Source organism: Spermophilus citellus (assembly GCF_964194105.1).
Source record: "Spermophilus citellus genome assembly, chromosome: 8".
Classification (NCBI taxonomy): Eukaryota; Metazoa; Chordata; class Mammalia; order Rodentia; family Sciuridae; genus Spermophilus; species Spermophilus citellus.
In genome coordinates this window covers 6,026,539-6,084,286 of record NC_138189.1, presented here as the reverse complement: position 1 = coordinate 6,084,286, position 57,748 = coordinate 6,026,539, and the positions used below count along the sequence as shown (strand labels likewise).

General features: G+C 46.1%; 2 protein-coding genes and 1 pseudogene across 14 annotated transcripts; 2 read left to right on the top strand and 1 right to left on the bottom strand.

Moving 5' to 3' along the window:
• Positions 1-9,350: 9,350 nt before the first annotated feature.
• On the bottom strand, positions 9,351-33,730 carry LYAR (Ly1 antibody reactive). 10 transcript variants are annotated; one of them, XR_014023314.1, is made up of 11 exons: positions 33,580-33,730; positions 27,560-27,733; positions 26,829-26,943; positions 20,275-20,382; positions 20,086-20,169; positions 15,781-16,231; positions 15,338-15,517; positions 14,025-14,200; positions 11,909-11,998; positions 11,480-11,565; positions 10,975-11,023 (listed from the first exon to the last, which is right to left on the bottom strand). XR_014023314.1 is itself a non-coding variant. In XM_081304441.1 (9 exons), exons 2-9 carry the CDS (start codon positions 27,679-27,681, stop codon positions 10,889-10,891), a joined length of 1,281 nt encoding a protein of 426 aa, XP_081160567.1. In that variant the 5' UTR covers positions 27,682-27,733; positions 33,580-33,730; the 3' UTR covers positions 9,351-10,888. The 10 variants fall into 10 exon arrangements, 6 of the variants coding, with proteins under 6 accessions (XP_081160567.1, XP_081160568.1, XP_081160569.1 ...); XR_014023315.1 differs by lacking the exon at positions 10,975-11,023 and having other exon boundaries at positions 11,431-11,565; XR_014023316.1 differs by lacking the exon at positions 10,975-11,023 and having other exon boundaries at positions 11,431-11,565; positions 14,025-14,150.
• On the top strand, positions 21,711-22,779 carry LOC308654249 (holocytochrome c-type synthase-like; annotated as a pseudogene). Its single transcript has 2 exons — positions 21,711-21,820; positions 21,914-22,779. The product of its transcript is annotated as a holocytochrome c-type synthase-like (transcript).
• Positions 33,731-33,749: 19 nt separating the features above from the next.
• On the top strand, positions 33,750-57,159 carry ZBTB49 (zinc finger and BTB domain containing 49). 3 transcript variants are annotated; one of them, XM_081304438.1, is made up of 8 exons: positions 33,750-33,882; positions 38,488-38,654; positions 40,759-41,849; positions 44,243-44,289; positions 50,953-51,026; positions 52,962-53,044; positions 53,131-53,292; positions 56,074-57,159. In XM_081304438.1, the coding sequence occupies exons 2-8, from the start codon at positions 38,503-38,505 to the stop codon at positions 56,748-56,750; spliced, it is 2,286 nt and encodes a 761-aa protein (XP_081160564.1). In that variant the 5' UTR covers positions 33,750-33,882; positions 38,488-38,502; the 3' UTR covers positions 56,751-57,159. The 3 variants fall into 3 exon arrangements, with proteins under 3 accessions (XP_081160564.1, XP_081160566.1, XP_081160565.1); XM_081304439.1 differs by having other exon boundaries at positions 33,854-34,595; XM_081304440.1 differs by lacking the exon at positions 38,488-38,654 and having other exon boundaries at positions 33,774-33,882.
• Positions 57,160-57,748: the final 589 nt, after the last annotated feature.

The window sequence follows — 57,748 nt, the reverse complement described above, 5'->3', positions numbered from 1 at the left end:
TCCCTCCTCTCTCCCCCCCTCCCTCCCCCTCCCTCTCTCCCCCTCCCCCCTCCCTCTCTCCCCCTCCCCCCTCCCTCTCCCTCCCTCCCCCCCTCCCTCTCTCTCCCTCCCCCTCCTCTCTCTCCCTCCCCCCTCCTCTCTCCCCCTCCCCCCTCCCCTTTCCTCTCCTCTCCAGGAATCTCCCTGCTGGACCTGAGAGGGTTGAGGGCAGCCCCAGGAGAAGGAAAGGACCCTGGACTGCACGCTGAGAAGTCAGAAAGCGGCTGTCCCCCAGCCAGGGGCCTGCGAAAGCAGGGTGCAGACTGAACCGTTCAGCCCCAGGACAAAGTTGTTCTTCTAACGAAGAACAACTCCTCAAAGTTGTTTTTCAGAAGTCATGTTCCTCAAGCTACCCTAAGGAGCATGGGTCAGTGACCAAGAGGCTAGCTTTACTTCGTTTCAATATTAGAATCTCCACCTGGAAGAACTAAAGCCTCATTTGCATAACATGGAAAGTGCTGCTAGACGCCTGCCCAGGATCTTCCTGCAGGTGCAGGCCAGGGTGCCTCTGCCCCTCCTGCGCTCGCATTCCCTGCCCAAACAAACTGCACCCTGCTGGCCTGGCCTCTGGGCGATTCCCCAGGGTCTCCTTATTTGCTGCAAATAAGTTTTCCTCTGTGTGACAGCCATGTTTGGTGTTCTGTTCCAATTTGATTCCCACTAAGAGGTGGACCCATTGAATCTGGTGACATTCTGACCAGTTCAATGACCTTGGGCAAGCAGTGAGCATCTGGGCCTGTTTCCTCTTCTGCTCCATGGGGATTACACCTGCCTGTGGAATCATTGTGGGGTTTGGAGCACCAGTCTTTGGTGCCTCTTAGCTCTCTTCTATCTGCTTGGGAAAAAATTTTCCATCCTTACTGTGGAATTAAATAATTTTTCCCAGAAAACTGCCCTTTCCCACCACTCAACACCCATAAACCATGTTGCTAGTTCACAACTTTTTCTTAACCAATAATCCTGTTCATTATTCTCCCACCCTTTTCCTCTGAGTTGTATGCTGAGAATTTTTATGCTTAACCATTGAAACTTTTACTGAGCACCTGCCTGCAAAGTAAAATTTGAATTAGTGGGCATTCTTTATCTGTATGTTGTATTTCTAAAAAGAAAAGGAGTTTCTATCAATTTTTTTGTTATTTCTTCAGTCTTACTCTTTGGAGCAAGGATTTAATAGCTCGGAAGATCATACAGCTTTTCTAAACAATACCTTTTTTTTTTTCCTGTCTTTAAATTCCAAACTCCTAAAGAACTAGATTCATCTCTTCTTTGCCTTTCCTTCTTTCTTTCTCTTGTTCAAGGTTAGAAGTCTTGTTAACAGGAAATAAATTCTTTCCATCAAATACAGCCTTCTGTTGATTGTCTCCTCAAAAAAAAAAAAAAAAAAAAAAAAAAAAAGGTCAGTGCTGGGTCTCTCTTGTAACCAAGTAGTCCCAGGAGTATCTCAGCAATTCCAGGGTTTCCATACATAATATGCTCAGGTCAGATTAGGTTTCCTGTTTGGTGGTTCAGGGCCTTTCTATTTGGATCTGAATTCCTTCCTGTGTTTCCCCACCTGATATTTTAAATGGCATTATTTGCACACCATATTCATGGTACTTAAAAGCAGATTGGAAAAAATCCAATTGTTAATGCCCACATCTTCTTTGTTGGGGTCCATTAAGTCAGTTCTTCAGTGTATGTATTGTGGCACCTTAATTATAGCCATGTGATAACAGATTGCTACCAATGAAGAAATTTTCATTTTTTTAATGTGGATTATTTGTGGGGAGAAATGAATTTGACTATGAACTTTGCTGACCTTGCCTTAGCAACATGGGTAAATCCAAGGTGTTTATAGACCATTGAATCCTCTCTTTATCCCCATGAGTTCTTGGGCAGCTTATTTCATTGTTCTAAGCATTCGTTTCCTCATCTATGAAGTGGCAGGTACCAGCATGAGGACAGACGTGTACAGATTGCTCTGTGCCTGGTGTGGAGTGTGCCTCCATTCACAGCTCTTTCACTTGCTTTCCAGGCCTCCAAGATCTGGAACCCACTTGTTTCCTAATAGGTATTCCCTTGTCCCTGGACTCAGTCTGCTCTGTTTATGCACTCATCTGGAAATTATCAAGCCGTATTGTCATTTTCCTTTGGTAGGAAAATATCCTACTGTCCTATCGTCCTCTCCCAGTTGACTGTGTTAGGATGCCCCCAGTGCCTTGCAAACACTGGCACATCAGAGGAATTGCGCTCCCTGCTTCCCCCTTGGCCCTCCATGAAGGCTATTATGGATATGCATGTGTCTACCCAATGTTCCTTCCCTCGAGAAGCCACTTTTCCTCCTCTATGCTCAGTTCTCTGTCTTACAGGAGGGCACATAACCCAAACCTGAACTCTCATTCCCTGAGACTTTGGCTGGTTACCAGTACAACCTTCTCTGCTGCTTTGGTCTGGTGGACCATGAGGGCCACTCTGGACACAGGTGGGGAACCCACCTATGCAGGGAGCTCTGAGAAGCCAGTGACAGGGTCTTGGTGACACTGTTCCCACTCCTGCATCACACTCAGCCCTACTCAGCCAGGTAAGAGCATGAGCTCTGCGTCCCTTGCTGGGCTGCACGTTCCTGGTCTTGTTATTGTCTGTTCCAAACCTATGCTCTCTTTGGCCTTAGCTTCCTCACCAGCAGCATGGGGCTTGGAACATACCTTCCTCAAAGGATTGGGTAAAGGTTAAAAGCAGTACATACAAAGTGCTTAGGCCAATGTCAGCCCTGGAAAGCTCTCAGGAAATATCTGCTGAAAGTTCACAGATTTTTATAACATCCCTCCTCCTCCCAAACAAATGTTAAGTGATTTTCTGTTACTTGCCACCCTGAGACCAAATTAATACAGCCCTGTTCTTTCGTGGTGCTGCGTAGCTGCCACAGTGATCCCCAGCTGGATTGCAAGCAACCCTAGGAATGAGTTCAGACATGAAAAGCTCAGAAAAATGTGGCATGAAAAGTGCTCAGTAAATGCTCATGTATATCACTTGGTATACTGTCCTTCATGCCAGAGATAAACAGTTTCAAAAAACTCAATTGCATAAAAATGAAATGAAACAGGTGACTCTCTTTATGTATAGCTTAAATTATTTATCGCATAAAAAGCTATAGATTTGGAATTACAAGTTCAAAGATGTGAACTTTATAAAGGTTTTTGATTAGTATTTTCAGACAAGCTCCAGAAATGGTATACTTCATATTCCTACCAGCAGGGGGCAGAAGAAGCCATCTTTGGCATTCGTACCAAAAATAGACTGTTAGGCAGAAATCTGATTTTAATCTGTTTTGTTGTTACTGTTAACAGAATTTTCACATATTGGCTACATATATTTTTCCTTTTGGGATTTTTCATCTTTGCTTATTTTTATAGATCAAGGATATTTTTGAATATCAGAAAAATGCAACTATATATTTTTCCAGCTTGTTGTTTTAATCTGATCATCTTCTTATCTAAGATTTGTTTTGCTCTTCACTTCTGAAGAGGGTTTGAGTGGCTTACTGATTCAGTAGGAGTGAGGTGGGAAAGCGTGGTGTCCTAAGACTACTTAGAAAGCATTAGTAGACAGCAGTTCACCTTAATCTCTGGCTTTACTTTTGGGGATTTTACTTACCTATGGTCAATCATAATCCAGAAATATTAATGGAAAATTATAAAAATAAAAAATTCAGAAATTGTACATTGTAGCATCATCTAGAATCACCTTCCTCTTTCCCAGAATATGAATCATCCCTTTGCCCAGCATATCCACACTGTATGCACTACCCACCCTGTGGCTGGAGAAAGAGCAGCCACAGCCACATAACTTTGATTATAATATATTGTTATAATTGTTCCATTGTTAGCTATTGATAATCCCTTACTGTGCATAATTTACAAACTAAATTATCATAGGTATGTATGCACAGTAAAAACTTGGTATATATAGGTTGCAGTTCCTGAAGGTCTTGGAGCATATCCTTGGCAGATAAGGGGAGACTGCCATAGGTCACTTAGGGCATGTACTGCATAGCAGGTATCACTTGAACCCTCTTCAAGTGAACCTAGTTATTCCCAGCACATTTATTATCAGTTAGCTGTACTGGGAGAGGTTATTTGTACCACAACTGAAACCAACTTTGACCAGTATAAGCAAAATAATAACAATAATAGTGACAACCATATTATCATGCTATGATAATTATGTTATAATAATGATAATTATCATTATAATTATAAAATACATGTACAATTTGTTTCAAAAGGAAAATTTGTTAGGGTCCCTCTGAAGTATTCATAAGATGGAAAGAAAGATAGGATTTCAGTCAGGCCTGAGCAAGAGCAACAGTCGGGCCTGCGCAGGAACAGACTAGATCACCTTGAGAGCATTGAGTGTCTGTCACAGATGGTGGCCCCGTTCTCCCTTGGCCTGCTCATCTCGGGACCTGCCAGTCCTACTTCTGGCCTGGGGTCTTTCTGGGAGCACCCTATCTAAGCTGTCAGGTGCAGAGAGTTCTCACAGAAGGGAAGACAGCGTGACCCTGACAGTGATCTAGAGCAGCTTGAGTTGCTGGTATAAAACGGCATAGTATTTGCATACACATCCTCCCCTCCCATGTGCTGAGGTCATCTTTCGATTACTTCTAACACCTAACACAATGTCAGTGCTGTGTGCCCCACTTACAGGTTGTGTAGGGCACCATGACAAGAGAAGTGTGTACATATCTGAACATTGTGCATTTTTTTGGAATAGTCTTGATCCCTACACGGCCTGGTCTCCTGGCAAGGAAGCTGCAGTAGGCAGAGGGCTGTTTGTAACGACCTGTGGCCCTTCTCACTAGACCCACGGCAGAGGCTGCACATCACTCCCAGCGTTTCTTTCCTATGAGCCAGGTTAGGGCTTCAAAATCCTGAAGAGCACTAGAAAATCAGTACCAACTGACCCACATTGACAGGTTCTTGCTGGCAGTGGGCTTGGGATGGCAGAGAGCAGAACGGAAGTGCAGTGTTGAGTCTCAGCAGGTTCGCTCTCGTGCTGTTGAGAGTCTGTGCGCCTTCCCTTAGGAGACTCAGCACCTTGCCATTGAGGCGTATTGGGAATTGCGAGAGTGAGCGCGCGCGCGCGCGCACACACACACACACGTTGAAGATTCCTAAGGAATCCATGTCAACCTTAGAAAAATCCAAGTGGTACAGGTTGGCACTGAGGGCGAGTTCCCCCGCCACACATGGGTCAATTGGACTGTGTACCCCACTTTGGGCATCACCCCAATTTTACTGTCCTAGCCCAAGGATACTGCTGGCCTTCAAATTAAAGGAAAACAAAACAAGGGGGAGAAAACACCAGTCTGTCAACATGGGTAGTAGTGAGCAGAGTGACTGTGAGGCAAAGGATGACAGTCCCCTGAACCCCAGCACCAGCACCACGGTGCGAATGGACGGAGGCGGAGGCCCTGGACAGAGGCCGAGCGAGGCTTGGGGACCAACATGGTGCCCAGCACACAGAACTCTCAGGGTACAGTGACTGCTATCACTGCCTTTTTTTAAAATCTTTCTTTTTAGACCACTGCCCCACGATTATCTAACTCAAACAGCAGCATGCCAAGTGCTTTTGTGAAATATGAATACATCCAGCAGAAACACCAGCAAGTGCTCTGCAAGCCTGCTCCGCCTCTCCTAGCATCTTGAACAGATGAGGAGAGGAGCAGCACATACTGAGAGGCTTAGAAATTTTATGCAGGTACACCTTAAGATTGAGAAATTTTTCTGAGCTTATCTTCTGAAACCTGCAAGAGAAACTGACGATTCACACTGAGCTGTATAAAACTTCCCTTTCTGTGCAGTACCAGCCGGAGTGGTGCTATCCTGTGACACTGTTGTTAGTCTCCCGATTCAAACTTAATGCCAAAACTGCTCAAAACTGCCTGGCAGGGCTGGATCTCTACCTCCCTTTGATCTGCAATGAAGAAATCTAATATATGGCCTACTGTAGGCTTCCAGAAGTCGGACGGAGGTCACCAGGAAGCGGGAAGGGAGCGTTTCAATAGCTCACAATCGCTGCTCTGTGCCCCAACAAAGGCCTGACCTCCTGAGCCATGCCTGACCTTTAAACTCCCACAAACATGTATTTACTCAGCAATTACAATCTACACTACCAAAAGGCAGTTTAATCACTCCTATTAAAGGGAAGAAATTAAAGCTTGCCAGGATCCCATAACAAAAAAGCCAAAGTAGCATTTACACTCAGAAGAACACAGAGAAGCCTCTTTTCACCAGTGTATACACTTTTTTCTCAGAGACCCTCCTTGTTCTGTAAAGTGAGGGATAGGTCTAAGCCAGGCCTAGCCCTAAATTACAGAAGCTGAAAAGTCCAATGATCAAGTCTTGAACTTCTCTCGTGTGAACAGCATGGTGGCGGCCTGGCTAAGTGTGTTCTATGTGATCGGGCCTGCAGTGGTCTTGTTTTTAGCATCACTCAAGACTGAACTCTGCTGGGAGAACTTGAAAATACCACTTACATCCATTTTGTAATCTAATGGTCATCCTGAGCAATGGCACTTGACTACTTTGAATAACACAGCTATTTTGAGAAGGTGGATACAGAGATGGATAAGAAACATTTAGATTTGGGGGTAAAGTCCCTGCCTTATCTGGGAGTGACATTGCAAACTGGTAGAAAACACCAAATTTGATAAAGCTGAAATGTACCCTGCGACTCTGGGGTGCCCCTCCTGGGCATGCACAGTAGCAATGGAAAGTACGTGCTCCAGGTGTACCAAGACGTGGATTCCATCAGAAATGCAGCCACCTTGTCAAAAGCTGAGCATTTCTTCAGTGGAATGGATCACTACCACACAGCAATGCAGCAAACATGGGGCTAGGCTGGTGGCACACTACTGTCTCAGCTACTCGGGAGGCTGAGGCAGGAGGACAGTGAGTTTGACACCAGTCTGAGCAGCTTAGAGAGACCCTGTCTAAACAAATAAGCAAACAGAGCTGGGGATGCAGGCCATTGGCTTGTAGGATACAGAGCTCAGCTTGGCCTCGTGACAGGCAGGCATATGGTCCCATTCAGGGCCCATCACCTCATCCTGCCCCCCACACGGGGGGAGATGATGGGACACAATATGGAAAAGATTCCATCCTACACCATGGAGGCAGTGAATAGCCCCTTATCTTTCCAGAGAATCACTCTAGTGGGCTCGCATGACCAGCACCATCCATCCCCACCCTGACAGATTTACCAACAGTCCCCCTCTGCCCACAGTAGGACCAATAGGACTTTCCCTTTTGACTTGATGCTTGTCTCCCCTTCCCAGAGACCCTTGGCACAGAGCTTGGACTGGGGTAACCATCCAGAATGATTTGATTAGTCCTGTGACTTAGAATGGCTCTGATGACAAAGGGCTTCCCCTAGGGAACCAGAGGCTTCAGGATTCAACCTGTGTGGTGAGGAAAAGCCCAGCTCAGCACACATGAGAGGACAGGGCCTCTTTGTGACGTCCCCCCACACACCTGTAACCAGTGTCCTTCTTTCAAACTGACAGGGCGAGTATTCTCATGTGTACCTGCTCTTTTGCCAAAATCCAGTTTACTGGACCGAGAACAGGGATTAACTACACGAACAACCTCTTGCCCACGTGTAATTTAGGAATCACTATAAAATAACACTTTCTAATAAATGAGAAATACAATATGCTCACCCTGCTTAGCAAGTTGAGAATTTAGAAGGCCTATTTTAGCCACTTCTTGAAAGCTTAATGGGAAGGAGGGATAAAGGCTGAATATATTCTGAGAACTGAGTGGTCACAAGGCATGGATAGACACAGAGATTGTGCTTTCCTATCTTAGACCAGGACAAAGAGTGATCTCCAATGTCTTTCCTCAAGGAAGGAATCTTGAGTGCTATCATGTCATGGCTCTGAATTCAGCTAAAATCAAAAACACACCACTATCAACTTCATGCTGAAGCCCAGGTTCATCATCGAGACTAAAAGAATAAAACCAGTGAGGAGGATCAGTTTTCAATGGAGAAATAAAGAACAAAGATACACTACCAACATCCTTAACTGATGGAGACGAACTGGTTGGCAGAGGTCTCTTAAGACTTTCCTTATTCAACTGCAAGTATTGTCTCTGAGACACTTAAAAAAAAAACCCTAGAAATCTGTTTTGGAAGAGGCAATCAGAAGCCAGTGAGATTATAAGAGGAAATCATTTAAGACTACCTGTCAACTCAAGTTTTCACTTTAAAAGGAACATGTGATGCTCTAAGGATAATATGAGAACTTTTCAAAGGTATTCAGGAAAACCTGCAGATCTGCAAAAATGCTATTCCTTTTGACTTTATTAAGTTTGTTCTCACAACTGCCCTGAAGTGGGTCTAACCAGAGAACCAGGGCTGGAGTTCTGGAGAAGTCACAGTTCCTCAGAGGAGTTAACTTACTCCACTAATTAACTTACTCCACTAAGAAAGCTTGAGTGACTTTTGCAACTCTCAAGGCGTCCCCATAAAATGCCCCTCTGCCCTAACAGTTCAGAGTCTGGCTGCTGCTGCAGGGTGCAGACGAAGAGCAGTCTGGCTTCCTCTCCCCTGGCTCCTGCTCACAAGTGTTTTCTCACCAGAATGCCTCATGTGGCCTAAGAAGCGCCAGCATGCAAATCACAAACCTCCATTCTTTTGGAGGCTGATAAAGCCCGTGTGCTCACAAATCCTGCTGGGGAAGCAGATTCGTGGAAAATGGCCAGCATACACAGTAGACAAATGTCAGGAATAAGGAGGGAAATAAGAGCCGTCAAGATAAGACCACGGTGTCAAAATGTGTTCCTAGTAGGTCTGGGATACCTGAGTGCCCACTCATTAGATTAGCCCAAGGACAGGCAGAAATGGGAGCATCTGACTAGATATTCAACTGAGACTTGAGAGAGCTGGGAAGCCTAACACCAGTTGTTTCTAAAGCCCTTGGAGCTTCAAGGTCATGTATGTTAAATTCAAGTCATACAGACAATTGCCAAAAATTGAAGAGGGTGAACTCTGTTGCAAGGACCTTGTTGATGACCCATGGATCATGCAGTGCAGTCAGACCCTAGTCAGCCCTTCCTGCCACCAAATACAGTGTCCAATCAAGACCCACTTCATGACATGGACTGGCAGAATCACCATCGCTATCCTGAGGCTTCAAGGGATCTGAGGGGCACCCCCTCCAGGCTCCCTGGAGAGTTGCTCTGCTTAGGAAAGTCCCTGCTCTAGAGCCTGGGTAACCGCTAAAAAAGATGACAGAAATGAGGATTTGACTAGAGTTAAATACACATTTTAATTTTGTCACATTCTCCAAACTTTGCCTTAAAGCCACCACAGTCAAACTGACAAATTTTGACAGAAAAATAGAAATCCATCTACATTTGGAAATGCCATGGTGACTGAGCAGCACTGTGATCCTCTGGGGCCAGGTTGCTCTGCACCTGTCCGTCATGCTGCAAGGACAGAAGGCACACTTCTGCACCTGGGCACTAGAACAGGGGATGTCCAGGCTGGTCTTGGCAGTAGCTGTGTTCAGTGTCTGTCCCAAGTTAGGCATGTGGTCTGGGCCACCTTCTCTTCCTACTTCTCCCTTTGCTTTCCAGTCATTTGCAGATCTCATGGCTCAACCGTGGTTCCCAGGAACAGCAACGATGGCAACACTGAATGGGTTTTAGGTTTGCTGTATATTCATTCATTCACTCCCAATCCAAGGAACCTCTACATCCTGTTGTCCAGATGAGGAAAGTGAGGTTTAGCAAGGCTGGCCAGGAAAGGACAAAGAGGACCCGGCTCTAGGCCTGATTCTGCAGTCTACGTCCTTTTCAGACGAGAGCCCTGGGTTCACCCCTGCACAACAGCACAGAACCGGCTGAGAACCAGCTCCGCTGGCAGACACGCTGGCTCCCTGGGCTTATCTTGAAGGTTCAAATGGAGTCACCCTGCACCAATATCTTCTCCCTCCTGTGGCACTCGCCCCAGTCTTCACTGTCACCTGCAGGATGAGTACCGACAATACTGGCTAAAGGAGCACCTTAAAGCATCTTATCAGACGCACCAGTTTATAAAGGACTTGTGGGCAAAACCTACTCCATATCAAAAAGAGGTGACACGTGGCTCCCCTCCAGCCCAGTGAGCCACACCTCAGATCGATCTCGCTTCGGCAGCAGTTCAGCTGAGAGGGCACCGGAGCAGTGGTCAGCTCAGCCGTGTGCTCCGTCTTCAATGGCTATTTCCCTGCACTTCCACTCCTGGCCACAGGCCACACCCCTGAGTGGGAGTCCATGGCCATCTGTCCTTGGCCAAAGGCAGCCTGGCCAGAGTGTATATGGCCTACACTGCTACAGACCAGCCTCCTCTGAGGAGTAAACTTTTGGCTAAATAAGGATCACCACAGACAAAAGACCACTGTCACAACCATCCGTGGATCAAATACTGCCATTGACAGGCACATTGTTACAACACAGACATTCAAATGCACAAAAGCCCTGGTGGGAAATGAATAGAAATGATGTGGTTGAAATGAATCCTTTCTAGTCTGATCACAGGAGAAATTACTTCTGACTTGTCACTTGTACTACATTAAAAAAAATTTTTCTACAAGAAGTACTTTTCAAAGTACAATGACTTCTCCCACAACAGACTTAGAATTTTGGGCAAGAATATATTTTATTTTTTCATAAAAGTTCTAACAAAAATATATTTTTTCCTTAACTTAAAAATACAGCTTCATAAAACAAGATTTGAGTTGTTCTAATTCCCCACACACTTTACAAACAGCAGTAAGAGGAAGAAGTCAACAGAATGGGCTCAGTTTCTAAGTATGAAATGCTCATTTCAGAAGCTTGACTTTGTCCTTTATTAACTTGAAGGTGGGGTTCTTGCTGACTTTCTTGTTGAAGATGACCAAGAGCTCCTCCTCACATCTGTGACGGTCGTTTGTCACCGTGTAATATTGAGCTAAAACCTGAACAAAGAAAAGCGGACGTCAAGGGAGTGCATCTGTCCTGGAAACTTACCTTACAGGTCTTTCAGCGTACTGCGTGCACAGGTGTGCTCTACCTGTGAACACCAGCAGCTGTCCGTGTTTGTCACACAGACACAGTGCAAAAAAACAAAGAAACCACTGCTTTGGAACAAGTAAAAAGGAAAAAAATACCCAAAACAACTATTTTCAAACATAACATAAATAAACGGAGCCTCTCTTCAAACAGTCGGACAGCAAGTCCAAAATCTAGGAGCTGCCTTGGCTGAGTCTGTGTGGTGGGTTTGGCTCAATTCCTGCCCCAGACAGGGACAAAGGGAGCAGCTTAAAAACTGTGACACACACACTCTCTCTCTTTGTATTCTAGGTAAAAACCCATCAGTGTATATTTAAAATAAATTCTCCTAGCCGTTCCTGGGATGTGTTTAGACCCTGTACCTTTTTCCTTAGCTTCTTGATCGACAGCTCACCATCCGGGGCCTGTCTCAGGACCGCTTTAATAGTTCCCTTCCAGTTGAATTTACCTACAACACAAAGAATATGTAAGAGATTTTATTTTGTTGTAACACAAACACACACAAAAAAGAAAGAAACAATTTCTGCGCATCTGTTTGCTTCTGGGGAAATGACCTGCCCCTCCCATGCACAGAATGCCAGAGTACCAGGTGGCAACCCCTGTATTAGCCCAAGCAGGAAGCACCGATAATCCTTCCAAGGACTCGTTCTGCAGTGAGAGGGCAGCCAGAGCACCAGCACCAGGACAAAGCCCTGTGAAAGGTGACTTCTGGTTTTCTCTCCTTTTTTTTGGTGACACTGGGGATCCAACTCAGGGCCTTGCAAATGCCTACCACTGAGCAACACCCCTACCATTTCTTATTTTATCTTGAGTCAGGGTCTCGCCAAGTTGCCCAGGCAGTCCTCCAATTTGTGATCCTTCTCCCTCAGCCTCCTAAGCAGCTGGAATTACAGAAAGGTAACTTGTATCTCATGGAAAACAGAGATTCACCCAGCAGCCACCAAGATCAGGAGGCTGACTAAGCACAGCCAAGAACACACAAGGAGAGCCCAAGCAGCTTCAGAGAAGGAGCAATGGCAAGAAAGGGCTCGGCCAGGGCGCTCGCTTTGGTGGCAGTGTGCTTTCCCCAGTCCTGCAAAGCACAGGCAAGAGCAGAAGCTGCAGCAGCAAGCCCAGGCGACCCTCGGAGGTGGGAAGAAGACAGGCTGCCACTTCTGGCCTTGCATGTTCTGAATCTGCTGAAGCCAGCATACTGGAAGGCCGATGGTGAGGCCAGGACGAGCCCAGAGAAGCCTTCTGTCTTGGCAGGAGCAGGAAGGAGCAGCCAGTGAGGCACAGACCGACACAAGAACAACTTCCTCAGGCAAATGCCACAGATGGCTGTGCTCACCACACCCCGCCAGCCACAGCCCTGGAGCCAGAAGCCAGGATGGAACAGAACTCTCACCCAGCAGTGGGCCACTCCAAGCTACCCGAGCTGCACCAGTGGAGGCCCTAGGGAGTCCTGCCTGGCACATCCTCCTCCATCAGCAATCAGGAGAGAAAGCCATTTACAACAGGAAGTTTAATAAAAGCCCATGCCATATATAAAAACTGCCTCAAAACAGACCATGGACTTAAAAATATATAAAATGTGAGACTATAAACCATTTAGAGCACACACTTGCAGCTTGGTGAGAGTGTCTCAAGGGCTCTCACTACACACACCAGCACTTGCACCCACAAACACACAGGGTGAGGGAGAGCTGACGAGCTCAATCTGCATACACATGAGCAGACACTGAGTCGCACACCTTCCATACGTAAAAATTCTGTGTGTTAAAGAGGTTTGACCAGGGCTGGAGGTGTGGCTCAGTGGTAGAGCACTTGCCTAGCATATGTGAGGCCCTGGGTTCAATTCTCAGCACCACATATAAACAAATGAATAAAATAAAGATAATAAAATTTTAAAATGTTAAAAAAAAAAAAGGTTTGACCAACTAAGAATTAAAACTGATAAATTGGACTCATCAAAACAAACATCTGCTCCATGAACGACTCCCTTAGAAGGATGCGAGGAGACGCTCTAGACTGAGAAGGCGCCCCAGACCCGTGTCCCACTGAAGGACTGACGATCAGAATATACAAAGAACTCTAAATAAAATCTCAACCATAAAAAAACAAAAAACAAAAACCCCAATCAATCCAATCAAAAAATGGGCCAGGGCTGGGGATATAGCTCAGTTAGAGTGCTTGCCCTTGCATGCATGAGAACCTGGGTTCAATCCCCAGCACTGGGGTGGGGGATGGGGGGAAGAAAATGGACCAAATGCCAAAATCAAGTACTTCAATGAAGAGACAGATACAGAGGGCAGACAAGCACACACAGGCATCCAGCATCACTAGCCAGAGAAGGGGCAACTGAAACCACGGCACGCTGCCCTGCTCACCCACCACAACGTCAGCAGATGCAGGCCAGCCTGAGACCGCTGGTGAGGTGCATAGCTGTGCTTCCCAAGTCCCCACAGGTTTTTGTTTGTTTGTTTGATCTGGAGGTTTTCTTGCAGGGTTGGGGACTGACCCCAAGGCCTCGGGCATGCTAGGTAAGCACTCTACTACTAATAGACAGCCCTAGGCCTGGCAGTGTTCTTAAAAAAGTAATCATGCCACCACAAGAGGACCCACACAGCCCTGCACCAATGGCCATTTACACAGGGCAACTGACTTTTGCTCATGCAAAACCTGCACATGAATGTCCCCAGCAGCTGTATGTACAATAACCAGATGCTGGAAACAGCCAGACAGCCTTGGAGGTGAATGGGAAAGAAACACAGCGCATCCCTTCCATGGGGTGTGACTAAGCAGAGAAAGCGATGGACTGCTGACACTGTAGCGACCAGACGGGTCACTGAGAAGAGTGCTGGTGGAAGAAGCCAATCGCGGAGTCACTCACACACCGTCCAGAAATCACAGAAATGGAGAACGGACCAGTGGCTGCCAGAGGTGAGACGGGGAGTGGACGTGGCAGGGGCATCCTGTGGGGCAGCAATGCTCTCCACCGTGCCTGCATCAATGCCCACGTCCAGGCTGACGTGCACTACAGGCTCTCAGGTGCTGCCCGTGGGGAAATGCAGTGAAGCATGTGTGAGGCCCTGGGTTCGATTCTCAGCACCACATATAAACAAATGAATAAAATAAAATAACGGCTTTGTGAGCATGCTTAAGTCAAGTACTTCCTACACATGATTCAATGTGTACCTACAATTGCTTTAAAATACACTCTTCTTCCTCTGGCCTCAGGCACCCTAGGCGAGCACTATACCCTAGTCCAACAATTTAAATGCTAAAATGCCCACACAGTTAGGAGTGGGGGCTCAAGCTTAGAGATCTAATCCACCTTGGCAGTAAGTGATCCCCACAAATAAAGCTGCAATGCCCATCTGATTCCTTGGGTCCACTCTTGACTGACAGAATCGGGTGGACAAACACACATACTTCCCAGCAGGAGGGAAAGCCTCAGGCCTGAGGAAGCAGGAGCTTCCCACGTATGAGGCTGCATGTAAGGCGAGCCTTGAAGGCGAGGGACTGCATTTTAACAATACATATGGTGGCTAAGGGAGTGGGTAGCCATGGAGCTCCAGGTAAGGAGGCCCCAGGAACAGACTCAAAGCTAGAAAGGGGCACAGTCAAGTCTTCCTGGACCAAGGGTATTTCTAGATAACAGGAACAGGCCAGCACCTACAGTACAAGATGCAGGCAGGAGATAACAGTGTCTGGGAAAGTCATCTGGGTTCATCTTAAATTCAAAAGCAAAACACTGCTATCTTGTGAATCTGAAATCTGGAATGTCCCCTACAGGCCCTTGTTAAAGGCTAGGTCCCAGTGTGGAGCTACTGGGAGGCAGGAACCTCCCAGTAGCTAATGTGAGGTCTTCCTGAGCCCTGGGAACATGCCCTTAAAGGACACAGTGGGACCCCAGTCTCATCCTCTTCCTTTTACTTCCTGGCCATGAAGTGAGCCACTCTGCTCCATCACAGGCCCCAAATACCAGGCCAACCCACCATGGACCAAGACCTCTGACCTGGGAGCCAAAGCAGACCTTCTCTTCACAGTTTGACTATTTCAGATATTTGTTACAGTAATGGAAAACTAACATACACATTTCCAATCCAGACTATCCTCCCTTTTTCCTCAAAGACAAAGGGACAGAGGCACCATAATACAGACTCACTACAATACAAACCCCAGAGCGCTCATTTTGCTTTAAATCCTTAGACATGCCTCTGGAGGGCATGACTTACCAGAAGTACCAGATCCACTCCAGGAAAGGGGTATCTCTGCCGGCTCCTTCCCCAAACTAAGTAGGTGATGCTTTTCAAATGGCGCAGAGGTACCTTTCGTAGGAGCTTCATCGTCCTCTGCTTCTCCAGCCTCAGGTTGTCCTGGGAACTTCATCTTTTTCATCTTAGGATCTGCTTCAGCTAAGTTTAGAAAAAAAATTTTTAAAAAAGGTTTGCATTTGATAGCTGCTACTCCTCAAGAGAGCCCTACCACGCTAGACCCACGAGACTGTCCCCCTCCTTATCTCCAGGCCCAGGACCATGGCTGGTACCGTCCTGCATGTTGCAGAGGAGGAATGGGATGGGAGGCACAGGTCAGCTGGACCCAAGGCTTATGTTATTCCCTCCCTGGTTCAAAGTGGCAGCCTGGCCACCCGATGACACCCCAGAGCCCGGCTGTGTACCTATCGAGTGCTTCCGCTTCCTTTTTCCCACAGTGGCCTTCATCTCCACCTTGCTGGGGTCCTCCTTGGGGCCCCTGACCCTGTTGGCGTCCTCCTCTCTCGCCTGCTTGCCCTGGCCCTTCTTCTTCTTGCCCTTCTTCCCTATGGAGCCATTGGCCGTGGACCCCCTCTCCCCTGCAGCCTCAAGGTCAGCCTCCTGTCCTTTTTTGCACTTCTTGGGCTTTTGGCTCCTTGAATTGTCCTGATGGTTTTCTAATTTCAGTTCTTTCTTTTCTCTTTTTCTGTTCTTCTGCCGTTCTTCCTTCCTTTCTCTTTTATTCTTCTTTGCCTCTGCTTGCTTTTCTGTGGAGTCATTAGCCTTGGAGGACGCTGGAGTCTTGGTGGAGGCTTCTGAACATGACTTTGCCACTTGGTTAAGAGGCTGCTGATCTTGCCCCTTACTAAATGGCTCCTGATTGTTAAGCAAAACCAAGAAACATATTAATATTTTTTTTTTTTAAAGAGAGAGAGAGAGAGAGAGAGAGAGAGAGAGAGAGAGAGAGAATTTTTAATATTTATTTTTTAGTTTTCGGCGGACACAACATCTTTGTTGGTATGTGGTGCTGAGGATCGAACCCGGGCTGCACGCATGCCAGGCGAGCGCGCTACCGCTTGAGCCACATCCCCAGCCCTCATATCAATATTTGATCTGGGAGAACCAAACATTCACATCATTACCTGTATCTCAAAATGAACTGTTCAAGGAAAATGCTTTTATCACTCACCATTTTACAATTGTGAACCCCCCAACTGTGAAAATATGGCAATAAAAATACCAAGTGGGGGAGAACTCCCCCAGCCCACACCTCTGCACTGAAGAGATACTTTCATTCCACTTGAGAGTGAAAGAATGAAGAGCCTTATATCACCTAAGCCAGACCTTGAACTCTGCTCACTAATCATCTTTCATTTAGGTGGGAAGAGAGCACTCAGGTGTGGTCGGAATCAAAGATCTATATGTTTGTAGGCCTGGTTCAAGTTCCAGATCTGCTCATTACTAGTCAGGTGACTAGTCAAGGCAAGTTTTTTCTCTTCTCCAAATCTATTTCTTAATCTGAAAGTAAAAGGTTGTCACACTCACCTTTTCCCACTGGGGTGTGAATAAAACGAGAAGAGACACTGTGTGTGTCTCATCATGGATGCCCGACCAACTGGCCTAATGAACATGGAGAGCTCTGAAAGCCATCAAGGGCTAGCCAAGGAAGTGCTACCACCATCACTACCCAGATGCCCTGGAGGATGGCAAGGGACCCTGCACAGAACGTGAGGAACAGAGCAGGGCACCTACCAGGCTCTAGACATGCTTCAGCGTCCTTCAAAGGCTGACATGCTGCATGCAAGTGGGCTGCAGTGTGGCAGCCTTGCAGTGGGAGAACCTTTGAGAGGCAGGGCGCGGCAGAAGGTGATTAGGTCACTGGGGACGCTGCCCTGAGAAAGAACCGATGTTGGTCTCTCCAGGCGAGTTAGTTCTCTCAAGAGAAGGTAGTTATAAATGGAGCAAGCCTAACCCTGTGAATTCCTCTGGTTTCCAGTCTTACCATGTGATCCCTTCCAAAAACACTCCTACCATGATGCCGCCTGCCATGCTGTGATACAGCCAGAGGAGCCCTCACCAGAGGCTGACCACATGTTGGATGCCTGATCTTGGACATTCAGACTCCAAAACTATGAGCTAAATAAGCCTCTTTTCTTTTTAAAGCACCCAGACTCAGGCATTGTTATAGCAACAGAAAATGGATAATATAGGGCTGGGGATATAGCTCAGATGGTACAGTGCTTGCCTTCTATGCACAAGGCCCTGGGTTCAATCCCTAGCACCCCCCCACCACCCCCCCCCCCGCCACACACACACACACACAAAAAAAAAAAAAAAGAAAGAAAGAAAGAAAATGGACCAATATAGAATCAAAGAAAACTAAATAACTATGAATACTAGAACAAGACAGATCTTCTGTCTCTTAGTTACCCAATTAAGAAGATCAGCGCATAGATCCTACATATAACATGACATTAGCACAGCTCAGCCCCATTCCTTGGTGCACTCTGAGTCCCTCTCTTTTGGGAGATAAGCCAGGGCAATGAAACAGATGGCTTTGGGAGCCCTATCATCTGCAGAGGAAGGCAGGGGCCAACGCTCAGCTGCAGGGATACATGTACATCCCAACCTGTTCCTCACCATCCAGACAATGTGGGGCAGGTTACCTATCGTCCTCCTCCTGTGGGCAGCTCTCACCAGGACACAAGCACTCAGACCTCTCACACCACACCTGAAGGAGCAGCACTAGGAACTCAGTCACAGTTCACAGACATAAAGCTGCCAAGGATCATGGGAAAAGAGGTCAAGGATGAATCTGGAAATAGACTCAAGAGGAAACTTCATATCTCTCCTGCAATTCTGCTCGTATTTTCTGGTAAGGTATTATCATCATGTGTTAATCAGCTTCCCATGATCATAATAAAAATCCCTGAGGCAGTTAACTTTTTTGTGTTCATTTTGGCTCATAGTTCCAAAGGTTTGGTCCAAGATGGAACTGTCCCATTGCTCAGAGCCTCAGGCAAGGGTGACACTTCATGGAAGGAGTACATGGGGAAGCAAGGTGCTCACCCTGTGAGCGAGGAAACCGAGAGGACAAGGGGTCGGGGCCACATTCCCCCTGAAGGGCATGCCTCCAATGCCCTGAGGACCTCCCACCTGGCCCTACTCCCTAAGGGTTCCACCATATCCCAGCTGTGCCACCCTGGGCACCAAGCCACATGGGCCCATGGGGGGCGTCCAATGCCCAAATGATAGTACAGAAGCACTGAGTGCCAAAGCCTTCAGCCTCCCTTCTCCCCAATGTATGCCAAGTCTCCATCTGGTACCTCGCCCCACACCCACACCAGCTCCACCATGCAAGATGGGCAAGGTGGGCAGACCACTTCTTTCCCACTTTCTTTCTTCTTCATTCCTGCTGTCCTGAGGGTGCCCTGCCTGGCTCTTCTGTAATGGAAGAGTCCTGCCTTACCTGCCTTTTCTCTGTCTCTTCCCACGCTCATCTGGACCTGGCACTAAGAGAAGCCTCCAACCCTCTACAACGTAGCCTTGAGGGCAGGACCTCATTACAGCCGCATGTGCAGGGGCCACGGCCAACCACCATGGGGGAGAAGCTAGACAGTCGAGAAGGACAGAGTTCCAGGAGGACAGGCGTTTGACTCATGGACAAATGAAGCCCTAGGACCTTTGGCTGTGTCCCACCAACACAGGGTGTGCAGAAGGATCACTGGGCAAAGGCACAGGCAGCCCCACCAGCCAGCGCTGACAGAACTGAGATTACCAGGGGCCGTCCACTGATCGACCACAATTTGTCACCAAAACTATTTTCTCTGCACAAAGCAAACAACTCCTAAAAATCTGACTAGAATAAGACCAGTTAGAGCCCTGCTGTTTTTTGAAAACTTTTGATATGAGTTTCCAAGAAGCACATAAGTTCCAAACAGGAACAATATATAATGAAATTAGTGGGAAACAATTGTGAATTAACAAAGTGACCAACAGAGTGGTTAAAATATATCCAACTAAGACCTTCTACACATGCATTCCTCATTTAGGACTCTCAAATAGTTTTCACTAGCAGGTGGTTGATTATGAATATTCAAATAGGATTTGCTCCCCGCCAGAAGGAAGGAGACGGACGTTCACTAAATGCTGGGTACCCTCCTCTGCTCTAACACTCTCACAGAGGCTTCACACCTCACCCTTCGTCTGAAGGTCAACCTGGCCACTATGTCCTGCCCCGTTTTCTTTTTCTTCATAGCACCATACCCTCCTGATATGCTTTCTATTTTTTGTTGAGGACCTAGCACAGATTAGGACCCGGTAAATAGGAATAAATGAATGAGTATTACTATCCACATTTTTTAGATTAGGAAACTGAGGCTTAGAGGTTAACTAATGTGCCAATGATAATACACCTGGCAAACTGCATAGCAGGGCTTTGAACCTGGGCTGTCAGAAATCCAAACTCCTGTTCTTTTCAACACATCCACTGCCTGATAGATACACCAGTCATTACATGTCCGCTGGGACCCTTATCAAATGTTGGGACTAAATACCTTTCTCTGTAAATAAGGAAATCTTCCCTGCAGTGCATTCAGTTTACTCTTTCCCATAAATGAAGACACAGAGGGTCTCTGAAAAAGCAGGCTACCTTGACCTCCAAATATAGACATTCCCATTTCATTATTACTAATTATTCTTGCAACAATCTAAAATTAGCTCTAACTTACATTGCTGGAAGCTTCAGAAAAGATATTCCACACTTGCTCCAGAATGGATTCATTATGAACTTTTAAACTGTTCTTCATCCAATTCTGTAAGGAACAAAAAAGAAAAAAAAAGAACCACTTATCCCACTGTGACAAGATACACACAGGTCCAGCCCTCCACCCATTCAGAAAAACCAATCAAATCCATACCTGAAATTTGGCCTTTTTCCTGGGAACGTTGTCAAAAGCACTAATTTGCTTTAACAGTTCTCTCACTTTGGGGCTGACATTGGGTTTCCTTATTAATTCATTAATTTTCTATAAAAAAAGAAAACAATAAATAACCAACCCATGAGTTTCATGAAAGCCAACTGTAAAGTCCTTGCCCTGACCAAAGAGTTCACATCTGAAGTACGGATTCTGTATTACTGCTTACGCTTCAAAATATATTAACTTCTATTTGACATAGAAATGGAGTCCTAGAGCAGTTGACAAGAAAAAGAGATAAAAGTCTTCCTAACTGGAAAGGACAAAACAAAATTATCCCTGTTCATAGATGACCTGTACAGAGAAATGATTTTATGTATAAAACTCTAAACCTTCAACACAAATAACTGTCAGGACTAATAAATCAATTCAGCAAAGCTGCAAGATACAAAATCTACTCTCAAAAATCTGGTTGCACTGGGAGCAGTGGCACACACCTGTAATCCCAGCAGCTCCAAAGGCAGAGGTAGGAGGACTGCAAGTTCAAAGCCAGCCTCAGCAATTTAGCAAGGCCCTAAGCAATTCAGGAAGACCCTGTCTCTAAATAAAATATAAAAAAGGGTTGGGGATGTGACTCAGTGGTTGAATACCCCTGGATTCAATCCCTGGTAACAAAATATACCAACAATGACCAATTCAAAAAGGAAATTAAGAATATAGTTCCCTTTATAATAACATAAAAAAGAATAGTAAGGAAAAAACCAAAAATCAAACAGGTAAAAGACTTGTATTCTGAAAACTATAAAACATACTAAGAGAAATTAAAGACACTGATAAATAGAAAGAGATGCCATGCTCATGGATTAGAAGACCTAAGATTGTAAATGTCAATACTTCCCAACCTAGAGATCCAGCACAATTCCTACTGAAACCTAGGTGAGATAGATAAATATAAATGATTTTTTTTTTGGAGGAAATCCATCCTAAAATTCACAGGGAATCATTGGGGGACACCAAATAGCTAAAACAATTTTGAAACAATAAAAAAGTTTTGATCTCAAAACTTATTACAAGCCAGGTATGGTGGCACATGCCTGTAATCCTCATGGCTAGGGAGGCTGAGACAGGAGGATTGAGTTCAAAGCCAGCCTTAGCAACAGTGAAGCACTAAGCAATTCAGTGAGACCCTGTCTCTAAATAAAATACAAAAAAGGGCTGGGGGTGTGGCTCAGTGGTCAAGGGCCCCTACGTTCAATCATCAGTACCAAATAAAAAAAAAAGAAAACAAAGCTATAAAACAATGTGGCATTGCATAGACAGACATATAGACAGAAGCACAGAATTCAGAGCCCAAAAATAAACCTTTGCATATGTGGTCAGATGATTTTCAACAAAGGCATCAAGACCAGTCAGTGAAGAATGAAAAGTCTCTTTAACAAATGGCGCTGGGAAAAGTGGATATTCACATGGAGAAGAATGCAGCCAGAGGAGTGCTGTTTGAGAACACTGGAGGTGACCACGTAAACAGCAGTGACCCAGCAAGAGGAAGGTGGAGACGGCAGCAGCTGGAAATTTAAAACTGTCTGGAGTCCACACTGATTCCAAGCGGGGGTTCTGTCAGCCTCTACTCCTGCTAATCCAGTTCCAACCTCAAATGCTTCAGATCATCATCTTCAGGATGCCCGATACATGAAGGGAAAAGGAAAGGCTGTCCACTGAGTGCAGAACCCTCTGTGAGGGTTCCAACCTGTGAGAGCAAAACCTACTCTGTGCCTGCCCACCAAGACAGTGCATAAGATTATGTGCAGGGCCCCTTATAGGTGCTCTGCTAAGAATCAGGAGAACCCCAATCATTCAAATCTGATGCCATCACCCAACCAAACACAGGCCCCACATCAGCCCTTCATGTTGTCTACCATCAGAGAGGAATCAGCCATTCCACGAGCAGATTTAGAGAAAGAGCGGGTTATCCTTCCAAACAGATGTTCTGGAATGCCATGTTAAGGAAAGGGTGGAGTGAAAGGGTGAGGATACTGAAGGATATGTATAAATTACAATTCAGTCAGAACAGTGCACAGGGGAAGCCCGAATGCTGCGCAGGATCCATCCTTGATCTGATTTGGAGGAAAGTGTTTGCCAAGGGCAAGAACTCCTTCCTGGATGGAGCTGCCTTTCAATAGGCACGATTGGATCATCAACCACTGTGGCACAGAAGTTGGATATATAGCAGATTACTACCCTGGAGGCGAAGTCAACAAGGACTCCCAGTCCACCACCACCCGGCATGTCCGCCCCACCTTGGATTTGTTTTCTGCTGTATGAGACAGAACGAAGGCTGCTTGGTGGCACCAGACATCGCAACCACTGTTGTTTGTGATGCAAAGTGTAAATTAATTTTTTCTAAGAGATACTTTAAACTATTTTCCCCAAACTGAACTGCATGCATGAAGTATCGGGGACTTCAAGAGGATAATCACGCTTTATCCTGCACTTAGCCAAGGATCCCACTCTGTTCGGTTTGAGCAGCGTTTTGCCTTGCAGTTTAAAGCAGATTTTTTAAAAGTTTTCTTCGTGTTTAGTTTAAGTGGCAAGCAGTCTCCCCAGTGTGTCCATTAGCTGCACCATTGTCTGTTATCTTTCATCTCGAAACGTCTCAACAACCTCCAAAAAAGAGTTTTTAGAAAGTGAGAAAAGCTGCTTTTTCTCCTTAGTTTTCTCAGGAATATTTGAGAGGTAAAACCTGAAAGTCACCATGATGCTCATGAGCTTTTACCTGCTCAAATATTTTAACTAAAATCATTCATTATAAAAAAGCAGAATCTTTTTAAAAGAGACTATTATTTCTGAAATTCCCACAATTTAGTAGTAACCCTGAACAAAATGCAAAGCCACACCTTGCAATGAGCAAGACTAAGGTATATCTTGGCTCTCATTTATATGCACTTTTCAGACTGGACCTTGTTAAAGAAGTTACAACTCACCCACCATGAGGTGCTGATGCATATGCTTTGAAACATAATTTTTTAAGCATTTTCCTGTTGTTCTGATATGTAACTCTGCTCCCTCAAAACACATCTCCTCATTGTTTCTGGCATTTCAAGTTATCCCAAGTTTCAATCCTATTCCTTCCTCCATTGAAGCCTTGTCCCAGGTTGGCCTAATCCAATTTAAAAGCCTGGTTCAAGTCCCAGTGCCAGGGATTATACTTAGCGGAGTATTAATATTCACAAGTCTTTTTCTCAGATGCAGTATGTCTGCAACAATTCACTGTCTCAATTTTTATGTTTTAAGGAAGTTCTAAGTTTGCTGTTGAAATTCCTTGAACAGTAACTCAAAAATTGGTTGTTCTAATTATAGCAGCACGTCACAAATGACTGCTTTTTGAAGTGTTGATAATCTTAAATCTTTTAAATTATCCTGAAAAAAAATGAAACTGGACTCTTACCAAAAAACTCCTACTTAATTAAAAAATGAGCAATTAACTTGAATAGACATTTCTCCTAAGATGTACAAATGGTCAATTAATACATGAAAAAATGCTAAAATCATAAGCGAAATACAAACCAAAACCACAGAAAGATAACATTTCACACCCATTAGGATGGTTATTATGAAAACTAAAAACAGAAAATTACGAGTATTGAAGAGAAATTGCAACCCTTGTACATTATTGGTGGGAATGTGAAATGATGCAATTGCTACAGAAATCAGTACACAGCTGCCTCAAAAAAAAAAAAAAAAAAAGAAAGAAAGAAAAAGAGAATTACCCTATGATCCAGTAACTCTACCTCTAGAAGAAATGAAAGCAAGGATGTGACAGGAATCAAGTGTCCACTGACAGGTGAATAGATAAACAGTGGAATATTCTTCAGCCTTAAAGAGAAAAGAAACTCTGACAGACGCTACGACATGAGCATACCCCGACATCATGTTCAGTGAAATGAGCCATCACAAAAGGACAGAGGATGCATGCTCCCACTCATGCGAGGTCCTTAGGACATGCAAGCAGAAAGTAGAGGCAGAAAGTAGAACAGAAGGGCTGGGGGCATAGTCAGTGGAAGAGCACTTGCCTAGCTCATGTGAGCACTGGGTTCAATCCCCGGCACCACCAAAACATAAAAATAAAAATAAAAAAAAATATAAGAAACCAAAATGATGTGGGGATGGAGAGATGAGTGTTTAATGGGACAGTGTTTCTACTGGGGAAGATGAAAGTTCTGGAGATGGGCAGCAGCGATGGCTGAAGAGTGACGTGAATGTACCTGAGTTTAAGTACACTATAAAATGGTAAGTATCTTATCATGGGGGTTGCGAGTGTAGCTTTGTGGCACGCACTTGCCTAGCATGTGTGAGGCACTCGGTTCGATCCTCAGCACTGCATACAAACAAATATATAAATTTAAGCTATTAAAATATATACATTACCATGGCAAAAAAAAAAAAAAAAAAAAAAAAAAAACCTGAAAAATATATCCCTACATCAATGGAATCAAGAATCACAGAAAAACAGATAGTAGAGGGTATAAAATGAGAACAATACAGTAGTATTAAGATCTAATAAATAAAACCAAAATAGCAAGAGCACACGAAACACTTCAGCAATCCCAGTAAAGTCAGAGGCAATAATTACTTTAAGAGATCTGTCAGCAGACAGGAGGGACAGTCACCAGTGAGTCAACCTAAGATGGACAATGAAGCTCTGCAAATATGACATAGGAAAGTGTCCCTGCATAAGAAAGAGAATCTACATATAAGCAGACCAGAAACATGGAGACAGGGTCCTAAGACAACAGTTAGCCAAAGCTGTGTGCGGCATCCAGGCTGCACCAACTAAGAAGGCAAGACAAGCATGAACGAGGAAAAACCAGGCAGAAGAGCACAGGGCACTGGTGACGAGGTCCGAAGGCAACACCAGGGCCCACAGAGTGAGATGCTTCTCCAGCGTCCAGGTTTGCACAAGCCCAGAGGCATGTGGACGCTGCCCAGCCAACTGCATAGGTCTGGTCCACTCTGACTGACTGGTGTTCGGAGCGTGTGTTGTTTTCTTCTGTGTAATCTTTCTGTTAGTACTTGAGTATTTTTTTCCTAAAAATTAAATAGCTACTTATTTTTTTATTAAAACAATAAAGTTATCAAAATTAACAGAAAGAGAGAGAAGCAGAGCAGACTGTTGAAAGGGGCAATGTCTGAGAGGGCCAGCTGCCAACAGGGATGGGACCAATGCAAGTGGCATTCCTGGGAACTCTGAACCCACAGGAAGGCTGAACAAAACAGGAACAGCTGGAGGGTGAAATGGTCAAGGCTAATTGTGAAAGAAGAAAAGGTCCCCAGCACTAACAACTAAAGCCTGTGAAGAACAGGGTCCCTCCTGACTGGATTACTTAAGTGTGTGTGTGTGTGTGTATATATATATATATATATATTTTTTTTTAATGAGGGAAATAAAGGGAAAGAACAAAACCCTCAAACCATGTCTACAAGAACGACCCCAGCGTGTTCTCCTGGCTTAACCCACGTCCTCTGATCCACCTGCTAAGGGCACCCAGGGCGTTGGAGCCATGGGATGGGATTGGACCAGCAGCCCAGATGGAACCAGAGTGAAGTTCTTGATCTACACCAAGAGGGCCACTAAGCACAGAGCAAGGGTCAGCAAACCTCTTCTGTCAACACAAAATCACACCCTAGGCTTCACAGGTTCTGTCCCAAGTACCAGCCACGTAGCTCACCCCACCCTGCCTTTGAGGATTTCTTTCAAGTGTAACGACAGCAGAGGTAGAACTATACATGCCCCAGCACCCAGAAATGTCACCTAAGTCTCAGGATAACAGAGAGAATGACCCAAGGTGCCAGTGGTCACCAGCCTCGACTTCACAGTTAAGATACAGGTTCACCAGCTCTTTACCGTGCACTGGGCAGAAACGGCAAGTCCTTTGTGAACAGAACTGTCCCCTTAGGAGTACACCATTTCAGAGAGCTAGTCAGTGTCAGAAGCTATTAATTTGATTTTCAGGAAAATATGAAATCTTCACATGGATAACATTTGTCTTTAATTCTCTATCTCCTTTTCTAAATCTTCCCTTCTGCAATGTCATGCTTCCCAAATAGGAATTTCATTGATTTTGCCACTTTTTATTGTACACATTTTCATTTTATTTAAATAGAAAATTCCTTATACCTATGAAAATGTCTATTTTGCTTGATCCTGACAGCAGACATGACAGATTAACAGTGTTTCAGCTGCAAAAGTTGCATTAACACTACAAGAGAAAGACCTGAAAATTTCTACTTGATTTTCTAGTCAAAGAAAGCTAGTGAGAATTCTCAAATACTTTAGAGAGAAATGTGTAAAACACACATATTAAAGACAAAACACCTCCCAGTTGTGTTAACAGTTAGAAAATAACTCTATTACAAGAAGATAAATTGGCCTTCAGCTGGGCTAAGACATGATGCTGCAGACTGGTCTGCATGGATGAATGCTTGCTCTTAGTCTCTCAGGCTTCTGAAGGAAGAGGAGGGGGTCGGACAAGGCCACTGTGGGGACGGGAAGCCGGTACCTGGATCCAGGCCTGCTGCTTGATGTCGCCTTTGTGGGCTTTGCCTTCGTAGCCCTTGCCACCATATTTCTGATCTTCACTTATGCACTTCACGTGGTTTTTATAGTCATCACCCCTTCAAAGAGAGCAGAAGTCCCACTATCAGACTGCCACGCAGGTTGGGGGCCCTGATGACAGCTGCTCCCACTGTCTGCACAATACACATCTGTCCCCTGCCACCCACCTTAACTCACTTTCTGGCTTAGTTCATACCTTCTGAGGGACGGGTAGAGCACAGCTTTGTTCTAACAAAACAGCTCTGAAGCCCTCAAGCCTCACTCTGGGCACATGCTTCCCTGGACCTGGTCACTGACAGTGGCCACAGGATGAGCCATCTACTGCCTAAGAAGGGCTCAGGCTGCTCTAGTTCCCCTTCTCTTGGCCTTTTCTTTAAAAATGCATAAGGTTTCCAATTGTAGTCAGTGGGCCCTACAAGTTTTGTTTTTTTCCCCTTAAGTTTCTGTTTTTTTGTTTTTTTTTTTTTTTCTTTTCTTTTTATGTGGTGCTGAGGATCGAACTCAGGGCCTCACATGTACGAGGCAAGCGCTTAGTCACTAAGCCACAATCCCAGCCCCTTCCCTTAAAGTTTCTTTCCTCAAATTTGTTTCTATTCTTCTAAGCTTTGTGGGGCTAGGGATCCAAATCTGGTCTGAACCTTCGTTGTGGGTCTAAATGAATTATGCAGAACTTACCAGAAGTCTCTACCGCAGTCAATGCAAGAAAGGCATTCACAGTTTCTGCAGACAGACACATGCTTTTCCACTTGTATTTTCTTCACTGATTCACCACATGCATTGCATGTAAAAAATACCATTTTACCTAAATGGTTAAATACTCTCTATCCAAAATAGGCTTTAACTCTTGTCCTAAAAAAAAAAAAAAAACAAAATACAAAACAGAAAACAAAAACTAAAACTTCTGTTCAACAAATGATTCACACAAGTAACTTAAATTGATTTGTTTGTTCACAGTACTGGGAATTGAACTCAGGGGCCCTGTACTGCTGAGCTACACTGACAGCCCTTTTAATTCAAGCCTGGCCTTGAATTTGTGATTCTCCTGCCACAGCCTCCACAGTACCAGCATGCGCCACCATGCTGTATGACTACAGTTAACTGTTTTATAGTTGTATATGGACACCATCCATCCATCCATCCATCCATCTATCATCTATCTATTGCTATGTGGTGCTGAGGATGGAGCCTAGTGCCTTGTATGTGCTAGGCAAGCTCTTTACCACTGAGCCACAACCCCAGCCCTACAGTTAACTTTTTAACGATAATTTCACATGAAAATAACAGATTCAAAGTTGATCAGCCATCTATGAACAAACCTACCACCCATGTAAGTAAACCATCACTAGTGATAATGGGCTAACATTTATTGAATGTGTGTTTATCATGTATCAGGCTCTATTCTAAGAGCTTATGTATATCTAATTTAGCCCTCAAACAAACCCTACCCTTCCCTAGGGAAGGATTATCACTGTTTAAAATTTATCTGGAGAGATTAAGAAACTTGCCCCAGGATACACAGTAACAAATAAATTTAACCTTTGCAGATTGGCAGAACTGTGTGGGAAGAATAAGTTTCATTTATACACAATGAAAATTATAAAAGGCCTTACAATGTCTGTATACCCTGCCAACTATTCCAGGTCCCAAATATAATAACAAAATAAGAAGGGGAACAGAGAGCTGTAGAAAGGGGAAAACTCTAAAAATGAATTCTCTAGGTTCCCAAAACATTCACAGGTATGAGATCATACCCCCTGGTCTCTGAACAGGGAGCAGGTGAGGGTCTCCTTCACATGGCTTCTTGCCAGATAGATCAGTCAGAAAGAAATGTAACCATATCTACGTATCCCAAATGCTGGGTGCTGAATTACTCAAGGAGCTCACAAACCCAGGTGCCCCAGGTATCCTGAGCACTGCCCATTATACAGTATCTTCATCTATATTATAAGCTCAGGGGGTGATACTGTGCTCAACAAAATATTGATTCATCTAAGCGCTAAGCACTCAGGGTAACTTTCCATGCTTCTATAAACTTTTATCACTGGTTTAGAGCATTGTTTTACATTATAAATCAGCAAAGATATTGAGAACTGTTTAGCCCAACCCTGTCTTCCTCATTATGAGCAGAAAGAGAGGATCAAGGAAGTCAACATTACTTGCTTCAGGGTAAGACTCCACCCAACCCAACCCACGAATCCTTCCACACAAGAGCTACCACTGGTTTACAGGGATCCTCATGCATGAACTGCATCTCCCCTTCACCATGTTCCAGATCATAGCTAGTGAGGTCACACCTAACAAGGATCAGGGCTGCTCACGGCCATTTGCCAGCCTCTCCAGGGTTCAAAGGCCCAGCTGGTCTCTTGAGCAGGCTTCTTACCCAATGGGCTCCAGTTCACCTTTTACACTAGGTACAAACCACAGGCCCACTGACCCTGGATATGCTGGGTCCCCTCCACAGCCTGATCAGGGTTGCCTGACCAATTTTCCCTCATCGGGGCAGGCACATGGTCGGCTATGCCTGGCCAAATCCCAAGGAATGCAGACGTTACAACCCTAGGGCACCTGGTTACTGTAAAGATGAGTGATAGAGTCACAAGCTTGGGGAGCTGGGATCATGTTGACCATGACCCAGTTCCCTCAAAGCTTATCATGCTGCATAAGGCAGATGAAGTTCAATAAATGTCAGGCAACAAAAACAGCCATTTTGCAACAAGGGCCAACATCACACTATGAGTTTGGAGGGTGCACTTTTGGGTTAAGACCAAGGGATCATGAGTTATCACCAAGAAATGGACTTCCATCATACCCACTTGGTAGAAGCCACTGTGGCGAAACAAATTATCTGCTGGAAAATTTTAAAGCACCTTCACAAGGCAAACATCTCTGCAAACTTAAATATGGCTTAGAGCTTTATAACTTCTGCTGTGAGGATACTGTTTCTTGACTATGACAGAGAGGGTGGGGAGAAAAGCTTCCATGAACCTTAGGATCCAATTCCCCACAGGATGGGTCTGTGGTGGAAGGCAGGAATTAAAGACCTGGGCAGGACAGCAGGAAACAAAATATACTGAAGGAAAGATGCTAGTGGTATTACAAAAAGATGCTCAGAAGATCTGCACCACATGGCATCCCTCTGGAAGCTGTCCACACTGTGTTCACGCCATTCTGAGAAGTGGATCGCACGTCCATTTGAAAAATATCTCTCCACACATTTTCACTTGGTCTTTTATTTATCTACATATTTTAAGGAAGAATGAGTGGACTGCATGAAGTCAGAACTCAGGCCCTGCCTGCCTTCCTTGGGGTTTTTATACTTGCCATGAACTCAGAACAGTGTGTCCACCTGCTTAACTACTGAGGTAAGATCTGCAAGGAGCTTATTCAGAGCCCTGAGGACACCCCAACAACAGCCCAGGAGTCACCTTGACTATGCCTCACACTGGACCTGGTCCCTAGAGAAAATACCTTACATTTATGAAGTAAACACTTTGCATGGGCTGTGAAGAACAACAAGCTCAAAACCAGCTCGACTCCCAGCAGACAGGGTCCCAAGTCTTAGTGCAGACTTACCAATTTCAGAAGTTTGATGTTACAAAATTCAAAAAAGACATCATGTGTGCTAACTGAAGACAGCAAACATAGCCTAAAAAAAGTTGTATTATTCAAATTCCACAAGATAAATGTGAATGGAATTTGAATAATTAAAACTTTCAAATGATGTTTTGGTAAGTTTTATGCTTACCATTTATGCTTTTGAAGTTACAAAAGCTTAAAACTGCATGAAGATGACACACTTAGGGCTCAGATACTTGTTACAAAGTATAAGAAGACAGCATTTTTTAGTGTTGCTGGACTTAAATAAAAGTCCCCTTTTGCTTCATTGACTCTTCACTCCCTGTGTGCACCCAATGCTGGGTCCCAACACAGCCACAGAGATTCTATGTGCTCTTCTTTTCAGATATGTGGGCATGTTGAAAAAGAAGACGAACAGAAAGTAGTGCTCTTGGACTGATTGGGAGCACACTCTGGTTCTCGAGCCAAATACAATCTATGACTCAACCCAGTGACATTTGCTGAATGCTAAGTGTGCAGTAAGGGTTATCCTACCAGGTACACCCAGAGACCCTCGCTTCAAGCTGAGCAGGTCCTCTGTGTGTGCTATCTATTCATGTGTCTGGTAAATGTACTGAGCTCTCATGTACCACATCCTAGAAAAATACGAGGGCCCGAGGACAGAAAACAGGACCTTGGCTCTCTATAAAGTCACTTCCTACTCATAAAACCAGGTGTATCCATTACCCAGGTCAGCCATGACTGCACAACCACTGTCTGCAGAGAAGAGCAAGCTCTGGAAGTTAAGTGATCTGCCCAAGGTCACAGCAAGTGGCTGAGGCAGCCTGCAAGACATTCTGCCACTACCTTGCCTGTCACAACCTTGCCATTTGCTTGGCCCTAACTCTCGGAACTTGAAATCCTCATCCAAAATGTGGGAAATAACAATTTTCCATTCATAAATATTAGAACCCAAAAAGCAGTGCAAACTGGGCAAGGAGAACAACCACGTCACGGCAGAGGCTGTCAGGTGTTAATTTGCTGAATTTGGGGGCAGCAGGCAGTGGCCAGGAAAGGGCTGAGAACTTGAGAAAAACCCTGGGCATCTTAGTCTTTTTTGGGAGGTGGTGCTGGGGATTGAACCTGGGGCCTTGCGCATGGGAGGCAACCACTCTACCACTGAGCTACAGCCTAGCCCCTTCTTTTAACAAGGTGGTGGCCACGTTTTATTGGCCTGGGCCTGGGCTTGGGGAAGGACTTGAGCTGAAGTCTGCATCTGCCAAAGATCATAGAAACTCAGACATCAGACCTGTTATTTGTGAAATGGGTCTAATATCCATCTCAAAGCATAGTGTGGAAAGTTAAACAAAATACCAGATGTGGAGGCCTCCTCCTCACCCAACTACAGGAAGGTTTCTCTATGACCTGTTGACTTATATATCAATACTATCACACCCAGTCCCCGACCAAACTGCTGTTCCTTTAAATAGGACCCTCAACTCATCCATCTGTCTTCATAAGTCACTCCAGTCCCCCCTGACTCCTTATTCCTCAAGGGCCTACTCTACCACCCTGTTCCCTGAATACATGCTCCTAAGTTTGGTTCTATATTGAAATTTGGAGGGATTCTTCTTTTAACCTTCCTTCCTCTACATTTTCTGTATATTTTTATTTTCTTTAAAAATTATGTTAAAACATTGTCCCCACAACACACATACTGACCTACACCCCATTACTACCACACCCACACCAAAAACAGCCCATCTAAGGGGCCAGACTGGCAACCCAAGCACAAAGCCCAGTCAGGGTGCAACCTCCAACAAACCACTGCCCCTTTAAACTTCAAGTTCTAGCCAGGCACAGAGGTACACACGTGTGATCCCAGGTACTCAGGGGGCGAGGCAGGAGTACAATCTTGAGGTCAGCCTGGACAACTTAGCAAGACCCTGTCTCAAAATAAAAAATAAAAAGAGTTGGGGATGCAGATCAGTGGTAGAGCACCCCAGAGTTCAATTCCCAGCACAAGAAAAAAACAAGCCCCCCAAATTTCAAGTTCTGCTGGCGTAGTGGCTATAATTGCAGTCCCCGTTACATCAGGACTGAGGCAGGAGGATTGGGCAACATAGTAAGAGCCTATCTCAAAAAATGAAACAAAAAACATCAACAAAACCAACTTCAAGTTCTCCCCATCTATAAAATAAAGGGTTAAGCCAATTAGAAGAGACTCAAGTCCCTTCCAGGGGTAGAGTTCCAAAAACCACAGGTATAGTTCAAGAGAACACACAAGCATACCCTGAGCACTATTGCCCCTAAACCTTTGCATATGGGGATGACAGAGGCTGCAATGTGCTTTCAAGCTCTTCTTTGGCCCTTGCACAAGCATTTGGGAGTAGGTGCCCCTATTTCCACTTAGCAGATGAGCAAAGCCAGGCTCAGATAACTTCAGACTTTCCCAGTACATCACCTGCACTGTTCAAATAGCATCCTCTCACTTGGTTAACTACTACTTGTCAGAAACGATGTTAGACACAGGGAGCCTGGCCCACAGTGTAAACAAGTACCCACGAGGCCTTGTCTGCAGAAAGGCTTCCTAGTGCACAGCGCACCTCTCTTCCCTCCCCTTCTCCTCAGAGGTAGGTGCTGCAGAATATTCTGACATTTACTGAGTACCAACTGCAACGTCACCGGAGGATAACACCTTTCCACTCCAGTAACCCTCCAGCCCCCCAAGTCAGGTTCTACAGCATTCCCTTTTCACACGTGACACAGGCACTAAGAGGTTAAGTACCCAGCACCAGGTCTCACGTCCAGCTAATGACAACCCCCGGCACGCGGTTATTCTGGTCTTCCGTCGGTGCTCTGGACCACTGGCCTGGGGCCTTCCCTTAGGGACCGAGCTCCCGAGACTCGCAGAGCCTTGTCCCCAACGTGCAGCAAGCCGGATCCCCAGCGTGGCGGGATCCAACCGACCCGGTCTGGCCAGGCCCGGGGGCCTTTGCGTTTTAAACCCGGGACGAAACGGCCACCCTAAGCCCGGAGCTCTTCAGTCCCCGGTGCGCTCGCGGAGGGGCGGACGGTGCAAACGCGGGTGCGGCCGCAGCCCTCCTGCTCGGAAACCCCTGGCCGCCGCCGCCGCTCACCTCAGCCGGCGCCTGCCAACGGTTTCAACCGGCGGCCGGGAGCACGTGGAGCTGCTGCGGACCGCCAGCGCTACAGCAGCCTCTCGAACTTGCCGGCGCAGAACTCACTTCGCCACCGCCCCGCGCGCCTGCGCGCCACGGCCACCCCACCCCCTGTCGGAAGTGACGCCACAGGAAGCGGGGCGGCCGGCGGGGAGGGGGCGTGGTCGGGATGGTTCCGCGGCGCCTGCCACCCAGCTGCGGCGCTGGGGGCCTGGGCAGCAGGTGAAGAGGCGGCGGCGGGGCAGGGAGCGGCCTCCGAGGGTAAGGTGCCGCCGGCCTCGCGAAGGCGGAGGCGGCAGCGGCCCGGAGCGACTCGCGCAGGCGGAGCGGCCCGGAGCGCCTCGGCGTCCCGGCCTGCGGGGTACTGTCGGGCTGGCGGCCGGCGCGGCTTGGCGCGCGCCCGCCCCGCGCCGGGCACCCGGGCGCTTCCGCACCTAGTGGCAGGTCCTGCGAGTGCGCCCCCTCCCCGGCTGCCCGCCCCGCGCGGGTGCCGCCTGGCTCGTCCGGCTCCACGCTGTAGTTGGGGAGGTGCCTAAGACCGCGGAGCTCCCCGCCTGGCTCGGCCTTCCGATTTGCATCAGTGGAACGGGTCTGATAGCAGTTCCCACACCGTCTGGTAGGACTCCCGTGTAGGGAGTCCAGCATCTGCCATTTAGTAATTGCTCAATAAACGTTAGCTGTTCTCCGCCCTCACAGTAGGGTCTGCATCCGGCGGTGGTCACTAAGTATCTCGTTGCTTAAATAAGGGAATGAAAGTTGAATGAGCGATGAGCAAAGTATTATGAAAACCATTAATCCCCCGGCGGTACCTATGGGTGATAGGAAGGCTTCTCTGGCAGTGAGCAGTGTTAGGCCTGGAAGAGCAGATGTATTAGTTTGCTAGGGCTGCCATAACAATACAAGTGACTTAGACTACAGACTTAATTTTTCCCACAGTTCTAGAAGTTGGAAGACCAAGATCAAGGATCAGGCAGGTTTGCTTCCCCCCCCCCCCCCCCCCGCCCTTCCTCAAGCTTTCTCCTTGGCTTGCGGGTGGCCATCTTTGTGTTTGTCTTCACATGGTCTCTCCTCTGTGCTCCTGCATCTCTGATGTCTCTCTGTGGTCCAGATCCTCTCTTCTCATAATGACATGTTTGAGACTGGAGTAGGGCCCACCCTCTTGGCCTGGGTTTTAACTTCATTACCTCTTCAAAGGCTTTGATCTCCATGTGCAGTCACATTTTGGGAACAGGATTGAGCCCTTAACAAGGAATTCACCAGGGGGACAAGGAGGTGAATATTTGCCAACAGAAATGACAGAATGGCCAAGGGGTTGTAAAGCAGGGTGCCCCAGGTGTTTTGTGGTAGTGTTTTTGCACAGGGCACAGCATATTATTCTTGTGCTGTCCTGCATTTTCTTTTTCGCTTAACCGCCCCCCCCCCCCAATTTAAAGAGGATAAACCCTCTTCATTCTTGGTCTGACAACTTAACTCTCAGGTTTCAGCAATGATGTCTCTTCCTTCAGAAAGTTTTCCCTTGACCCTCCCCGCACAGGTTTCCTCCCCCTGCTTAATAATGCTCCTGCAGTGCTGTACTTTTTTTCCCACTGGACTGATGCTTCATGAAGGCGTGGATGAGCATATGGAGTTGTTCACGGTTGTATCCTCAGCACCTGCAGACAGTTGATACTCTGTAAAATTAAGTAATTGATGGGAAACTGAGGGCCAGGGAACAGATCCTGTTCAATTTGCCAGCACTCATCCTTACAACAATATCTTGTACATATTAGACATACAATACCTATTTAACTGAATTGGCCTTCCTAGTAGACAGAGTCAACATAAAGCTAAGGCAAGACCAAGGCTTGTTTGCTTAAAACCAGCACTTTTGTCTCTGGGGTGGGGTGAGGGACTAGAAATAAGCGAGTTGAAAGTGCTATATGTATATAATGGAGTTTTATTGAGCCATAAAGAAGAATGAAATATGTCATTTGCTGGAAAATGGATGTGACTTGAGAGATGTTTGTAAAGTCAAATAAGCCAAATTCCGGAAGGCAAGGGTCATATGTTTTCTTTCATATATGGAAGGTTGATAGGAAAAGAGGGGGATCTCATGAAATAGAAGGGAAACCAGTAGAGTAGAGGAAGGGGGCCAGGGTGAGGGAGGAGGGGAAGGAAAGGGGAAACACTGGAGAATGAAACTGACCAAATTATATAATGTGCATATACAAAATGTCACAATGGATCCCACTATTGATATCATTATAATTGTATTGATATCAATATAAAATTTTTTTTTAAGCATAATGGGCAAATACCCCTTAGGATCCTTCTGAGGAAGCTTGGTATTGAGGCACATGAACTTTGGACCCTTGGAGAAGTAATCTATTAATGGCTTCACTGAAAAACTTTGACAAACTCATCCATTTGTGTTGGACCAATTGATAGAATTGTAGCACACCCCCACCCCTACCCCAAACAAGGGCTTTTGCTGTAGGTGCTTTCCCTGCAGGTTAAAGTTCCATTCTGGCTCTTGTTCCCTTTAAAAGCACTTCCTCATTCACATCCACCCAAGGGAAGGTTTTTCCTTCCATTTTTCTTTTCCCCTATATTTCCATCGTTTGATATTCTAACAAAGCCAAATTTTCTACCTTTATATTTCTGGTATAGATCTGTAGCTTTTAGGAAAAGAAAAAAACCTTAGAGTATCTAGTCCAAGGTTCTTGCTGTAGTTTGGGTCTTATATGTTCCCCAGGGGCCCGTATGTTGAACACTTGTTACCTAGACTGGTGCTGTTGGGATGTGGTGAAAAGAAGAGGGGCCTTATAGGAGGCCCTCGGGTCATTAGGGCTGTGCCCTTGAAGTAATGGTGGGGGCCCAGCCTTCTTCCTCTACACTCTGGTCATGAAGTAAGAAGTTTTGTTCCATTATGAATAACTGCCAGGATGTGCTACCACAAAGCCAAAGCAATGGGGCCAACCCATCATGAACTAAAACTCTAAAACTATGAGCCAAAATCAACCTTTTCTCTTTATAAGTTGATTATCTCAGGTATTTTCTATAGTAACAGAAAGCTATCACACTGAGCAGCAAACATGGATGAAATCCCTGTGTTCCTCCTGTCACACCAGCACCTTGTATACCACATATTTGTCCTGAATTGTGTAGAGACTTCATGCAGTGCTTGTCAGTGGGGTCACTTGAATCAGAAAGCAGTAGATTGAAGAGGCAACTGATTTGGTCAAGGGAAGCTTTTGCTAGTGACTTAAGAAGTGTTTCACCTCACGGTTTGGTGGGTCAGGAATTTAGGCAGATGTCAGCTGGGTAATTCTTTAGTTCCATGTGGTTTCATCTGGGACATTTGAGTGGTATTCAGCTTCTGGACAGGCTACCCTGGGGAGTATGAGCATGGCTTCCCTGGGATCCGGAGCCCTGGAGCCCTTCTCCCTCTCCAGGTAGTCTATCTAGTTGGATGTCTACAGCTGACTGAGGCTTCGCAGAGCCAGTTTTCCAAAAGATGGGAAGTAAAAGCTGTCAGCTCGTAGGGCCTGGGCCTGGGAGTGAGCAGTATCTCCCAATGTCTCACTGTCACCCTTCTGTTTAAGTGGTGTACTGTGCACTTATTTTGTTGTCCTTACTAGAATATCAGCTTCATTAGGGTGGGGGCCCAGCATGTTTTGTTCTTTGCTATTAACCTATAGCCTAGCACACAGTAGTTATTATAGTTGTCATATGATTAAACTTCCTGTGTACACATAACGGTTTCCTATCTGTTGGTCAGCCTTTTGTTGCTGTAACAAAATCCCTGAGAAAATCAACTTAAAGGAAGAAAGGTTCATCTTGGCTCACAGTCTCAGAGGTGTTAGTCCCAGGTCACTTGGTTATATTGTTTCTGGCCTGTGGTGAGACAGAACACCATGGTGGGGAGGGTGTGACAGAGCAAAGTGGCTCACCTCACAGTGAGCAGGAAGCAGAGAGAAAGGGAGAGCAAGGGCCAGGGGTAAAATATACCCTTTAAGGACACACTCCCTGTGACCTACTTCGTCCAAGTCGCTACCTCCTGTCCACCGGGTGGACCACATAAGCCTTTGGGGGACTATGGCATTATCCCATTGAGAGTTAGTCAGGGTTCTTAGAAGGCCTGTGAAGCTCACTGTGGCTTGCCATCTAGGATGGCATCTCCTGCCACTGAGTCGCACTCCAGAGGCCTACTGCCTATGGTCTGTCTGCCCTAGGTAGCTGCCTGGCTCCTTCCCTGACTTCCCTCACACCTATCAGAGAGGCACAAAGGCCCCGGATCCAGCACGCTGCTGCAGGGTGCCTCCTGTTGTCTGGTGAAGGTAGTTATTTTGACTTGCACCTCATTTCCCTAAGATGGCCCCTGATTTTCCCCAGCTTTCAATTCACTGACCCATAAGTTAGGTGTTTGACAGATGTGGGTTTGATCTCAACTAGTTGTCTTTTTTTTAACCTTGTATGGATATAGGTGTATTGTTTTATTTTTTAATTTAACATATAACTAAGTAGACCATGAGAGGTACACTTAGTATCATGGTTGTATTCTGGATTTACACTATCAAAACAGTGACCATTTAAATATAAATTTGTAGGATGAAATTTCAGTTCCTCAGTCATGTCTCAAGGGCACTGTTGTCCCACATAGCCAGTGGCTACTGTGTTGAGTACCCAGCAGAGAACATTTCCATCCTGCAAACGGTGCTCTCGAGCAGCACTGGTCTAGATGCTGCCAACTGAGCTTCATGGGGGGCGGGGGTATGTGTTTGAGCTGAAGGAGCGCTGCCATGGGGAGGTGCAGAGGAGCGAGTGCTGTGGGGGCTGCGTCATGTCCAGTGGTGGTGTTGAGTCTCCTCTCATGCTCTGCTCCAGGTCTCATGGTTTAGCATGGACCCTGTTGCTGCCCACAGCTGCCATCTTCTCCAACAACTGCATGAGCAGCGCATTCAGGGCCTGCTTTGCGACTGCATGCTGGTGGTGAGAGGGGTCTGCTTCAAAGCACATAAGAACGTTCTGGCAGCCTTCAGCCAGTATTTCAGGTGCGTATCTTGTACAGCCTACCAGCTATGGGGGACGCCCTTCTAGTATGGAGGCATTTTGATCACATTTTTCTATCTTCTGGAGTTTGACTATTCTTATCTTTTTATGCCCATGGGGGTTTTTGGGGGGCAGTATTTTGATTTTAGTTCAACTTAATATGATTATTGCTTTTGTGTTTAGAATGACCCAAAGGAAAAATACCTTTTAACTAAAGTGTATTTGGGATGATTGAAAGTGTTTTGGTGGGCTGGGGATGTGGCTCAAGCGGTAGCGCGCTTGCCTGGCATGCGTGCGGCCCAGGTTCGATCCTGATGTGTCCGCTGAAAACTAAAAAAAAAATAAATAAATATTAAAATTCTCTCTCTCTCTCCCTCGCGCTCGCTCTCTCTCTCCCTCCCCCCCCCTCCCTCCCCCCCCCTCCCTCCCTCTCTCTCTCTCTCTCTCTCTCTCTCTCTCTCTCTCGGAAAAAAAGAAAGTGTTTTGGTACTTTTGTCTTTTATTTTGATATTTTGATTTAATTTCAGTCTTCTGCATATATCTTCCTTTCAGGATAAAATGATTAAGGAATTGAATTCCTGGTAACAATTTTTCTGTGATAAGAAATCAGAGTGGGGGCCAGGCAAGGTGGTACATGACTATAATCCCAGCTACTTGGGAGGCTGAAGCAGGAGGATCACCAGTTGGAGGCCAACCTGGGCGACTTAGTGAGACCCTGTCTGAAAATAAAATAAAATTTAGAAAGGGCTGTGGATATAGCTTAGTCGTAAGGTGCTTGCCTCGCCTGCAGGAGGCCCTAGGTTCCATCCCTAGTACTGCAAGGGGAAAAAAAGAAGAAGAAGAAAAAATCAGAGGGGAAAACATTCTATGGGCTGCTTTATTTTCTTTTTTTCATCTTTATTCTCATTTGAATATTATAAGACAATATTTGGTTTGAATTCAACTTAGTTTTCCCTGTAATCATTTCTACTTATGTGAAAGATTTATTATTCATAAATGCTGAATAACACCAAATACTTGTTGCAGTGTACTTAACATTATTAAAGTTATATATTCTACATAATTTAGTTTTCTGGTTAGCAAGTTTATTTCTCTTTAAACACAATGACTTCTTTTTCCTAAGTATTTTTTTGTTTATTTGCAGCATGTGTACCATTTTCTTGCTCTAGTAACCAATATATGGAATGTGATCTGCTCTTTCCCTTGTAAAACCCTGAATCATGAAATGAAGTCTGTTACAGTCTACAACATTACGGATTGTCATGAACCAGCTCGTGAAGCTGGGCCACAGTTTTTGTCCATATGCAAAATGGCCCCAGACCCTTGGGCTTTGCTGTCACCTGCTTCTGCCTTCCCGGGTGCGTGGGGGTGCAGAGGAGGAGTGGACAAAAAAGGAGTTAGGTCTCTCTGTTGTGTGGCTGTTTTGAACTGAAATAATTCAGAACTGAAGGCCATTTTGGGAAAACAGGTGACTATATTTGACAAAATGTCGTCAACAAGCTGCAAGACAGTTTACTAACTCATTTGATTACGGTACACACAGTACCAGTTCGTTCACTGTGAATTTGACTTGTACCCAGAAAAAGAGCCTGCTTTATGGCATCTTTTTTTTTTTTAATTCATTAACTCATGAGGTGTCTTACTATTATTGGCTTATGGACCATTGGGGTTGCCAAAAAACCTGCCAGTAATTAGGCATTTACTTGTTGCTAAGCAAAATGTGTATTAAGGGTTGGTTTGTTACAGGTGTTTTTATTTTTAGGAAATTTTTAAGGCACTTAGACATGAAGATATTCGTGAATATGTTTTAAAGTCTGAAATATGTCATTTGACAAACTAAATGTAATATTCAAAAGCATGAATTTAGTTTTCGTTATTTATATGTAATTAATATATATGGATAATTGCAGATTGAAAAGATATTTAGAACATTCTTATTTATGTTAAATAGATCATGTTCATAATAATTTTCAGATCTGTCTTTGTGAGTCATGAGCCATATTGCTATGTGTGGTTTTTTTAAAAATATTAAACATGAATGTTATAAGAAAAAGCAGATTGTAAGAATAGTTTTCATCATAAATGGATTTTTTTTTTTTTAATCAGGAGCCTCTTTCAGAATTCTTCAAGCCAGAAGAATGATGTTTTCCATTTGGATGTCAAAAACATCAGCGGCATAGGGCAGATCCTGGACTTCATGTATACCTCTCACCTAGACTTGAACCCAGACAATATTCAAGTAATGCTGGACACAGCTCAGTGTTTGCAAGTTCAGAACGTTCTGGATCTGTGCCACACATTTTTAAAATCAGCCTCTGAACAGCCACCTGGCATGCCTTGTGACAGTACATTCTCCCTGCAAAGCACTTTGGCCCCAGATGCCACCTGTGTTATGAATGAAAACTACCCTCATTTACTGCAAGAGTGTCCTGCAGGGACCCAGCATGCTAAGGTTTTGGATGAGCCGCATCCTCACGCTCCGTCAGTCAGTCTTCATCATTCCACAGGTGAAATGTCCAAACAAGCCCCCAGTGCTTTAGACAGCAGCTGCTCAGAGCTGCCTTGCAAACAGCCAAGTTACTATTACAAACTCAGAGACTTTTACAGTAAGCAGTACTGCAAACAGGCCGCTTGTCCCAGCCAAGAGCGAGGAACTGAGCAGCCTTTCGCCTTCACTTCCCCTGCAGACCTCGCTGCAGTGGACAGCCAGTCTTGTGCTATCAGTCATTCTGAGTGTCTCCTGGAGTCTTCCGAGCACTTGCCTTCTACCTTCCTGACCCAGCCGCCCAGTGACTCCATCCCAGACCCTGAGTCAGATGCCCCCGGCCAACAACCTACCAAACAGATGAGGCTCAAAAAGGCCATTCACCTGAAGAAACTCAATTTCCTAAAGTCCCAGAAATCGGCAGAGCAAGCATCTGAACACAAGTTGGATTATGGTTTAATAAAGAGGACGGAATCTGCCCGTGAAAATATGGCAGAGGAAGCTAGCAGCCGAAGTACTGAAGAAAAAGAAAGTGAAGACATCAGTTCTGGGAATTTTAATTGCGTTAGTGAGATGGAGCTGTCCGAAGCCCCCGCCACACTGGAAGATCAGTCCCGGAGTCTTCATTCACAGAGACAGTACGCATGTGAATTGTGCGGGAAACCTTTTAAACACCCAAGCAACTTGGAGCTGCACAAACGGTCTCATACAGGTACACTGACCCGTACCCACAGGCACGGGGAAGGAAATCACTTGCAATGACACCCTGCCTTGTTTGTATAAGAAGCTTTGCTCTTTTCTTGACAAGGTCATTGGTGTTCTTAAAACTCAAGTGACATTAACTATACTTTACTTTTAATTTTTAATGATGCATCTTAAAATTCTGCAAATGGTTTTAAAATAGAACCATTTTTGAAAGATGGAGTACTTTTTATTTCAGGTGTAGTTTTATGTGACAAACTGTCCATTTTTAAAGAAGTGTAGTCAGTTATTTTGATGTGCTCAAAATTCCTAATTAATTCTAAAATAGTCATGCTATATTTAGTTGTTTCTTTAGAATTAGATCAAGTTTATTTTTTCAAAGCATAATGTAGGTAATTGAAACTAAAATATAGTTTGAATAATTCTAAAGGTCTCTCAGAAGAAATATGAATATCTGATTTGAAGAATTGAGATTTGGAAGCCTTAAGCATTTGATATTTTCAAAAGAAAAATTCTTCCATTTTAAACATTGAATTTTCAAGGTTTTATTAATTCATTACTTCTCCCCTTTCACAAATGTTTAGAGGTATTATACATATGTGTTATATGTTGCATATATAGTATACCATATACATATTACATTGTATAATACCTACATATAACTTTCCTTCATATAATTAGACATGATGACTTTAATAACATTACAAATTAATGTACAATTGTAGTCATGAGACAGTGTGCACAGGAAGCTTCCAGAATAACTACACATACAGTGTGGTCATTGCATTTTTTGATGTAGTGTTCTCTTATCACTTGGGATTCCCGGTTTGCTTAGGTGATTACCTCTTCATGTATATTTGGGAGACATCAATCAGTAATATTTGTGAAAGCCATTTATAAATTTCAGTGAATTTGAATATAAAATGCTGTTATAATTATTACTCTTAGTTCAAAATGTGTGGGCATCACAGACTTGGTTTTGCCATGAATTTTGCTCAAGTTTCCTGCAGCCTAATGATCACTATAATTTTTTTGAGAAATTTAGCTGTTTAGCTTTAAAGGAAACTAAATTACTTATTCTGAGAGAACATCTGATGAGAGGGCAGCAGAGCCTGGGAACCCTCTCTGGGACCTGCCATCCCAAAACTGTCTTCAGAATAACACAGGGCATCATTGCCCTTTCCTCTTCTCTCATGAGCCTGCGGTGGAGCCTGCCAGTGGCTACGTGGTGTGACGATGTCCCATCCTGGTGGCCAGTGAAGTGTGCTTGTGCGTCACGGACTTCATTCTCTTCATTTCTAATGTAGCACACACTGGTAGACACAGCCACGTGGACAGAATGTCTTGAACCTTGGTTTTACCAGTGCAGGGATACCAAGGCCAAAGTCTGTGACCCACTGGGTGGAGTTACTAGCCTTGCTCACTTAGCACCTGAGTGACCAGTAACCTCTCATTTTTCAGTATATCTTTTAAGGGAATTTTAACTTGCCTATTATCATAGTAATTTTATACATAATCCTTTTTTGGACTCCCAAAATACAGACAATATCATTATAATCATTTAGGGCCCACGAAGCTACAGTGAGCCCAGAAAGCTAGCAGAGCCCAGCAGTGTGGTCAGAAGGGAGCACAGTGTTGTTATTTCTCGAAGAGGGTCTTAATGTAGCATGTGATCTGAGTGGAACAGGGAGAGGGAAGGCTGTTGGCTCAGGCTGCTCCTTAGTTTGTGTGGCCCACGGGCGGCACCTTGACGGACACCTTCTGCAGGTCCTGGTCTGCAGGCTGTGTGCACACAGCTGTGGTTTCATGTAGCGGCATCCATTCTCCATAGCCTGTTCTGTCCAGGATCACTTAGAGCTACTAAATGGGAGGTGACTGAAAAGACCGCAGAGGAGCACCTCTCCCATTGAAGCCTCACTCTCTCCTGTGAGCATGTCCACCAAGGCTGGGAGGCAGCAGAGAGGGGCTGTCTCCTTGTCCCATCATGTTTTAGGAGGTCCACCCTGTTTGGGGCTCCCGCGTTCACACTATGGGTGGTGCGAATGGGCTGCCTGTCCTCTTAGGAGCCAGTAGTAAAGTGGAGTCAGGTTCCCGCTGTTCAGCAAGAAAACTGCAAGGAGAGCCTGGGGTTTGCGTTGAATGCAGATAAATATATTCAGCTTCACCACAGGTCTCTACCTGGAGAGCCATTTGATTTTTTTAGAGGAAAAGCATAGAGATTTCACTGAGCACATCTGTGAGAGCCAAGTGACAGTGGAACGAGAAACTCCACTGTCCTGCTGTGGGGAGAATGTCCTGTTCCGTGTGAAAGAGAACAGGGGTCATTTAAACATTTTAAACGATTATTGCTCAAACGCTAGTACTGGTTTTACAAATTGTTCTGTTTGTTTTGCTTTGTTTTAGGTGAGAAACCTTTTGAATGTAACATATGTGGGAAACATTTCTCTCAGGTGGGAATACTCTTATTTACTATTAATAATTGGAAACCTGAAACGCAGTGTCTGTTTTTATTATGAATAAGATACTCTTTTACCTCTGATAATATCTATTACTTGAAGATTCTAGAATAAATCAGGAGATAGTTTTTAAGAACACAGATTTCTAGTTCACGAGGTTGGGCAGGTTCTCACAGTACCTCTTCCTTTCCCTTACTAAGTGTGGGTCCCATCCTAGGTATGCCTTTTTTTTTTTGGTGAATGAAATTCCTGTGCACAACACACAGTGTGGTTTCCCTGGAGCCTACAGATGATATTCCACCAATAGTCGTCTTATTCTCATCAGGACTAGATGTGTGTGTGTGGCACTAGGGATTAAACCCAGGGATGCTTTACCACTGAGCTACCTCCCCAGCCCTTTGGGTTTTTTGTATTTTGAAACCAGGTCTTGCTGAATTGCAGAGGCTGACCTTGAACTTGTAGTCCTCCCACTTCAGCCTCCCAAGCAGCTAGGGTTACAGGTGTGCACCACTGTTCCTAGCCTAAATCATTTTTATTACCTGCTTTTACTGCTCTCCTTTAGATGACCTCCATTAAGATCTTTTGAACACGTAGTTAATTCTCTCATTCAGAAAACCTTTATTGTACCTTCTCATGGGCAGGTACTGTGCTAGGCCCTGGACACAAACCTAGAGATTTAATGTTTTACAGAAAAGTTCTAGAATTACCTGGCTTGTGGGCACCTGCTTTTCTCTCTGAAACGTAAAGTTCATCTCTTCATGGCCAGGTTCAGAGCACTGGGCTTCCAAGGGACACAAGATGGCAGCCGCTCTGGGGCCTGAGGGCAGATATCTGCAGATGCTGCTCAGCCAGACAAATAAGCTTGGGCTGGTCCCCATCAGGAGTGGGAGACCCTTGGTGTGGTAGGGCTGGGCAGGGAGGTCCTGCAGAGCATGGAAGCAGTGAGTGCCATCTTGCCCCACACAGCTCTCAGTGTCCCCTGCATCACTGAGGGTGCGCCCACTTTTCCACACACCAGACCTGCCAGCCATACTCCACTCCTCCCTCTCATTAACTCCCCGCTTGCAGTGATGTCCCAAATCCAGCATTCTTCCTGTGCGTGAGCAACCCTGTCCTCCCCGGATGGTCAGTTCCTCTGGGCTGGGCAGTGTGTTTATGTCATCTCAGGGGATGCTCCTGCCCAGGGAATGGGGAGCGCATAATTGACGAGATGAGCAGAGTGCTCATCCTCCAGCACCATTCTAGTGGCGATCCTCCTGCCCGCCCGGCCCCAGGGTCCAAGCTTGGTCTGTAGAGCCAGATGGTCTGGATTTGAAGACTGCCTCTGTCAGGGATCACGGCTGTGCAACCTTGAGCAAGTCAGTTCCCTTATTGGTAAAATAAGGATAATAAAATTGCTTACCCCAAAAGAGCTGCAGGAGGGAAGGAGTTAGGTAAAGCTCTTGGCGTAGTGAGTTACTCCCTTCATCCTGATGCTCTTGCCCCATCCTGCCTCACCAGCCCTCACTGCTCTGTGTCCCAGTCTCCCTGTGGGACCTCCTGTCCCCACCACTTCCCACATCTTGGGTGTTATGGGCAAGCCCCCGACCTGCAAGGCTGTTGATAATGAGCAATGGCAACTTCTCTGGTCCTTGTTTTCCTTATTCTTAAAATGGGAACACTACTACTTCATGGAAACATTCTGGAAAGCGCGTTCTACAGTTAAATTGCGATGATGCAGTATGTTCTGACATTCTGCTCAGAACCCCCCTGACTCCCTCTGGTAGCCAAAGGAAAGCCAGCATCCAGGCCTCCTTGTACCTGCCTCCCCTTCTCCTCTGGCACTGATGCCTGGTGCCTACCCTCAGAAACGCTGACTCCTCGTTTGGGCGGGCTCCAGTATTGTTATTTAGAAATCAGTGATTTTGCCATGTAGACAAATTGGAGACTTGCTTTAGGTCCTGGCCTTCACTTGCCCTCTTAAACCCTAGCAGGCATCCCTGTCTGAGGCAAATGCCTCCTCTTTTCTTCTGAGTTGGTATCTGTGTTTTTGTTAGGTTTCTATTTTTAATTTTTGGTATGAGGGATGGAATCCAGAGACATTTTATCACTGAGCAAATTCCCCAGCCCTTTTTCTTTTTCTTTTGAGATGGGGGTCTCACTAAGTTGCTGAGGCTAGCCTTGAACTTGAAATCCTCTTGAGTTGCTGGGAACGCAGGTGTGCATCACCACACTCTGCTTTTGTTGGGTTTCTGTGAACATAGAGTTATCTGTAGCCACAGTCTTCAAATGTTTGTTGCTGCGTTTTTTTCATAATGAAATGATGAAATTTTTATGAACAGGAATTGTTTTAAAGACTTCATTCAACAAGGTTTTATTGCAAGCCTGTTATATCCCTGTTCTGTCCACGAGATTTGCTGTGGCTAGAGGGGATCAAAGTAAGGCCTTGGGGAGCTTATCATTCAGAGGAAGAAGTGACCACTGACCATCAAGGATACTCACATGGAATATGCTGGGCTGGAATACGTACAGGAACAGGAACAGCGCAGGCCGAGGAGAGCGCGCCTTTCCTCCTAAAGGCGTGGCGCATGAGGCAGGGCCGCAAGTGCTCCAGAGTGCCCTGGAGACAGATGTGTGGTAAGCCAGGCATCCCTGGCCTCCTGGGGCAAGAGAGCAGCAGTGCTGTTTGCATGGGGATGCTCAGTGCATGATGCCCACAACCCTCCCTTAGCCCCGGTAATAAACGGGAACACGGTCGTGGTTGCAGTGTACGGGAACACCCCCATGTTGCTTGCCAGAGTGTTTTAGTAGCAGTGGGTGCCTAAAGCCTTGTCCTTCTGAGAACTCAAAAGTTTAAAAAACATGAGCCAGAATTTCTGACCCTGTATTCTGAGAACTTAATGTTTAGTACAGTTAGATTTTATTAAAAAGTTAACTGTGCCTTCATTAATGAGCCGGCACACTCCATAGCATTCAGCTTATGAAAGCTGCTATCCTCTTTTTTTTTTTAATTGTAGATGGATACAATGCCTTTATCTTATTTATTTGTTTTTATGTGGTGCTGAGGATGGAACCCAGTGCCTTACGCATACTAGGCAAGCACTCTGCCATTGATCCACAGCCCCAGCCCTGGTATCATCTTTGATTGTGCAACAGACCACATACCTGGTAGCATAACCTGCACGCTTCACCTCTCAGGTTCTTGTGCAGTAAGGCTCCATGTTGCTTTGGGAATGTGCCTGTGACTCTTCTGAGGTGCCCTGTCTCCTTGCAATGCACATAGACCAGGGCAGTGATGGAGAAGTCAGTCCAGCAAATGCAGCTTCTTTCGAAAAGGAGCAGTTGTTCTGTCCCTCAGGGAGGCAGAAAGAAAAGCACCGGGGAGTCCATGCAGGATGAGTCCTGAGAGGTGGAACAGGGTGAGAGGCAGTAGTCTCCCCGCATTGGTGTCTGGACTGGGTGGCTCCCTCAGTTCCCGTGCTCATGACACCTTCCAGATGTCTGCTCAGACAGAGGTTCCAGGGTGCAGGACTAATGCCAGAGTGATTTTTTTCCCCTCCATGATAAAAATGTAAAAAATGAGGACATTGAAATGAACTTTTGCAATTTATCTTTTTAATTTTACAACTTTATGGAATCCTAAAGTCTTGATACTCCTGAACTAGATGGCTTTTAAGGTCTCAGATCCCTTTCACCTCTAAAATCCTTGAGATCCCTTGACTTGGTCATATTATCACTCAGCTGCTGTTTGGAGCACTCATGGAAGAGAATTGCGGCCGGGTCTGTTCATGTTTGAATACCGACATTGAGTCCATGTCAAAAGGGTTTATTGTAAAATCATTCAACCTGGGTTACTTTTTTTTTTTAATATTTTTTTAGTTGTCAATGGACTTCATTTTATTTTTTATGTGTGGTGCTGAAAGAAAAGGCAGAAGTCAAACCCAGTGCCTCACACATGCTAGTCAAGCGCTTTACCACTGAGCCACAGCCCCAACCCTTGGGCTACTTTTCTATGCAGATTTTCTGTTAAGTTCATCTTCATTTGAAGTGGTATTTACTTTTAAAAAAAATTGAAATTTCTTTACTGGTAATATTTTAATTATAGTTTTAACAACATAAGTTTTGGAGTCAACAGATAAATCTGAATTAGAGAATTTTATGATCTGAAGCCAGTAATTTACTTCCCAGATTCCTTAGTTCTGTACAGAATGTGAATGATATGCTCTGTAAGTCCTTGTGTCAGCCAGGAATGGTGAGTACACTCACAATCCCAGCATTTGGAAGGCTGAGGCAGGAGGATCTTTGACCATATGTAGGATCTCAAGACTGGCCTAGGCAACACAGACCCCATCTCAAAAAAAAAAAAAAAAAATTTTGTGGCAATTGAGTTAAATACTATGCACAACAATTTTGCAAAGGGCTTAGTTCGTAAGATCTTAATTCTTGACCAATGAAAGCTGTTAGCATTGTTACCACTTAGAGGAATTTTGATTTTTAACCTGGCCTGTGCACTCAGGAGGACCTCCACATGGGAGCCTGGCAGAATCTTACCAAGCACAAACCAAAGCCCGGACCCTGCAGACCCAAGTGTGCTGAATGATCTGTGTGGATTACATTCAGAAATCATCTAAATGTAATGAATTATCCTATTAGTTTTATTTAGTCTACTTTCATATTATTTATCAGACCAACATGTGGTCCTTACTTTTGGTACTGGGGGTTAAGCCCAGGGGTGCTAACCTCTGTGCCACATCCTCAGCCCTTTTTATTTTGAGACAGGTCTCACTAAGTTGCTTAGGGCCTCACTCTAAATTGCTGAGGCTGGCTTTGAACTTTCTATCTTTCTGCCTCAACCTCCTGCCGCATGCACCACCATACCTGGCCAAGTGTGTTTTTTGATGTGGGAAAAAGAGAATTATTTTTATTATGTTTCCAGTAAGAAGTAGGTAAAGAAGCATGTGGATGTTTTTTACTACTGCTTATTACGAGGAAGACCATTTGATTATATTTGGTCTGAAAATAAATAATTCCATTTAAGCCATGCTGAAAATTAACTGGCAGGTTTTTAGTCATGATACACAATTTACAAAACAACTTGAAGCCGTAGGGTCCAGCTTTACCATTGAGCAGCAGTGCTGTTCAGATTGTTCCAGGACTGATGGGCTGTTCTGAGGTTCTGAAGTGATTGGCTTAAAGCCACCAGTGATGTGTCTTTCCCACCCATGGGCTTTTTCCCGGGTGCCCAGTGACTGTTGTGTTGACTGCTCACAATGAGCTGGCTTTTTCTCAGGGTTGCTCCACAAGTAGAGGAGCTCAGCATCACACAGACCACTGTTTATTTGTACCCCAACCATGTAACTGGAGTAACTATTCTTCTGAATCTGTTTTCCATCTAGAAAATAGAAATAATGGTAGCAGTTACCAATGGCATGTGTGACTTTGAACAAATGTGCATTGCTGTTGATATTTGTGGTGATTTTACTCTTCTTAATAGTTATTCTGTTAAAAACAGGATGTTTCCCAAAGTTTTGCCAAATTCTTTCTCTTTGTTTATTGAAAATAAACCCAAGTTCTCCTTAAGCTGAATTTATCTTAGTCTAACGCAAGCGTCTGTCTCGGTGTTTCCCGGGGTGTGATAGACGTCGTGAACTCCAAGTCATGTAGCCCACAAGTTTTTTATATTTGAGTTTTCACTCACAGGTGAACATGAGATTCATCTTCAAACCTATAACCATGAACCATCTCTGCATTCTACTTAAAGTATACTTTGCAAAATTAAAAAGACAGTTTCTTAGTTGGATGCTATTCCTTCTCACCTTGTCTCTCTAGAGCATCCTGCCTACACATTGGAGCCATAGGCATCTTAGTTTATTTGTATGTTTTTGTCTTTTGGCAACAGAATACTATAAAAAATTAAATGGGGAAAATGACAGCTTGAGACTATTAAATTAAGGCAGTATAAAGTCTTATCTCCAAATCCTAATTTGAAATATTTCCAAATAGTTTTTTAATATTTAAAGCATTTGTGACTTTAATTTCTCTGTACTTTAGGTAACTTAATATTGACTTCCCATGATTAGTACTTGGAAATCTGTTCGGTGATCTCCTTATCAGTGTAACTTTGCAGAGCCCTGCTAGTTTCAGAAATTAGGAATTCAAAAGGCCCCATGGTGCTGCCAAGTTTCTCCTGATTTGCATTTTTGCACAAAGGTCAAAATGATAAGCCTCCCAGGCAGAACTAACTGTGCTGCCCCAGGAATACTTCCTTACGCCCAAAAGCACTTTTTTTTTTTTTAAAAGAAACAGTGAATACTGGAGTGAACATACACGAGTGCTTCTTATTTTTCCAAATGTTGTTGCACATAGATACCCAAATAAAATGCATCAAGGTCTGTTTACAATACAGGCTGGGGACCAGAGCATTTACAAAGGTGGCACCTAGAGTGGTCACATGTGCAAGGCCTCAGCCAGGAGCTCCTGTGTGGTCCAGGTGGCTGCACCAGAGGCAGCACCTGCTGTCTTTGACCTTCTTGCACATGGCTTCTAAGTTGTGTCTCTGTAGTCATCTTTGAAAGTTGGGTTGAACCTGGCTAAATCTGTAGTTTTCCTTTTGAATTTATACAACTTTAAAAAAAGAAAACTCTGATGATTGGTGTCTCTCTTCTCCTCTCTTTGCAGGCAGGCAACCTGCAGACTCACTTACGCAGGCACTCTGGTGAAAAACCCTACATCTGCGAGATCTGCGGGAAGAGGTTCGTCCTGGGCTCGGCCTGTGCATGATGGGTGGGTGGGGGTCACGCCCTCTGGCTCTTCATGTGAAACACAGAGTGAGAAGAATAAAAGTGGGCTGTGCTGTGGCTCAGTGGCAGAGTGCTCGCCCAGCACGGATGGGGCGCTGGTTCAGCCCTCAGCACCACATAAAAATAAAGGTGTTGTATGTATCTACAACCAAAAAATTATTTTAAAAAAAGAACAACAACAACAACAAAAATTAAAGAACATCTGGGGCAGGAGTCTTAGGAAGGAAATGGGACTTAAATGAAACCTTATTTTATACTAAAACTTTAATTCATTGCAGGATGTCATGAACATAGACTGATGTTCCAAGGAGGGCACTGTCTAGTAGGGACATGAGACTTGCAGCGTGGGTGGCTGGACTTCAGGGGCGGTGGCAGGAGGGTGGTGCTAGGCTTCAATGGGTAGGTGGATTTTGACCTGAGAAGTGAGAGCTGAGCTGGCAGCAGAGTATCTGATGCAGGTGGAACCAGATGAGTAGCAGTTTCCTCTGCACAGGGTGGTATAGATGAGGAGCGCATCCCCAGACAGCCCATGGCCCCCCTTCCCTCACTTGGTTATGTTTCAAGGTCTTCTACTCTGCCACCCAGCTGTTATACTAAAGCCCAGCTGTCAGCCAGGACCACTAGCCACAGCCTGGGTAGATCTGTTAAATGCCCCCTGTGTGCTCAGTGCTGTGGTCACAGCATAAAATCCAACAGCACAGATTCTCTGCCTCTGACAAGCTTCTACTGAAGAATGTCAGGGTCAGAGACGAGCCCTGGGCCAGAAGAAGGCAGAGCCCTCTGATACTGTGGCGTCACGTGCTGTGGGAACAGCAGAGGCAGGAGCGACCCTGATTCAGGCTCAGGTAAACACTATCTCTGCTGTTGGTAGAAAATGGGCTAGAACCAAGCTGCCCAGCCAGTCATGTCCCCCTTCTGCCGTGGCTTCTGGAACACGGTGCCAGGTATCACGTGCTCATATCAGTGCCCCACTCCTGAATGTCACCCTCTCTCAGTGTTTCTAGTCATCAATTTCTGAGTTCCATGAGGAGTCACCTCTGTGTGCAGCCCCTTCCCCAGAATGCAACATACTCCTGTTGGGTGTACCGGGAAGGAACAAGCACAGACTTCCTGGGTTGAGTTGCTGCCTCGGCAGGGTACTGACCGTCTGTGGACTCAATTTTCCCATCTGGAAAGTGGGGTGAAAATGCCTCCCGATGGTGTGAGAGTGTGTGAGGTGACAGTTTTGAGGCATCTGTCCCGTCACCTGGCACACAGCAGCTGTCAGTGGAGGCTGGTTGTCTCCGTTCAGAGCCCTTTCTCCCTCTGCCACAGGACGTGTGTGAGTCTCCATGTGACTGCAGGAGAGCCTGTTCCCTCCTGGTCTTCAGGGTGCAGGGGGTGAGCTTCTCGGGCTCGTTCCCTCCTGGTCTTCAGGGTGCAGGAGGTGAGCTTCTCGGGAGTCTTTCTGGCACACTGCCTCTTGGTCCTGAGCCTCCCTTGCGGGAGGAGAGCCAGGGCTGCATTGCTGAGCACAGGCGGCCACTCTTACCTGGGCTCTGCAGGACTGCAGCACAGAAGGGCCTTGCTTTCCTCCCAGCCGGGGCTTCTTTCTCCTTTACAGCCTGAGGAAATGAGACAAGAGCACAAGGAGTCTGCTCTCATGCTGTGTAAAGCTGAGGAAGGAAGGTGGAACCAGGCAGGAAAAATGCAAAAACAAGACTTTGCATCATTTTCTGCTTTTCTTAAAAGAGACACAAGGAAAAACGGTTTAAATGCACATTTCAGGTGAATCAGACCACTCTGAAGCAGAGCGGGAACACGTTGTCTTCCCCTCAGCGGCTTGGGTCACTGAGACCCTCAGGAGTGTCGCCAGGCTCTTAATGGATGTTTCCAATTATATTGCAGGTTTGCAGCCTCCGGTGATGTCCAGCGTCACATCATCATTCACTCGGGAGAAAAGCCACACTTGTGTGACACCTGTGGCCGAGGTACAGCAGAGCACCCTCCTTTGCCCTGAAGGTGTCTGCTCCAGGCCACCTGTCCCTCAACTCACCACCTATTGTGGTCTCCCTAGGGTTCAGCAACTTCAGTAACTTGAAGGAGCACAAAAAGACGCACACGGCTGACAAGGTCTTCACCTGTGACCAGTGCGGGAAGTCCTTCAACATGCAGCGGAAGCTGGTGAAGCACAGGGTCCGGCACACCGGGGAGCGTCCCTACAGCTGCTCCGCCTGTGGTGAGCCTCTGCCTCGTCCCCTGGGGGTACCTGGTCAACCGTGCAGTGGGAGAGCACATCCTGCTCCACCTTGAGCTGATCTGATTGGTGCCTCTGATAGACACTTGCTTCCTTCTAGGCAAGATGACAATGATAGTTTTCTTTGCCACCTCCTGTGGTCTCTCATTCCAGTGTTCAGGAATGTGCTCACTGTGTGCCTGGGAGGTATCAGAAACTGTCCCCAGTGCTCTGGATGAGAAGATGACCAAGAGTTTCAGGCACTGAAGGCTCATGTCCAAATGAGAAGGGTGCAAGCTCTGGAGGGTGCTGAAGACCAGAGTGTCCTCCTGGAGCCCTGGGGGCACACGTTGGGGGTGAGGGGATGGGCTTTGTGGGGTCACGGATTATACAGCAGATTATACAGCATGTCCGTGGCTTGGTGACTTCAGCACAGAGGACAGTGGAAAGCTGGCAGGCTGGGCACGGGGGCAGCTGCTGCCCAGATGAGGATGCAGAGACGGAGCGCCTGTGAGTGCACGGTGCCTGCCCCCAGGCAAGGTGTGTGCCCAGGACCAGCACCTGACCACGGTGAATAGACAAGTGACAATCACCTTTATGACGATCTCTTTAGAACAGGTGTGGGATCCTGGAGTGCAGTGCTGTGGAGAGGGGTCTGTTCTGATTGCGCTGGCATCTTAACTAGGGCAGGACTCGGGGGATGCAGCCAGAAGGCAGCCGTATTCTCTGCTCCCTGTTCTAATTGTACACCAACACAGGCAACACCACGCCACTTGGAGCCTCTTAGAAACTAAAGTTCCATCACTTCTAAATTGCAGACTCGGCCTTAGATCACCAGTTTAAAATGTCACTTCTAAATAATCATCACGACTGTGGGCTTGGTTTGGAGTTAAATTTCTCTTCCTCCCCAGCTAGGACTTGCTGCTGCTCAGGTCCCACTAGTGGAGGAAGGAAGGGGATCTCTGTATCCCCACCTCAGGGTTCTGCCCTGCCCCTGCTTCTGACTTACAAGGTCAACCTTAGGGGGAACAGAGACATAAAGGGAACGGGAATATTCCTACAAGTCAGGTGCCTAGAGAGTATTCCCATGCCATAAAATTCACCCATGTAAAATGAACAGTCAGGGTGTTCATACATTCCCCCAGTTGTACTGCTCACCACAGTCTCATTAAGAACCATTTCAGGACCCCAAAAGGAAACCCCATACCCATTAGCAGTGACTTCCCTTCCCATCCCCAGCCACCAGCAACTGCCTGTCTACTTCTGTCTCTGGGTTTGCCTATTCAGGACGGCTCTGTAGTGGAGTTGTACCCAGGCTCCCTGTAGCTGGTGTCTGACTTCTTCACATAGCCTCTGAGCTATGGCCATGCAGGGACAGGGTCTGGCATGGATGGGTTTCATTGCTCGCTGTGTAGACAGGCTTCCTGCTGCGGTGGCTCGTATTCTGAGCTTTGCCTCTCACACTCACTGCATGGCCCTGAAGACAGGCGCCCCTCTCCCGCACACCTGATCACACTGTCCCTCCAGCTGACCCTCCCTTCCGCCCTGGGCTTTGCAGAGTTTGTGCCTGGGAAACTCTTCCTTAGTGTCTCCTTGCCCTCTAGGCAGCTCTTGTAAGTGGATTCAAAGCAGTTCAGCTTGACCTCGTTGGTCAGTGGCTGCACACATTTTGTGGATGGAGCATGGAGCGTGCCACCTGGTGCAGTGCTGACCCTCCTCTCTGCTGCCAGTGCAACCGCCACTAGCATGACCATGTAGAGAAAGGTGCCATCTTGTCATGCCTCATCACAGCAGGGACGCAGGTGGAGCCAGGCTCCTGTCCATGCATGAGGCATAAAGGAGAGCCTTCCCTTGTCCTTCCTGCTGTGGGGAGTTATCATGAAGATCCCACATGCCAGGGACGAAGCCCTTGCTGTGATATCCATCACCTAGGTAAACAGTTGGCAGCACTTGCATGTGCAGCAGTAAGCCCCCATGCTGAGGCCTCCGATCACAAGTGTCCAGACCTGAATACAGTGCGGCATCAAGACAGGGTAGAAAGGGCTTCCACTGTGTCCCGTGAAGACAGCGGCTGGACAGAATGCAGCAGTGAAACAGACAGTTCCCAGGGCGTGTGGATTTGGAATATGTATATGGGAAAGTGCCCAGAGTTCAGTGTGTGGGTGGTTCCGTCTAGTTGGATTGTTCAGGTGTTTTTCCCTAGTACCTCACCTGTTACGTACCTCTTAGTACCTCACCTGTTATGTGACTAGGGCAGAAAGAGAGTTGAAGGAGCAGAGCGGTGCATAAGGCAGGGTCTCGCACACATGCGTGCAGAGGGCGGGCGTCCTGTGTGAACACACCTTGGTACTGATGGACAATTTCCACTCTCAGCTTCTTGCCTATTTTGACTATGGAACTCCATCTCTTTACACAGAAAAAGGAAATAGGGCCTGGGGAGGTTGTATGTGTACTACAGGAGTACCCTCAGGAAAGGTGTTTCTGACTTTCAGGGTGGCATGTTGGACTTAGGAACATCAGTGAGACTCATGAGGGGAGTCCAGACGTGGAGAGGCCTGCAGGTGGCCTCTGTGCAGGGGGCACAGTGAGTCCCTGGAGGACTTTCGCTGAGACTCAACACCCACAGGCCAGTGGGGGTGGGGGGACTGCAGCAGGAGGAATACTGCCCCAAAGTGAGCAGGTGCCATCGGCCACCAGCTCTCCTTAAACCATGGTCACTTGGTGTCAGGAGGAAAGGGATCCTTCCAGAAAGGCCACTTCACAACCCTGGTCTTTCCCCTGCAGGGAAGTGTTTCGGGGGCTCCGGTGACCTGCGCAGGCACGTCCGCACGCACACCGGGGAGAAGCCCTACACGTGTGAGATCTGCGGCAAGTGTTTCACGCGCTCGGCCGTGCTGCGGCGGCACAGGAAGATGCACTGCCGGGCTGACGCCGAGAGCCCGGGCGTGCTGGAGGAGCTCGGCCGCGCCCTGGAGACCTCTGACCTGGAGAGGTCCCAGAGCTCCGACTCCTTCTCCCAGGACGCGTCAGTGGCGCTGATGCCAGTGTCCGTCAAACTCCCTGTCCACCCGGTGGGAAACTCCACGACGGAATTTGACGGCCAGTCTGCCGGCTCCTACTGCAAGTTACGCTCCATGATCCCCCCTCCTGGTGCCAGTGCCCAGGAGAAGCTGAGCTTGGACGCTGTCAAGCTGGCCAAGCCCCAGGTGCCCCAGGCCCAGCCCCAGGCCTACACCTACCCAGACATGGACACTCCAGCCAGCAGCGAGCCTCTGCAAGCCGACAGCACAGCCATCGTCCGCTCCTCTCTGGCTGCTTTGGACAATCACTGCCCTGATCCCCTGGGCGGCCGTGCATCTTCCACGGCTTATAGGAACTCAGAGGGGCAGTTTTTCTCCAGTATGACGCTCTGGGGGCTGGCGATGAAGACACTGCAGAATGAAAATGAGTTGGACCAATGACCCCACATCAGCACCTGCTGCCCAGTGTGGCCAACCAGTCTCAAGGCCACAGTCCTCCATCTTCCCCTCACCTGGTCCCTGCCGACCATCAGAGAATATGTAGATGCTTCCCTTCCTGACAGTGGGAGGAAGCCCACTGGTGCCCCTGGAGCAGGCGCGGGAGTGGGGCTCCCAGAGCCTGGGGCGGAAGAAGCCATCACCTTACCTTCCACCAGCATGAGCGCCCATGCTTTGTGTCAACTACTGTACACTTTTGTGTTAAAGGAAAAGTATATGTGTAATAATACAGATATTATTTTTGCATTTTTACAAGATTGAAATTTGTAGCATTTTGTATTTTTATTTACAGATTCTATTTGTATAGGAAACATAATTTAATTTGAATAAACAAAACTTGTTTTCTATATAATATTTGTTTTCTCCAAATGATGATCGTCTTCTAAAAATAAATATCAATGTGCAAGGCCCTGGGTTTGATCTCAGCACTGGCAAAAAATTAAAATAAAGGTTAGCAAGGTCTTGGCAGCGGAGCTGAGTCCTAAGTCCAATTGCTCTGCCATTTGACACCAGGGACCCCGAGCTGCGAGCAGCTTGGCCCCCAGCAGCCACACAGCCTCTCTGGTCCTCTGGTTTTCTTCCTTCAGAGTGAGAAACACCTTATGGGGCTGACCTGAGACCCACTTGGAGGTGCCGCCCGGCCCCCGGCCTCGGGCAGGGCTTCTTAAACAGGCACTTTCTCTTGCCTTCCAGTAGGATGGCAGCCTCTGGGAGCACTTGTGTCCACAGCGCTGTCACTGGAGATCATGGGGCGCAGCTGCAGCAGTGCTGCTCAGCATGGGTGGTCTGTGCAGAGTAGAGCTGGGAGCACCCTTGCCTCCTCACATCAGCTTCTGTCACCCAGGCGTGAACCAACGAGGTCGGTGTTTTCAGGGAGACACAGTCGCAGGGCAGGTGTGAAGCCAGCGGTGGGCTCCCTCCTGGGTTCCCGGCCATTCACT

Bases quoted from the DNA above. Each gene is read 5' to 3' on its own strand.
- LYAR (XM_081304441.1), bottom strand. From the start codon at position 27,681: ATGGTATTTTTTACATGCAATGCATGTGGTGAATCAGTGAAGAAAATA. The intron at 26,944-27,559 runs GTAAGTTCTGCA...CTCTCTTTGAAG, and splicing joins GACTGCGGTAGAGACTTCTG to GGGTGATGACTATAAAAACC. The intron at 20,170-20,274 runs GTATGGATTTGA...TGTTCCTTACAG, and splicing joins GGAAAAAGGCCAAATTTCAG to AATTGGATGAAGAACAGTTT.
- ZBTB49 (XM_081304438.1), top strand. From the start codon at position 38,503: ATGGACCCTGTTGCTGCCCACAGCTGCCATCTTCTCCAACAACTGCAT. The intron at 53,045-53,130 runs GTACAGCAGAGC...TGGTCTCCCTAG, and splicing joins GTGTGACACCTGTGGCCGAG to GGTTCAGCAACTTCAGTAAC. The intron at 53,293-56,073 runs GTGAGCCTCTGC...TTTCCCCTGCAG, and splicing joins CTACAGCTGCTCCGCCTGTG to GGAAGTGTTTCGGGGGCTCC.